Here is a 72,089-nt window from a genome sequence, read left to right on the forward strand (position 1 = left end):
TAAACGCCAGAATGGATACCATTCTGGGCGTTTAACGCCAGGATGGTGCTAGGGGGAAGATTTTGTTTTCAAAATCAATTTTTTTTTTCAAGTTTTCAAAGTTTTTCAAAATCAAATCTTTTTCAAATCAAATCTTTTCAATCAAATGTTTTCAAAATCAATTTCTTTCTTTTTTTCAAAGATTCTTGCTAACAATTAATGATTTGATTGAACATCTCAAATTTGTTGCCTTTTCTGTTGAGAAAGGTTTAATGTTTGAATCATATCTTTTCTTGTTAGGCAAGTCATTAATTTTTAAAATCAAATCTTTTTTTAAATTTGTTTTCAAATCATATCTTTTCAAATTGTTTTCAAATCATATCTTCTCAATCACATCTTTTTAATCACATCTTTTTCAAATTAAATTTTCCATCAAATCTTTTTAACTTCTAATTTCAAATCTTTTTCAAAAATCACTTGATTTCTTTTCCACTCTTATTTTCGAAAATCAATTAAGTGTTTTTCAAAAATGTTTTCAAAATCTTCTAATTAATTTTCGAAAATTACTTCCCTCCTTCTCACATCCTTCTATTTATGGAGTACCACTCCTTCTCAATGCACAATTCGAACCTTATCTAATTAAAGTTCGAATTCTTCTTCTCCTTCTTCTTTCTATTTTTCTTTTTCCTCTGACACCTCAAGGAATCTCTATACTTTGACAGAGAGGATTCCACGGTTTCTTGTTCTCTTCTCCTTCATATGAGCAGGAACAAAGACAAAGGCATTCTTGTTGAAGCTGACCCTGAACCCGAAAGGACCTTGAAGAGAAAGCTAAGAGAAGCCAAAGCACAACTCTCTGTAGAGGACCTGACCGAATTCTTCAAAGAAGAAGAAGACATGGCAGCCGAAAACAACAACAATGCCAACAATGCAAGGAAGGTGCTGGGTGACTTTACTGCACCTACTCCCGACTTCTATGGGAGAAGCATCTCTATCCCTGCCATTGGAGCAAACAACTTTGAGCTTAAACCTCAATTAGTTTCTCTAATGCAACAGAATTGCAAATTCCATGGACTTCCAATGGAAGATCCTCATCAGTTCTTAGCTGAATTCTTGCAAATCTGTGACACAGTCAAGACTAATGGGGTAGACCTTGAGGTCTATAGACTGATGCTATTCCCTTTTGCTGTAAGAGACAGAGCTAGAATATGGTTGGACTCTCAACCTAAAGAAAGCCTGGACTCTTGGGAAAAGCTAGTCAATGCCTTCTTGGCAAAGTTCCTTCCACCACAAAGATGGAGTAAGCTTAGAGTGGAAGTCCAAACCTTCAGACAGAAGGATGGAGAATCCCTCTATGAAGCTTGGGAAAGATACAAACAATTGATCAGAAAATGTCCTTCTGACATGCTTTCTGAATGGAGCATCATAGGTATTTTCTATGATGGTCTCTCTGAACTATCTAAGATGTCCTTGGATAGCTCTGCTGGAGGATCTCTTCATCTGAAGAAGACGCCTACAGAGGCTCAAGAGCTAATTGAAATGGTTGCAAATGACCAATTCATGTACACTTCTGAAAGGAATCCTGTGAACAATGGGACTAGTCAGAAGAAAGGAGTTCTTGAGATTGACACTCTGAACGCCATTTTGGCTCAGAATAAAATATTGACTCAACAAGTCAATTTGATTTCTCAAAGTCTGTCTGGAATGCAAAATGCACCAAACAGTACTAAGGATGCTTCATTTGAGGAAGAAGCTTATGATCCTGAGAACCCTTCAATGGAAGAGGTGAATTACCTAGGAGAACCCTATGGAAACACCTATAACTCTTCATGGAGAAATCACCCAAATCTCTCATAGAAGAAACAAGAGAGACCTCAACAAGGTTTCAATAATAATGGTGGAAGAAACAGGTTTAACAATAGCAAACCCTTTCCATCATCTTCTCAGCAACAGACAGAGAATTCTAAGCAGAATACCTCTGACTTAGCAACAATGGTCTCTGATCTAATCAAAACCACTCAAAGTTTCATGAATGAAACAAGGTCCTCCATCAGAAATTTGGAAGGACAAGTGGGTCAGCTGAGCAAGAAAGTTACTGAACTCCCTCCTAGCACTCTCCCAAGCAATACAGAAGAAAATCCAAAAGGAGAGTGCAAAGCCATAACCATGGCCGAATATGGAGAGGAAAGAGAGGAGGTGGACGCCACTGAGGAAGACCTCAATGGGCGTGCACCAATATCCTCTGAGTTCCCCAATGAGGAACCATGGGAATCTGAGGCTCAAAATGAGACCATAGAGATTCCATTGGACTTACTTCTGCCTTTCATGAGCTCTGATGAGTATTCTTCCTCTGAAGAGGATGAGTATGTCACTGAAGAGCAAGTTGCTAAATACCTTGGAGCAATCATGAAGCTAAATGACAAGTTATTCGGAAATGAGACTTGGGAAGATGAACCTCCCTTGCTCACCAAAGAACTGGATGACTTGTCTAGGCAAAAATTACCTCAAAAGAGACAAGATCCTGGGAAGTTTTCCATACCTTGTACCATAGGCACCATGACCTTCAAGAAGGCCCTGTGTGACTTAGGGTCAAGTGTGAACCTCATGCCTCTCTCTGTAATGGAGAAGCTAGGGATCTTTGAGGTACAAGCTGCAAAAATCTCACTAGAAATGGCAGACAACTCAAGAAAACAAGCTTATGGACTTGTAGAGAATGTTTTGGTTAAGATTGAGGACCATTACATCCCTACTGATTTCATAGTCCTAGAGACTGGGAAATGCATGGATGAAACCATCATCCTTGGCAGACCTTTCCTAGCCACAGCAAAAGCTGTGATTGATGTTGATAGAGGTGAAATGATCATTCAAGTGAATGAAGAATCCTTTGTGTTTAAGGCTCAAGGATATCCCTCTGTCACCATGGAGAGGAAGCATGAAGAGCTTCTCTCAAATCAGAGACAAACAGAGCCCCCACAGTCAAACTCTAAGTTTGGTGTTGGGAGGCCACAACCAAACTCTAAGTTTGGTGTTGAACCCCCACATTCAAACTCTAAGTTTGGTGTTGAGAGGTTCCAACATTGCTCTGAGTATCTGTGAGGCTCATTGAGAGCCCTCTGTCAAGCTACTGACATTAAAGAAGCGCTTGTTGGGAGGCAACCCAATGTTATATTTTATATATTTTCCTTTGTTATTTTTTGTTATTTTGTAGGTTGATGATCATGAGAAGTCACAAAATTAATTGAAAAAGCAAAAACAGAATGAAAAACAGGAAGAAAAACAGCACACCCTGGAGGAAGAACTCACTGGCGTTTAAACGCCAGTGAGGGTAGCAGTTGGGCGTTTAACGCCCAGTCTGGCACCATTCTGGGTGTTTAACGCCAGAAAGGGGCACCAGACTGGCGTTAAACGCCAGAAAAGGGCTAGAACCTGGCGTTAAACGCCAGGAATGGGCACCAGCCCGGCGTTTAACGCCAGAAATGGCTCAAAACGTGAATTTTGATGCCATTTGGTGCAGGGATGACTTTTCCTTGACACCACAGGATCTGTGGACCCCACAGGACCCCACCACCACTCTCTCTCTTCTTCCCCCATTCACCAATCACCTCAACACCTCTTCCCCAAAAACCCTTCACCTATCAAATCCCATCTTTCTCTTCACCACTCACATCCATCCTTCATAAAACCCCACCAACCTCACCCTTCAAATTCAAACCACTTTCCCTCCCAAACCCACCCATAATGGCCGAACCTCATCTCCCCTCTCTCCTATATAAACCCTTCTTCACCCATTCACCAATCACCACAACACTTCTCCCCCTCTTTGGCCGAATACACCACCATCTCCCTCTTCCTCATTTCTTCTTCTTCTACTCTCTTCTTTCTTCTTTTGCTCGAGGACGAGCAACCATTTTAAGTTTGGTGTGGTAAAAGCGTTGCTTTTTCGTTTTTCCATAACCATTATGGCATCCAAGGCCGGAGAAACCTCTAGAAAGAGGAAAGGGAAGGCAAAAGCTTCCACATCCGAGTCATGGGAGATGGATAGATTCATCTCAAGGGTGCATCAAGACCACTTCTATGAAGTTGTGGCCTTGAAGAAAGTGATCCCCGAGGTCCCCTTTTCACTCAAAAAGGGGTGAATATCCGGAGATCCGACATGAGATTCAAAGAAGAGGTTGGGAAGTACTTACCAACCCCATTCAACAAGTCGGAATCTTGATGGTTCAAGAGTTCTATGCCAATGCATGGATCACCAAGAACCATGATCAAAGTGTGAACCCGGATCCAAAGAATTATCTTATTATGGTTCGGGGGAAATACTTGGATTTTAGTCCGGAAAGTGTGAGGGTGGCGTTCAACTTGCCTATGATGCAAGGAGATGAATATCCTTACACAAGAAGGGTCAACTTTGATCAAAGGTTGAGTCTTCACAGTCATATGTGAAGAGGGCGCACAATGGAAGAGAGATTCAAGGGGCAAGCCGGTTCAATTGAGAAGGCATGACCTCAAGCCCGTGGCTAGAGGATGGTTGGAGTTTATCCAACGCTCAATCATTCCCACTAGCAACCGGTCCGAAGTTACTCTAGACCGGGCCATCATGATCCATAGCATCATGATTGGAGAAGAAGTGGAAGTTCATGAGGTTATAGCCCAAGAACTCTACAAGGTGGCGGATAAGTCTTCTACCTTAGCAAGGTTAGCCTTTCCTCACCTCATTTGTCACCTCTGTTATTCAGTTGGAGTTGACATAGAGGGAGACATCACCATTGATGAGGATAAGCCCATTACCAAGAAAAAGATGGAGCACACAAGAAACCCCTCTCATCATGAGATCCCTGAGATGCCTCAAGGGATGCACTTTCCTCCACAAGACTATTGGGAGCAACTAAACACCTCCCTAGGAGAGTTGAGTTCCAACATGGGACAACTAAGGGTGGAGCATCAAGAACACTCCATTCTCCTCCATGAAATTAGAGAAGATCAAAGAATCATGAGAGAGGAGCAACAAAGACAAGGAAGAGACATTGAGGAGCTCAAGCACTCCATAGGACCTTCAAGAGGAAGGAAGAGCCGCCATCACTAAGGTGGACCCGTTCCTTGATTTCCTTGTTCTTTATTCTTCTGTTTTTCGAATTTTAGTGCTTATGTTTATCCATGTTTGTGTCTTATGATCATTAGTGTCTTAGTGTCTATGCCTTAAAGTTATGAATGTCCTATGAATCCATCACCTTTCTTAAATAAATCGTTCTTAATTGAAAAAGGAAAGAATTGCATGAATTTTGAATTTTATAATAAGTTTAATTATTTTGATGTGGTGGCAACACTTTTGTTCTCTGAATGTATGCTTGAACAGTGCATATGTCTTTTGAATTTGTGGTTCATGAATGTTGGCTCTTGAAAGAATGATGAAAAAGGAGACATGTTACTGAGGATCTAAAAAATCAAAAAAATGATTCTTGAAGCAAGAAAAAGCAGTGAATACAAAAAAAAAAAAGAGAAGCAAACGAAAAAAAAAAGGAGAAAAACCGAAAAAAAAAAGGAAGAAAAAGAAAAGAATAAGAGTTGTGATCCAAGGCAAATAAGAGTGTGCTTAAGAACCCTGGACACCTCTAATTGGGGACTTTAGCAAAGCTGAGTCACAATCTAAAAAGGTTCACCCAATTATGTGTCTGTGGCATGTATGTATCCGGTGGTAATACTGGAAGACAGAGTGCTTTGGGCCACGGCCAAGACTCAATAAGTAGCTGTGTTCAAGAATCATCATACTTAACTAGGAGAATCAATAACACTATCTGGATTCTGAGTTCCTAAAGAAGCCAATCATTCTGAATTCCAAAGGATAGAGTGAGATGCCAAAACTATTCAGAGGCAAAAAGCTAAAAGCCCCGCTCATCTAATTAATACTGATCTTCATAGATGTTTTTGGAGTTCATTGCATATTCTCTTCTTTTTATCTTATTTGATCTTCAGTTGCTTGGGGACAAGCAACAATTTAAGTTTGGTGTTGTGATGAGCGGATAATTTGTATGCTTTTTGGCATTGTTTTGAGTATGTTTTTAGTATGATCTAGTTAGTTTTTAGTATATTTTTATTAGTTTTTAGTTAAAATTCACTTTTCTGGACTTTACTATGAGTTTTTGTGTTTTTCTGTGATTTCAGGTATTTTCTGGCTGAAATTGAGGGACCTGAGCAAAAATCTGATTCAGAGACTCAAAAGGACTGCAGATGCTGTTGGATCCTGACCTCCCTGCACTCGAAGTGGATTTTCTGGAGCTACAGAAGCCCAATTGGCGCGCTCTCAACGGCGTTGGAAAGTATACATCCTGGGCTTTCCAGCAATATATGATAGTCCATACTTTGCCCAAGATTTGATGGCCCAAACCGGCGTTCAAAGTCACCTACAGAAATTCCAGCGTTAAACGCCGGAACTGGCACCTAATTGGGAGTTAAACGCCCAAACTGGCACTAAAGCTGGCGTTTAACTCCAAGGAGAGTCTCTACACGAAAATGCTTCATTGCTCAGCCCAAGCACACACCAAGTGGGCCCGGAAGTGGATTTTTATGTCATTTACTCATCTTTGTACACCTTAGGCTACTAGTTTTCTATAAGTAGGACCTTTTACTATTGTATTTTAATCTTTTGATCATGTTTTGATGATTGAACCCTCTTTGGGAGGCTGGCCATTCGGCCATGCCTAGACTTTGTTCTTATGTATTTTCAACGGTGGAGTTTCTACACACCATAGATTAAGGTGTGGAGCTCTGCTGTACCTCGAGTATTAATGCAATTACTATTGTTCTTCTATTCAATTCCACTTGTTCTTTGTCCAAGATATCACTTGTTCTTCAACTTGATGAATGTGATGATCCGTGACACTCATCATCATTCAAACCTATGAACAAGGTGACTGACAACCATTCTTGTTCTACAAGCATGCGAGGCTTAGTGAATATCTCTTGGATTACTGATACACGATGCATGGTTGATCGCCTGACAACCGAGTGCTCGCCTGACAACGAGCCAGCCATTCCGTGAGATCAGAGTCTTCGTGGTATAGGCAAGAACTGATGGCGGCATTCAAGAGAATCCGGAAGGTCTAACCTTGTCTGTGGTATTCTGAGTAGGATTCAATGATTGAATGACTGTGACGTGCTTCAAACTCCTAGCAGGCTAGGGCGTTAGTGACAGACGCAAAAGAATCAATGGATTCTATTCCGGCCTGAACGAGAACCGACAGATGATTAGCCTATGCTGTGACAGAGCATCAGGGACGTATTTTCACTGAGAGGATGGGAGGTAGCTGCTGACAACAGTGAAACCCTACACGAGCTTGCCATGGAAAGGAGTAAGAAGGATTGGATGAAGGCAGTAGGAAAGCAGAGAGACGGAAGGGAAGGCATCTTCATGCGCTTGTTTGAAGCTCTTACACCAATGATATACATAAGTATCCCTATCTTTATCTTTATGCTTTATTCGTTTATCACTATACCCATTTGAGTCTGCCTGACTGAGATTTACAAGATGACTATAGCTTGCTTCATACCACCAATCTCCGTGGGATCGACCCTTACTCGCGTAAGGTTTATTACTTGGACGACCCAGTGCACTTGCTGGTTAGTTGTGCGAAGTTGTGTTTATGCCATGGTATTGAGCACCAAGTCTTTGGAGCCATTACTAGGGATTGTTTATGTTTAGAAAAGTATTGATCACAATTTCGTGCACCAGTGGGCATGAAATTAGAGTACAAACAAGAGGCATCTTTTAAGCCCCAAAAACACCCACTGGGTAGCAAGTGTGACGTTAGCCACACTAACTTCAGCATTAACGCCACACTTGTAGCGTTAGTGTGGCTAACGGTAGAACCAACTTTAGCACCTGGACCTCAACTTGATTCACTTTTCTTTCAAGGACCACCCAACCTCAAGGAAGCAAGCCCACAAGTGTCAACCAATCAAGGCCACAAGAAGCATCTAGAATAGAAATTTTCATTTAATTGTAATTTGCTTTTAATTTCATTTTGTAATTTAGGAGAGCCTATATAAAGGCCTTAGTTTGTACATTCAAGGAAGGCTGGGAAATTGGGGTTTGAAGTGGGGTCTTCGGACTCCCTCCCCTCACATACTTTTCCTTCTCTTTCTTTTCTTTGTACTTTTCATTTATGAATTTGGAAGTTTCAATGTTAGTTTTAATCTTCATCTTTACTTTTCTGCACTTTCTTCTTTTCTATTTTGGTAGAGCAATGATCAACTAACTCTTTTCATTGGGTTAGAGAGCTCTATTGTGATTCAATGGATCAATTGTAGTTCTTATTCTTCTTCTTCATTCTTTTCTCTTGATTTTACTAGAGAGCTTTCGATCTTCATCCAATTGGGTAATTGTCTTGGAAGAGAAATTGCTCATACTTGGATTTCCTCGGAACCTTGGAAGAGGAATGAGGAAATCATGCTAGAAATGCTCTTTCACATTGGATTAGGTTGGGGGTTGGATGGATATTGTGACATTTAATCCTACCAATACTTTGATCTATGAATGTGTGTGGTATAATCAGTGACCAAACTTCATCTCTTTCCATGAGCAATTAAATCAAGGAATTGGGAAATTGTTCAAGCTTAGAGAGATTGGATTGCCAAGGAATTGGGATCCAATCACTTAAGATTGCCAAGGAGATCAATGAATGCATTGATTGAGGAAGAGATGAGAATGAACTTGATCCAGAGGATTGCAATATCTCTTGATCCCAATATTCATTTTATTTTTAGTTCTTACATTTACTTTTCTTGCCATTTTACTTTTCTGCACTTTATTGCTTTCTTTACTTTTATGCCATTTACATTTCCTTGTTACTTATCACTCCAATATGATTCGTCTAACTAGAATAATCAATTAACCATTGATTGCTTAATCCGTTAAGCTCTGTGGGATTCGACCTCACTCTTTTGTGAGTTATTACTTGACCACAATTCGGTATACTTGCCGAAAGGAGATTTATTGAGAGACAAATTCCCATGCATCAATCGACCCTTACTCACGTAAGGTTATTACTTGGATGACCCAGTGCACTTGCTGGTTAGTTGTGTGAAGTTGTGAAGTTATGTTTGGACCATGGCATCATGCACCAAGTTTTTGGCGCCATTACCAGGGAGAGAACAAACATGAATGCCATTATCAGAAATCACAATTTTGCCTATCACATACGCATCGAGCACGCACGCGTGTCACTTGCAACTTGGAAAATCCACGCGTACGCGTTAAGCACGCGCACGCGTGGATATGATAATCGGCGTAAATGGGTGTTTGACCCGAGAGTTGTGCTGCCCTTGCGATGGAACTGTGCTAGAGGAACAAAATCACCCCAAGCGTACGCGTCCCTGATGCTGTGCGTCATTTTGCTTCAGACTACCCATGCGTACGCGTGGGCGACGCTTACTCGTCGAATGGCCAACTCAATTTTCACGCGTACGCGTTGCGCCCTATTTTTAACTTCTTACTTCTTTCTTTTATCCTTTCTCCATCTTTCTCCCTCCTCTCTTACTTTCTTCTTCTTCATTCCTTTAACTTCTAATCTTTATTCTCTTTCATTCTATTTTACTTAATTGCATACTTTCTTTCATTGTATTTTAATCTTCTGTATGTCTTATTTTCTTTTCTAAGTTTGTTATTTTACCATTGGTGTTAAATGTTCTTATTCAACTGTTGTATCTTTTTTGGTATTATTTTGGTGCACAGTGACTTGTTTTACATTGTTGGGTGACATTATTTATCTGTCAATGCCAATCTTTTATGATACCTATGTTCCTTTTGCATTGAAATGAATTTATATTGTCTTTCCTTACCCACTCTCTTCCCCATTGTTGCAAATTTTGCACCACTGGTATGCCATGTGCTTCTATTGTTTTCTCACTTGCATGTTGTAGCTACCATGTAATTGAGACCACCATTATTTGGCATTAACCCACCCATACTTTATTTATTTTCTTCTCTTTATTCCTGTGTTATTTTTCTTCCTTTTCCTCTTCTTTCAAGATGGCCACTGAGGAAGGGAAACGAAAAATCTTTACATGGGGCAACAAACAAGTTCCATCTGTATAATCTTTAGATAAAAGCATCAGTATAGCAACCCATCCACTTGCACATCTTAGCATACACCGAGGACGGTAAAATTTTTAAGTGTGGGGAGGTCGATACCGATCTCCGTGGGTTAGTACTTTCTGACTCAATACCATTGTTTAAATTTCCTTTGATTAGTTATTGCATTTGCATGTTTGATTGCATGTTTGTTTGTTTTTGTGCACATTCTACCACTACTTGGTTGAAGTAATTGTTTTCTTTTTCAATAAACTTTTAGAGTATTTCACTAATTTGAATTAAAATTTTTGTTAAACTTGTTTGAAGAAATTTAATTTAGAACATGGTTTTAGAGTTCGAACACACAAAACCAGTGAGATTTTGAGCCTATTTGATTAGTTGTATTTTATTAACCAATATTTTATTTTTGGTGTGTGTTGTTCTCTCTATAATTGTAATCTATGTCTTGCTCAATTCTATATTTTCATTGTTTGATGTATGCATGCACTTATATGATTGAGGCCTTTGTTTCACTGAGCTTACATACCCATATGGCCTTACCCTTTCATTATCCTTTGTAAACCAATTTGAGCCTATTTTACCCCATTTGTTCTTTACTTTAGCTCATCACTAACTCTAAGCAGAAAATAATAATGTCTTTAGTTTGAATCCTTGGTTAGCTTAGACTAGTGACAGTGCTCACGAATTAAGTGTGGGGAAATTGGATTTACCAATATTTGGTTTGAGAATTGGGTGTTGTGTATTTGATGCCAGGGCATTTTGGCCAGTTACACTGACCTTTTCTTCACTGTTTTTAAGGTAGTTTCATGCATTTTCTTAGGAAATAAGCTAGTTTTGGGTAGAATTTCACTTACTTCTTGATTCAAGTATACATTGTGCACTTTACATGATTTCATGAGGATTTTTGCATAAATTATATGATAAATTGGATGATGCATGATCCCATGATTAAGAGCAAGACTTTTATGCACTCTGTTTGTTTGATTTCAGGCAAAAAGAAGCAGAGAAGAGCCACGTTAGTGGCTACGTTAGTTACACTAACGTGGGCACTAACGTGGAAGGAAGGAAAGTTGGAACGTTAGTGGCATTAACTTTGAAGAAAGGAAATGGAGCCAACGTTAGTGACACTTAACATTATCACTAACGTTGGACCAAGCTCATAAGTGGCCACGTTAGAGTCCACGTTAACTTAGTTAACGTGGCCTCTAACGTTAAATGGGGGAAGGAAGCCAACGTTAGTGACATTCAACATTGTCACTAACGTTGGCCTAAGTGCAAAATGCAACGTTAACTCCCATGTTAACGTGATTAACGTGGGAGCTAACGTAAGAGGCAAGGGTGGTCGACAACGTTAGTGACACCCAACATTGGCACTAACGTTGAAAGCAACCACACAACCCCCAAGGAAGCCACATTAACTTCCACGTTAACTTAGTTAACGTGGAAGCTAACGTGGATGAAAGAAGGTGATGGCCAACGTTAGTGACACTCAACATTGTCACTAACATTGGAAGGAGCCACACAAGCCACAATGAGCCACGTTAACTCCCACGTTAACTCAGTTAACGTGGGCAAAAGTCCCACCTGGCAGCCTGACCATGCCTTCTTCAAACATGCATAACTTGAGCCAAAAAGCTCCAAATGAGGTGATTTCAGTGGCATTGGAAAGTAGGATTCCAGAGCTTTCTAAGCATATATGGCACTACATGGTTGACACTAAAGTTGAGGGAGAAAACCTGCCCCGAAAGTGCAATGATGAACATGGTATCAACCTGTATTAAGGCCAACTGACCTCTTCACCTTTCAAGAAGTATAACTCGAGTTGTAGAGCTCCAAATGATGCGCTTCTAAAGGCATTGGAAAGAAGACATCCAGGGCTTTCCAAAAATATATAATAGTATGGGGTGGACACTAAGTTTGAGCTTCAAAAAGGGGAAATTGCTAGCGTTATTGAGACTCAACATTTTCATTAACGTTGGCGACCATGCCAGCGACCATGTCCACTTCAAAGGAGCATAACTTGAGCTACAGAGGTCCAATTGAGGTGATTTCAGTTGCATTAGAAAGCTGACATTCAGAGCTTTCCAACGATATATAATACTCTATAGTGGGCATGAAATTGGAGCACAAACAAGAGGCATCTTTTAAGCCCCAAAAAACACCAACTGGGCAGCAAGTGCAACGTTAGCCACAATAACTTCAGCACTAACGCCACACTTGTAGCGTTAGTGTGGCTAACGGTAGCACTAACATTGGCACCTGGACCTCAACTTTACTCACTTCTCTCTCAAGTCCACTTCAAAGACCAAGCAAGCAAGCCCACAATTGTCAACCAATCAAGACCACAAGAAGCATCTAGAATAGGAATATCATTTAATTGTAATTTGCTTTGTAATTTAGGAGAGCCTATATAAAGGCCTTAGTTTTTACTTTGAAGGGGGGACTGGACTGGACATTCTGGAATGGGGGATTGACGAGGGGTCTTCAGACTTCCCCCCTTCACACACTATCTTTGTTTTCATTTTCTAGAGCTATGAACAACTAAAACCCTTTCATTGGGTTAGGGAGCTCTGTTGTAATTTGATGGATCAATACTAATTTTCTTATTCTTCTTCTATCTTTCCTTTTGATTTTACTTGAAAGCTTTCGATCTTCATCCAATTGGATAGTCATCTTGGAAAAGAAGCTATTCAAACATGGATCTCTTCGGATCCTTGAAAGAGGAATGAAGAGATTAGCTAGAAATGCTTTCTCATGCTGGACCAAATTGAGTGTGGATGGGTATGTGGCTATAACCCTCTAAGCATTTGATTTGGGAAGTGCATGTGGTATAATCAGTGACCACAGTTCATCTCTTCTCATGAGCAATTGACCAAGGAATTGGCTATTAATTAAGATTTGAGAGATTGAATTGCAAGAAATTGTGATTTAATCACTTAAGATTGCCAAGGAGATCAATGAGTGCATTGATTGAGGAAGAGATGAAAATGAAATTGATCCGGAGAATGCAACATCTCCTAAGCCCAATGAACTCCCCATTTCTGATCTTACCCATTCTCTTTATTTTCTGCAATTTACTTTTATGAGCAATTCCCCCATTCCCATTTACAATTCTGCTATTTACTTTCAGCCATTTACTTTCTCGCCATTTTAATTTCTGCAATTATCAACTCTATTCATGGATTCGCTCAACTAGATCATTCATCTAATTAAAGTTGCTTGATCAATCAATCCCTATGGGATTCGACCTCACTCTGTTGTGAGTTTTTACTTGACGACAAATTCGGTACACTTGCCGAATGGGAATTTGTTGAGAGACAAGTTTTACCCCGATCAGTATTCTTGAGAAAATATGAATAAGAATGTTAAGAACATGTTTATGCATTCAATACCTTAATTATATGCATTGAAAAAGAAAAGAAAAAAATTTATTAAGAAAATAAAAATAGAAAAAAAAAGAGAAAAAGAAAAGAAAAAGAGCAAGAAAATAAAAAAGGGGACAAAATGCCCCAAAGTAAATGGTGATAGCAATGCATATGTACTGTACTCAAAATTGGAATGTATGAATATGTAGTAAACACAGTTAATGGGTAGTTATTGATTTTATATTATGATTATATGGATTGTCCTAAGTTAGATGAGAAGTTTAGGTTAATTAAGGATTCAGATTTCAGTCCACTTGACCAAATACAATCCTACCTTGACCTTGACCCCATTACATCCCTCAAAAGACCTCTTGATTTGTGTATTGGTGCATTAAATTTCTGTTGATTGGTAGAAGAAGAGCAAGTCTTAAAAAGCAAGGTTAGTAGAGAATTGAGAGAATCGAACCTCAAACACTTGAGTGATTAGTGTGTATACACTTCTAGTGAGGGTTCGAAGCTCGATTCCTTGTTCCCGGCTTTCATGAGCTATTTTCTTTTGCAAGTTTACTTGTACCTTATTTTATGATTTGAATTATCTAGTTCATATTTGTTCTTGAAAGGTTTATTTACTTTTCACCAAGTAGGTAAAAGCATTTTGCATGTAGTTGCATTCATATAGATAGGTTGCATTTCATACTTTCTACCATTCCTCTTCACTCTTATAGTTTCTCTTGAGCTTAGCATGAGGACATGCTAATATTAAGTGTGGGGAGATTTGATGCACCACTATTTCGTGGTACATCTTGTGCTTAATTGAGTGGATTTTATCCACTATTCTCACACTTATTCATGTGAATTGCATGTTTTACACTTTCTTTCCTGATTTTCTGCTATGATTGAAAACATGTTTCTTTGGCCTTAATTTCGCTAATCTTAATCCTCTCTTATTACCATTCGATGTCTTGATATGTGTGTTAAGTGTTTTCAGGTTTTATAGGGCAGAAATGGCTTAGAGGATGGAAAGGAAGCATGCAAAAGTGGAAGGAATACTAGAAGCTGAAGGAACTGCAAAGCTATCACCCCTGATCTCTTCGAACTCAATCGATCATAACTTGAGCTACAGAGGTCCAAATGAGGTGGTTCCAGTTGCGTTAAAAAGTTAAAATCCGGGCTTTGAAATGGTATATAATTCGCCATAGTTTCTTTGCAGTTAGATGATGCGCATGCGTGAATCACGCGTATGCGTGACTTGGTGAAAGTTCAATCCACGCGTACCCATGAACGACGCGTATGCGTGACATGCGTACGTGTTGGACGTATCAGAAATCACTAGGGGCAATTTCTGGGACAGATTAGAGGCTATAGAGTGGGGGAATCCAGGGATTCATCGAACATAACTTTCATTCACATAATTTTAGGTTTTAGATGTAGTTTTCTAGAGAGAGAGGAGAGACCTCCTCTCTCTAGGTTTTAGGATTTAGGATTTCTATTAGTTTTAGGTTTATTTCTTCCCAATTCCAGGTTCAATGTTCCTTTAATTGAGTTTCTCTTCTACTTTTATTTATTCTACTACTTTAATTTATGAATTCTCATGTTATATTTGATTTCTTTTGTTAATGCAATTTGAGGTATTTCATATTTATTGATTGCTTCCACATTTGTTGTTATTGAATCTCTTGGCTTTGGTTGAGTAATTGGTGACACTTGAGTTATCAAACTCCTTTGTTGATGGATAATTGTTATGTTTACTAGTTGATTTGAATTCCACTAACTCTAGTTTCTCCATAGGAGTTGACTAGGACCTGGGAAATCAAATTTATTTATCCTCTTGACGTACCTTCATAGTTAGAGGTTGACCAAGTGGGAGCAATGAACAATTCTCATCACAATTGATAAGGATAACTAGGATAGGACATCCAGTTCTCATACCTTGCCAAGAGTTTTTCCAGTTGTTAGTTTACTTCTTTTGCCATTTACTTTCCTTGTTCCTTATTTCAAAAATCCCAAAAACACACTTTTCCATAACCAATTATAAGCACACTTCCCTACAATTCCTTGAGAGACGACCCGAGGTTTAAATACTTCGGTTATCAATTTTATTAGGGGTTTGTTACTCGTGACAAACAAGTTTTTGTACGAAAGGATTCTTTGTTGGTTTAGAAGCTATACTTGCAACGAGAACTTATTTGTGAATTCTAGACCACGCAAGAATCATTTTGACGAACGAATTCTTGTGTGGTCTAGAATTTCACGAATAAATTCTCGTTGGAAGTATAGCTTCTAAACCTAACAAGAATCCTTTCGTACAAAAACTTGGTTCACAAGTAACAAACCCCTAGTGAAATTGATAACCGAAGTATTTAAACATCGGGTCGTCTGTCAAGGAATTGCAAGGAAGTGTTCTTGTTATTGGTTATGTAAAGGTATATTTTGGAGTTTTTAAGATAAGAAGCAAGAATAGTAAATGGCAAAAAAAATAAACTAATAACTAGAAAAACCCTTTGGTAAGGTATGAGAACTGAATGTCCTATCCTAGTTATCCTTATCAATTGTGATGAGAATTGTTCATTGCTTGATAAACCCCAATTTTGTGGTTTATCTTGTGCTTAATTTGGGGGTTTTTGTCAATATTTCTCGTACTTATTCACAAGAAATGCATGGTTTTGTGTTCACTTCCTAATATTGCTCCATGATGGAAAAATGCTTATATTGCCTTAGAATTGCTATATTTTTATCCTCTTTATTGCCATTCGATGCCGTGATGTATTTGTTGAGTGATTTCAGAATTAATAGGGTAAGAATGGCCTAGAAGAGAGAAAGAAAGCATGCACAAGAGGAAGGAACATGAAGATTTGGATTTTGGGAACATCAGCACCGACGCGCACGCGCACTTCATGCGCACGCGTGGATGAGGATAGCTGGAAGCGGCGCACAAGGATGGACGCATCCGTGCAGGCCAGAGAATTCCAACCGACGCGCACACGCACTTGGTGCGCACGCGTGGATCACAAAAGCAATCGGCGCGCACGCACGCATAACGCGCATGCGCGGGAAGCTGCACGTGACCTCATTAAAGGAAATCATGCCTGGAGATTTCTGAGGCTCATTAGGCCCAATTTTAAGCTGTTTCTGCATGGAAAAAGACCCAAGGATGCTAGGGGGGATCAATCATTTTTACACTAAGACATATTTTCTAGTTTTTGGTTCTTTGTTCTTCTAGAGAGAGAAACCCTTGTTCTTCTCTAGATCTAGCTTTAATTTGATCTTTCCTTGTTAAATTTTGAATTGGATCTTGTTAATTACTAGTTTTGATTGTTTAATTTGAATCTCTTAGTATAATTTTGCTTACTTGTGTTAGTTTTATGGATTCTTGTCAATTGTTACTTTATACCCATTGCATGAATGTTGTAAATCTTGGTTTGTTGATCTAACATTGATGATTTCTATGATTAATTGTGTTAGTGGGTATTTGTTAATTTCAATCCAATTGCAATTTGAACATGTCTTTTGTTAATGCTTACCATGTGTTTAATGAATTGTTTACCTTGATTATGGAGTAGTTCTTTTTACTCTTGGCTTAGGCCAAGAGAATTGGGTAAACTTGAGTCATTGGGTCTAATAGATTTGATGATTTGAGAACCCTTAGTGGTCAATTTGATAGCCATTGACACTAGCCTACTACTAGGTTAATTATTAGTGAGGTTAGACCTTATGGGTGGATGTTGACCAAACCATTTAACATACTTCAAGTATAGAAGTAGACTTAATGAGTTTGGTTCCTCATAATTGTCAAGATATGGTTATTAGACAAGGATAGTGACCCCAATTCCCATGTCTAGCCAAGAGTTGCTTTTATCATTCTTATTTGAAGACCCAAAAATCTTGATTGCTTTGCCTTAGTTATAGTTATTGTTTAGTTGAGAGTAGAATTAGATTGAATGTTGTCTTCTTAGTTTGGAATTGCTCACATCTTGCTTAGTTATTTGAATTAGTTCCTTGCACTTTAAGATTACTTAGTTGCTAAGATTCCTAGTTTAATTCCTTGCCTATGACTTATAACCCCGGATTTCTAACCAATGTTGAAGCATATTTGCCCATTCCTTGTGAGACGACCCGAGGTTTGAATACTTCGGTTATTTTATTGGGGTTGAACTTGTGACAACCAATTCCTTTCTAAATTTGATCCTCGAGGATTGTTGTTGGTAGAGCTATACTTGCAACGTAACTTTATTGAGAAATTCTCTTCCGACATAGACCACGAGCGCTCATCAAATTTTTGGCACCGTTGCCGGGGAATGGTTGCAACATATGCCTTGATATTGGTTATGTGAATATGTGAATATTGTAGATAGTTTGTTTGCTTTCAACACTTAGCTATAGTTTAACTTCTTTTATTTTTGTGCTATGACTCTCAAGTTTGATGACTTGGTCTCAACCAAATTCTAGCTTAGCCGATTTTGATCCCGAGATTGAAAGAACTTTGTTACACACTCGGCAAGCTAGACGGTGGTTGGATTATACGGCTAGTGCTTCTGTAACGACCCAATTTCTTGTACGTCATGATCATACTAGAAACTGAGCGCTACCAACTTGTCTTCCTTATCTATTATCTATTATTTGGATAAAAACGTACTTTTTTTCCAAACTTTATAGTGTTGCCAGCAGACTCATCTACCATTCTTTTCCGACAGTCTCTTGCCCGATGTCTTTCCTTATTACAATAGTAACATAAACCTGTTCTAACCCGGCAAAGCCTACTACCATGGTTCTTTCCACAAGTTGGGCATATTACACCATTCTGAGCTTGGTGAGGTTGACTCTCATGTCCTTGTCGAATGTCACGGTTATTGTCACTACCATTATTGCAAGTTAGAAGGCTGACAGCTCGGTGGTTTCCATTCCAATGCTGGAATTGACCAATGGCTTTAAAGTTGCGACCTTGAGGGGCTAAATTCTGAACAAAGTCTCTTTGTAAATCCTCCCTACGACTTGCTCGAGCTATCGCCAACTTCTTTGAACATTCTTCCACTAGTTTACTTTTATTCACTAGTTCAGCAAAATTTCGTATTTCTAGCGGAACAACAGAATTCATTAGTTCTTCTCGGAGTCCTCCTTCAAACTTTAAACACTTCCATTCCTCAAAGTCTGCTGGGTTCCCTTGACAAATCTTGGAGAAACGACACAAGTCATCGAATTTACGGGCATACTCAGCAATAGTCATATCCCCTTGTTTCAGCTGCATAAGCTCCATCTCCTTGGCATCACGTGCTGCTCTCGGGAAATACTTCTTATAAAATTCATCCCTAAAGGTATCCCAAGGAATGTCATTTTCATTCTGTTGCAGTAGTCGCTGTATCCCCTGCCACCAATGCTCCGCTTCTCCTTCCAGCATATAAGTAGCGAACTCCACGTGTTGGCCTTCCAGAACATGTTGCGCTCCCAGTGATCGTTCGATACCTCGAAACCAGTTGTCAGCATCGGTCGCAACGAGTGTACCTTTAAACTTAGGCGGGTTAACCTTTAGAAAGGTCGCAAGGGTCATAGGTCTTTCAGGATGCCCTAAGTTGTTCTCATCATTCCTACTATCTTCCCCATGCTCATTCTCATTCCTGTTTCTCACTCCAAGACGGTCAACAGCCCTAGCCGCTGCAACTGCAGCCTCACGCACTGCCTCAGCTACAGCGTTCATGGTAGTCATAAACGTTTCCTGTTCTCTCTCTCGGTTATCACTAGTGGTTCCTTCTCGCGCACTTCGTCTCTGTGGTCTCATTGTAGTCCTGTTCACACCAAACAATCGTTATTAAGGTGATCAGTCTCAATACCTCAAGTTAAGTGTGAACATTCCCAAAATAAAAACACAGAAACGATCATGCAACACATATCATTGAGATATCCTATAAGCATGAGACACACAACAGAGTATGCAATGAAGCATAGTCAGTCCACTCCCCAGGCTCTACTGGGAACGAACCGCTCTGATACCAAATTGTAACGACCCAATTTCTTGTACGTCATGATCATACTAAAAACTGAGCGCTACCAACTTGTCTTCCTAATTATTATCTATTATTTATCATATGAGCCTGATTCGTTGTTAAAAACGTAGTTAATTTGCGAGGTACTTTTTTTTTTGAAAACATTTGGATTAATAAACAGAATCATTCATAAGCAATTCACAAATAATAATAGATAAAACAGTTATAAACAACCACATATAAATACATCTCAAGCAGTTGATAACATTCCGTGATCCAGCTTTATTAGAACATAGACCGTTAGTTAAAACACCCCTAGATATAGTTAAATAATAACTATATACATATATATACATACAACATCCTAGGCCCTGACCTGTTCAAGAAGTCCCTAAGCTGGCGCCCAGGCTAGCCTAGACTCTATACTCACCTAGTCCCTCTAACCTACTAAAGCGAGGGAAAATACGTTCTAGGTCTTCTAAACTCAAGTCAGGTGGAACGTCATCAAAAGGTGGAAGGTCGTATACTACTCCTCTGCACGATCATATGACATCAGAGAGCATCTCTCAAGTACTTCATCGAGTGGCCACAAAACAGCAACATCGTACGAAGGAGTTAGGCTAAAGTTTGTAGATAAGCGGGGTGCAGACGTTGGCTGGCCTCACCGTATATACATATGAACAGAGAACGGAATTCACCCTAGACTCAGAAGACTACCTAGAGCAGAATCCTCTTTATGAACAGTCATCAGCGAACTACGGAAGGGTACTCATGCTTCCATCTGGAGGGGGAAGGGAGAGAGAAGGGGTAAGAACTGGGGAGTTCTTAGTAGGGTCGGGGTTATTAGTTAAGTTCATTAATTCTATGTTGTTTGGCAAATGAATAACAGAATATAGATGAGCAGTAAATAGAAGACAGATAAATTAAAAAATAGAGACAACAGAAAGCAGGACACAAACAAAAGAATACAAGAAAATACAACAGAAATACAAAGAATAGAATACAAACAAACAAAGCATACATTTACTCAACAATCATGACAGAGGAAATGCACAACTAAGTATGATGCATGTCTGTCCTATGCAGGCCATGAGCTCACGTGTCGGTTTACACCCTGCATCCCGACATTACCTAGGAACAAGTCCCAGATATGGCTTCCCTTTGTGTCCTTAGTGTATATGTGTCGGTGGTAAGAATACCACTCCTTCGTGACTACCGGCAGTCGGCGCAAAGCCCGACCTCATAATATACACACAAGGGGAAACAGTGATCCTCAGTTCGTGGGCGTCCCCGAGATCAATTCACAACATTAAAACAGAGATCTTCAGTTCGTGGGTTATTCCCCGAGATCAATACACAATAACATAGTGATCTTCAGTTCGTGGGTTATACCCGAGATCAACATACAACGATTCATGGGTTATTCCCGTAATCAATGATTATCAGTCCGTGGGTTTTTCCCGCTTATAAAACAAATAACAATTTATGGGTTTCCCCGAGATCAATGATCATTCAGTTCGTGGGTACTTCCCGAATTCAACCAATTATCAGTTCATGGGTGTCCCCCGTAGTTAAACAAACAGTTTGTGGGGTATTCCCGCCTTTTATCGTTTTTCGTTATCCTTTCTCAACCTCAACAAATCCACAAATCAATCTTCATTTCCTCTTTCCCTTTGAATCCTTAACACATATTCCTAAACCTTTCTTAACTTTCTCTTATCTCTTTACTCTGCTCTAATTACTCTGTTTTCTGTATCTTTATTTTTCTCTGATTACTACTTCCTTTATATATATATTACTCTTCTTCTCTTTATCTCTTCCTCAACTCTGATTATTCTGTTATCTGTGTTTCCCTACTCTGCTCTGATTTTCTCTGCTTAACATATATAGTTGAAGCTTATGTAAATTTCGGTATGAATAGTTAGCCTGTCCCAAGTATAGGTTCAAGTTATGAAACAGTTTAACTTTTCATATAATACCTAACCCTAGTCGCAACTCAAGTACTATCTAAGTTGCCCTAATTCGTTCACTAATCTCTGTCTGTTTTCTGTCATTAAAACTTACAGACTTTTCTTTGACTTTTATCTTTTCTTCAACCTTTATCTTTTCTTTATCTTTTCCTCACTAACATGTTATTACCATTCCCTAAGTGTTTTATGAAGGTAATTATAAGATTCTGTACTTAAAGTTGTCTTTCTAAAGCTTTTACAGAAAACTGCCTTTCCTGCATTATTTTATTATTTTTTTAAATATTATTTTTAATTAAATATTATTATTTAATATTTTATTATTATTTATTATTTTATTAATATATTTTCGAAAATTACCTTATCTTTACCTTTAACCTTCAAAATTCACTTATTACCTCCCGTAACTTTTAATATTTCTACTTTTACCACCCTAACTTTCAGAAATTACCAGACAACCCCTAAAACACCAAAAATTTAACTTCCTTGCCCTTTTTAAGATCTAAGGCCTGTTCTTCATTGTTCTTCATCACACTCAAAGTGTTCTTCATGTTCTTCAAAAATTCTTCATATTCTTTCTCTGTTTTTACCCGTTTTTCAGTCTTTTCAGCAACCGATTTTTACTACAATTCATAATAAATTAGCGGCAACTAAAACCCCATCTTTTCTTCATGATTTCAACACAAATTGAACCTCAATTTAAGCTTAGGGTTTCGTTTTTCCCAGCTGCCCAAGAACATGAACTTTAAAGCTTAAATTTCATCAAATTTCATCAGAATTTCACCAAATTTTCACCAAGAATCAATCATATATGCAACCAATTTTTAGCACAACCAAATAATACAACATTAACACATCTCAAACACAAATAATCAAGATTAATTTCGTGACACCCTACTTTGATTTGCTGCCTCAAATCGGTTACTCTTTCAGGTGGTCCTTAAGCACTTTTTCTTCCTAAATCACATCAAGAACAACTTTAAATCCAAAAATCCTCAACTAACCAAATCTCACCAGCATGTTAGGAAGTGATTTCTAACCTTAGACTTTCTGGAAAGTCACGTTTCTTGGCCCTCAAGTCAAGTTAAGCATGATTCCTAAGGAAGAATCAAGAAAACACATGTTTGCATGGTTTTCCTTGAAAACCGAATTGAAAGGGGAAAGGAACAGCCATATCACCTTATTTCCAGCCTTGATAAGTCACATGGTTATGTAGAGAAGAAGAGAGGATCATTTTGGTGAAATCGGAGTTTTGATTTGAGTTTAGTCAGAAGAAATCAAGCTTTGAAGATTTATGAACCAAGAACTTTCTCTCCTTTTTCTCTTGGTGATTTTCGGCCACAATGAGCAAATGAGGCAGCCTTGGGGGTTTTGGGGGTGTAGGGTGAGTTGATTGGTTGGCTTGGAGGTGGATTAAAATAATATTAAATATCTCAGGTGTATAACAACTAAAACTAGGTGTATCGGAACACTCGTAAAAATATCTCTAAAAATTATTTTCTGAGCTACTAGCATAAATGAAACTAGTAACATATTTATGAGAATAAACATGTATGATGAGGCCTTAGCATTGCTAAAGTCATCAGAGAGTGCTGGTGCTAAGCTGCACCCAGTAAACTGTGAACCCGGTTAAACCGATTTTCTGTTTTAACTAAAACTGACCAGGTAACCTTATAATATCATTCAAGAAGCTTCTAATACTCATATAATGATGATATTACCCTTATCTCTCTTTTCTCATGAATCGAGTCCGGTTCGTCAAACTGAGACTATTTACGGAAAACCGGATCAAAACTCCTACCGATACGGTTCAAAACTATGTTCTTCGTGACTGCGTTATCGAGCTTGACTCAGAAAGGTTCTAGCTTAAAGATGACATAATGACAATGAGGATTGAGATACTTGATGATATATCAAAGGTTCCTTTTACCGATCATCCGGAGTTCTCCGTATCTTTAGAAAAGATCTCACGTACTCGAAAATTAGGGTTGTTACATTCTACCTTCCTAAAAGAAAATTTTGCCCTCAAAATTTGAGGCGTAGGTAAAAAGTTGCAATGATATCTGACTTAAGCAAATTCTTAGCATAGAACTTACCTCGAGCGATAGATCCAAACTTATAGTGTTGCCAGCAGACTCATCTACCATTCTTTTCCGGTGGTTTCCATTCCAATGCTGGAATTGACCAATGGCTTTAAAGTTGCGACCTTGAGGGGCTAAATTCTGAACAAAGTCTCTTTGTAAATCCTCCCTACGACTTGCTCGAGCTATCGCCAACTTCTTTGAACATTCTTCCACTAGTTTACTTTTATTCACTAGTTCAGCAAAATTTCATATTTCTAGCGGAACAACAGAATTCATTAGTTCTTCTCGGAGTCCTCCTTCAAACTTTAAACACTTCCATTCCTCAAAGTCTGCTGGGTTCCCTTGACAAATCTTGGAGAAACGACACAAGTCATCGAATTTACGGGCATACTCAGCAATAGTCATATCCCCTTGTTTCAGCTGCATAAGCTCCATCTCCTTGGCATCACGTGCTGCTCTCGGGAAATACTTCTTATAAATTCATCCCTAAAGGTATCCCAAGGAATGTCATTTTCATTCTGTTGCAGTAGTCGCTGTATCCCCTGCCACCAATGCTCCGCTTCTCCTTCCAGCATATAAGTAGCGAACTCCACGTGTTGGCCTTCCGGAACATGTTGCGCTCGCAGTGATCGTTCGATACCTCGAAACCATTGTCAGCATCGGTCGCAACGAGTGTACCTTTAAACTTAGGCGGGTTAACCTTTAGAAGGTCGCAAGGGTCATAGGTCTTTCAGGATGCCCTAAGTTGTTCTCATCATTCCTACTATCTTCCCCATGCTCATTCTCATTCCTGTTTCTCACTCCAAGACGGTCAACAGCCCTAGCCGCTGCAACTGCAGCCTCACGCACTGCCTCAGCTACAGCGTTCATGGTAGTCATAAACGTTTCCTGTTCTCTCTCTCGATTATCACTAGGGGTTCCTTCTCGCGCACTCCGTCTCTGTGGTCTCATTGTAGTCCTGTCACACCAAACAATCGTTATTAAGGTGATCAGTCTCAATATCAGTCTCAATACCTCAAGTTAAGTGTGAACATTCCCAAATAAAAACACAGAAACGATCATGCAACATATCATTGAGATATCCTATAAGCATGAGACACCAACAGAGTATGCAATGAAGCATAGTCAGTCCACTCCCCAGGCTCTACTGGGAAGAACCGCTCTGATACCAATTGTAACGACCATTTCTTGTACGTCATGATCATACTAAAACTGAGCGCTACCAACTTGTCTTCCTAATTATTATCTATTATTTATCATATGAGCCTGATTCGTTGTTAAAAACGTAGTAATTTGTGAGGTACTTTTTTTTTTTGAAAACATTTGGATTAATAACAGAATCATTCATAAGCAATTCACAATAATAATAGATAAAACAGTTATAAACACCACATAAATACATCTCAAGCAGTTGATAACATTCCGTGATCCAGCTTTATTAGAACATAGACCGTTAGTTAAAACACCCCTAGATATAGTTAAATAATAATATACATATATATACATACCATCCTAGGCCCTGACCTGTTCAAGAAGTCCCTAAGCTGGCGCCCAGGCTAGCCTAGACTCTATACTCACCTAGTCCCTCTAACCTACTAAGCGAGGGAAAATACGTTCTAGGTCTTCTAAACTCAAGTCAGGTGGAACGTCATCAAAAGGTGGAAGGTCGTATACTACTCCTCTGCACGATCATATGACATCAGAGAGCATCTCTCAAGTACTTCATCGAGTGGCCACAAACAGCAACATCGTACGAAGGAGTTAGGCTAAAGTTTGTAGATAAGCGGGTGCAGACTTGGCTGGCCTCACCGTATATACATATGAACAGAGAACGGAATTCACCCTAGACTCAGAAGACTACCTAGAGCAGAATCCTCTTTGAACAGTCATCAGCGAACTACGGAAGGGTACTCATGCTTCCATCTGAGGGGAAGGGAGAGAGAAGGGTAAGAACTGGGAGTTCTTAGTAGGGTCGGGGTTATTAGTTAAGTTCATTAATTCTATGTTGTTTGGCAATGAATAGAATATAGATGAGCAGTAATAGAAGACAGATAAATTAAAAAATAGAGACAACAGAAAGCAGGACACAAACAAAAGAATACAAGAAAATACAACAGAAATACAAAGAATAGAATACAAACAAACAAAGCATACATTTACTCAACAATCATGACAGAGGAAATGCACAACTAAGTATGATGCATGTCTGTCCTATGCAGGCCATGAGCTCACGTGTCGGTTTACACCCTGCATCCCGACATTACCTAGGAACAAGTCCCAGATATGGCTTCCCTTTGTGTCCTTAGTGTATATGTGTCGGTGGTAAGAATACCACTCCTTCGTGACTACCGGCAGTCGGCGCAAAGCCCGACCTCATAATATACACACAAGGGGAAACAGTGATCCTCAGTTCGTGGGCGTCCCCGAGATCAATTCACAACATTAAAACAGAGATCTTCAGTTCGTGGGTTATTCCCCGAGATCATACACAATAACATAGTGATCTCAGTTCGTGGGTTATACCCGAGATCACATACAACGATTCATGGGTTATTCCCGTAATCAATGATTATCAGTCCGTGGGTTTTTCCCGCTTATAAAACAAATAACAATTTATGGGTTTCCCCGAGATCAATGATCATTCAGTTCGTGGGTACTTCCCGAATTCAACCAATTATCAGTTCATGGGTGTCCCCCGTAGTTAAACAACTAACAGTTTGTGGGGTATTCCCGCCTTTTATCGTTTTTCGTTATCCTTTCTCAACCTCAACAAATCCACAAATCAATCTTCATTTCCTCTTTCCCTTTGAATCCTTAACACATATTCCTAAACCTTTCTTAACTTTCTCTTTATCTCTTTACTCTGCTCTAATTACTCTGTTTTCTGTATCTCTTTATTTTTCTCTGATTACTACTTCCTTTATATATATATTACTCTTCTTCTCTTTATCTCTTTCCTCAACTCTGATTATTCTGTTATCTGTGTTTCCCTACACTGCTCTGATTTTCTCTGCTTAACATATATAGTTGAAGCTTATGTAAATTTCGGTATGAATAGTTAGCCTGTCCCAAGTATAGGTTCATTAAGTCTATACTGAAACAGTTTAACTTTTCATATAATACCTAACCCTAGTCGCAACTCAAGTACTATCTAAGTTGCCCTAATTCGTTCACTAATCTCTGTCTGTTTTCTGTCATTAAAACTTTACAGACTTTTTCTTTGACTTTTATCTTTTCTTCAACCTTTATCTTTTCTTTATCTTTTCCTCACTAACATGTTATTACCATTCCCTAAGTGTTTTATGAAGGTAATTATAAGATTCTGTACTTAAAGTTGTCTTTCTAAAGCTTTTACAGAAAACTGCCTTTCCTGCATTATTTTATTATTTTTATTAAAATATTATTTTTAATTAAATATTATTATTTAATATTTTATTATTATTTATTATTTTATTAATATATTTTCGAAAATTACCTTATCTTTACCTTTAACCTTCAAAATTCACTTATTACCTCCCGTAACTTTTAATATTTCTACTTTTACCACCCTAACTTTCAGAAATTACCAGACAACCCCTAAAACACCAAAAATTTAACTTCCTTGCCCTTTTTAAGATCTAAGGCCTGTTCTTCATTGTTCTTCATCACACTCAAAGTGTTCTTCATGTTCTTCAAAAATTCTTCATATTCTTTCTCTGTTTTTACCCGTTTTTCAGTCTTTTCAGCAACCGATTTTTACTACAATTCATAATAAATTAGCGGCAACTAAAACCCCATCTTTTCTTCATGATTTCAACACAAATTGAACCTCAATTTAAGCTTAGGGTTTCGTTTTTCCCAGCTGCCCAAGAACATGAACTTTAAAGCTTAAATTTCATCAAATTTCATCAGAATTTCACCAAATTTTCACCAAGAATCAATCATATATGCAACCAATTTTTAGCACAACCAAATAATACAACATTAACACATCTCAAACACAAATAATCAAGATTAATTTCGTGACACCCTACTTTGATTTGCTGCCTCAAATCCGGTTACTCTTTCAGGTGGTCCTTAAGCACTTTTTCTTCCTAAATCACATCAAGAACAACTTTAAATCCAAAAATCCTCAACTAACCAAATCTCACCCAGCATGTTAGGAAGTGATTTCTAACCTTAGACTTTCTGGAAAGTCACGTTTCTTGGCCCTCAAGTCAAGTTAAGCATGATTCCTAAGGAAGAACATCAAGAAAACACATGTTTTGCATGGTTTTCCTTGAAAACCGAATTGAAAGGGGAAAGGAACAGCCATATCACCTTATTTCCAGCCTTGATAAGTCACATGGTTATGTAGAGGAAGAAGAGAGGATCATTTTGGTGAAATCGGAGTTTTGATTTGAGTTTTAGTTCAGAAGAAATCAAGCTTTGAAGATTTATGAACCAAGAACTTTCTCTCCTTTTTCTCTTGGTGATTTTCGGCCACAATGAGCAAATGAGGCAGCCTTGGGGGTTTTGGGGGTGTAGGGTGAGTTGTGATTGGTTGGCTTGGAGGTGGATTAAAATAATATTAAAATATCTCAGGTGTATAACAACTAAAACTAGGTGTATCGGAACACTCGTAAAAATATCTCTAAAAATTATTTTCTGAGCTACTAGCATAAATGAAACTAGTAACATATTTATTATGAGAATAAAACATGTATGATGAGGCCTTAGCATTGCTAAAGTCATCAGAGAGTGCTGGTGCTAAGCTGCACCAGTAAACTGTGAACCCGGTTAAACCGATTTTCTGTTTTTAACTAAAACTGACCAGGTAACCTTATAATATCATTCAAGAAGCTTCTAATACTCATATAATGATGATATTACCCTATTATCTCTCTTTTCTCATGAATCGAGTCCGGTTCGTCAAACTGAGACTATTTACGGAAAACCGGATCAAAACTCCTAACCGATACGGTTCAAAAACTATGTTCTTCGTGACTGCGTTATCGAGCTTGACTCAGAAAAGGTTCTAGCTTAAAGATGACATAATGACAATGAGGATTGAGATACTTGATGATATATCAAAGGTTCTCCTTTTACCGATCATCCGGAGTTCTCCGTATCTTTAGAAAAGATCTCACGTACTCGAAAATTAGGGTTGTTACATTCTACCTTCCTAAAAGAAAATTTTGCCCTCAAAATTTGAGGCGTAGGTAAAAAGTTGCAATGATATCTGACTTAAGCAAATTCTTAGCATAGAACTTACCTCGAGCGATAGATCCAAACTTTATAGTGTTGCCAGCAGACTCATCTACCATTCTTTTCCGACAGTCTCTTACCCGATGTCTTTCCTTATTACAATAGTAACATAAACCTGTTCTAACCCGGCAAAGCCTACTACCATTGTTCTTTCCACAAGTTGGGCATATTACACCATTCTGAGCTTGGTGAGGTTGACTCTCATGTCCTTGTCGAATGTCACGGTTATTGTCACTACCATTATTGCAAGTTAGAAGGCTGACAGCTCGGTGGTTTCCATTCCAATGCTGGAATTGACCAATGGCTTTAAAGTTGCGACCTTGAGGGGCTAAATTCTGAACAAAGTCTCTTTGTAAATCCTCCCTACGACTTGCTCGAGCTATCGCCAACTTCTTTGAACATTCTTCCACTAGTTTACTTTTATTCACTAGTTCAGCAAAATTTCGTATTTCTAGCGGAACAACAGAATTCATTAGTTCTTCTCGGAGTCCTCCTTCAAACTTTAAACACTTCCATTCCTCAAAGTCTGCTGGGTTCCCTTGACAAATCTTGGAGAAACGACACAAGTCATCGAATTTACGGGCATACTCAGCAATAGTCATATCCCCTTGTTTCAGCTGCATAAGCTCCATCTCCTTGGCATCACGTGCTGCTCTCGGGAAATACTTCTTATAAAATTCATCCCTAAAGGTATCCCAAGGAATGTCATTTTCATTCTGTTGCAGTAGTCGCTGTATCCCCTGCCACCAATGCTCCGCTTCTCCTTCCAGCATATAAGTAGCGAACTCCACGTGTTGGCCTTCCGGAACATGTTGCGCTCGCAGTGATCGTTCGATACCTCGAAACCAGTTGTCAGCATCGGTCGCAACGAGTGTACCTTTAAACTTAGGCGGGTTAACCTTTAGAAAGGTCGCAAGGGTCATAGGTCTTTCAGGATGCCCTAAGTTGTTCTCATCATTCCTACTATCTTCCCCATGCTCATTCTCATTCCTGTTTCTCACTCCAAGACGGTCAACAGCCCTAGCCGCTGCAACTGCAGCCTCACGCACTGCCTCAGCTACAGCGTTCATGGTAGTCATAAACGTTTCCTGTTCTCTCTCTCGGTTATCACTAGGGGTTCCTTCTCGCGCACTCCGTCTCTGTGGTCTCATTGTAGTCCTGTTCACACCAAACAATTGTTATTAAGGTGATCAGTCTCAATACCTCAAGTTAAGTGTGAACATTCCCAAAATAAAAACACAGAAACGATCATGCAACACATATCATTGAGATATCCTATAAGCATGAGACACACAACAGAGTATGCAATGAAGCATAGTCAGTCCACTCCCCAGGCTCTACTGGGAACGAACCGCTCTGATACCAAATTGTAACGACCCAATTTCTTGTACGTCATGATCATACTAAAAACTGAGCGCTACCAACTTGTCTTCCTAATTATTATCTATTATTTATCATATGAGCCTGATTCGTTGTTAAAAACGTAGTAAATTTGCGAGGTACTTTTTTTTTTTGAAAACATTTGGATTAATAAACAGAATCATTCATAAGCAATTCACAAATAATAATAGATAAAACAGTTATAAACAACCACACATAAATACATCTCAAGCAGTTGATAACATTCCGTGATCCAGCTTTATTAGAACATAGACCGTTAGTTAAAACACCCCTAGATATAGCTAAATAATAACTATATACATATATATACATACAACATCCTAGGCCCTGACCTGTTCAAGAAGTCCCTAAGCTGGCGCCTAGGCTAGCCTAGACTCTATACTCACCAAGTCCCTCTAACCTACTAAAGCGAGGGAAAATACGTTCTAGGTCTTCTAAACTCAAGTCAGGTGGAACGTCATCAAAAGGTGGAAGGTCGTATACTACTCCTCAGCACGATCATATGACATCAGAGAGCATCTCTCATGTACTTCATCGAGTGGCCACATAACAGCAACATCGTACGAAGGAGTTAGGCTAAATTTTGTAGATAAGCGGGGTGCAGACGTTGGCTGGCCTCACCGTATATACATATGAACAGAGAACGGAATTCACCCTAGACTCAGAAGACTACCTAGAGCAGAATCCTCTTTACGAACAGTCATCAGCGAACTACGGAAGGGTACTCATGCTTCCATCTGGAGGGGGAAGGGAGAGAGAAGGGGTAAGAACTGGGGAGTTCTTAGTAGGGTCGGGGTTATTAGTTAAGTTCATTAATTCTATGTTGTTTGGCAGATGAATAACAGAATATAGATGAGCAGTAAATAGAAGACAGATAAATTAAAAAATAGAGACAACAGAAAGCAGGACACAAACAAAAGAATACAAGAAAATACAACACAAATACAAAGAATATAATACAAACAAACAAAGCATACATTTACTCAACAATCATGACAGAGGAAATGCACAACCAAGTATGATGCATGTCTGTCCTATGCAGGCCATGAGCTCACGTGTCGGTTTACACCCTGCATCCCGACATTACCTAGGAACAAGTCCCAGATATGGCTTCCCTTTGTGTCCTTAGTGCATATGTGTCGGTGGTAAGAATACCACTCCTTCGTGACTACCGGCAGTCGGCGCAAAGCCTGACCCCATAATATACGCACAAGGGGAAACAGTGATCCTCAGTTCGTGGGCGTCCCCGAGATCAATTCACAACAATAAAACAGAGATCTTCAGTTCGTGGGTTATTCCCCGAGATCAATACACAATAACATAGTGATCTTCAGTTCGTGGGTTATACCCGAGATCAACATACAACGATTCATGGGTTATTCCCGTAATCAATGATTATCAGTCCGTGGGTTTTTCCGCTTATAAAACAAATAACAATTTATGGGTTTCCCCGAGATCAATGATCATTCAGTTCGTGGGTACTTCCCGAATTCAACCAATTATCAGTTCATGGGTGTCCCCCGTAGTTAAACAACTAACAGTTTGTGGGGTATTCCCGCCTTTTATCGTTTTTCGTTATCCTTTTTCAACCTCAACAAATCCACAAATCAATCTTCATTTCCTCTTTCCCTTTGAATCCTTAACACATATTCCTAAACCTTTCTTAACTTTCTCTTTATCTCTTTACTCTGCTCTAATTACTCTGTTTTCTGTATCTCTTTATTTTTCTCTGATTACTATTTCCTTTATATATATATTACTCTTCTTCTCTTTATCTCTTTCCTCAACTCTGATTATTCTGTTCTCTGTGTTTCCCTACTCTGCTCTGATTTTCTCTGCTTAACATATATAGTTGAAGCTTATGTAAATTTCGGTATGAATAGTTAGCTTGTCCCAAGTATAGGTTCATTAAGTCTATACTGAAACAGTTTAACTTTTCATATAATACCTAACCCTAGTCACAACTCAAGTACTATCTAAGTTGCCCTAATTCGTTCACTAATCTCTGTCTGTTTTCTGTCATTAAAACTTTACAGACTTTTTCTTTGACTTTTATCTTTTCTTCAACCTTTATCTTTTCTTTATCTTTTTCTCACTAACATGTTATTACCACTCCCTAAGTGTTTTATGAAGGTAATTATGAGATTCTGTACTTAAAGTTGTCTTTCTAAAGCTTTTACAGAAAACTGTCTTTCCTGCATTATTTTATTATTTTTATTAAAATATTATTTTTAATTAAATATTATTATTTAATATTTTATTATTATTTATTATTTTATTAATATATTTTCGAAAATTACCTTATCTTTACCTTTAACCTTTAAAATTCACTTTTTACCTCCCGTAACTTAATATTTCTACTTTTACCACCCTAACTTTCAGAAATTACCAGACAACCCCTAAAACACCAAAAATTTTACTTCCTTGCCCTTTTTAAGATCTAAGGCCTGTTCTTCATTGTTCTTCATCACACTCAAAGTGTTCTTCATGTTCTTCAAAAATTCTTCAGATTCTTTCTCTGTTTTTACCCGTTTTTCAGTCTTTTCAGCAACCGATTTTTACTACAATTCATAATAAATTAGCGGCAACTAAAACCACATCTTTTCTTCATGATTTCAACACAAATTGAACCTCAATTTAAGCTTAGGGTTTCGTTTTTCCCAGCTGCCCAAGAACATGAACTTTAAAGCTTAAATTTCATCAAATTTCATCAGAATTTCACCAAATTTTCACCAAGAATCAATCATATATGCAACCAATTTTTAGCACAACCAAATAATACAACATTCACACATCTCAAACACAAATAATCAAGATTAATTTCGTGACACCCTACTTTGATTTGCTGCCTCAAATCCGGTTACTCTTTCAGGTGGTCCTTAAGCACTTTTTCTTCCTAAATCACATCAAGAACAACTTTAAATCCAAAAATCCTCAACTAACCAAATCTCACCCAGCTTGTTAGGAAGTGATTTCTAACCTTAGACTTTCTGGAAAGTCACGTTTCTTGGCCCACAAGTCAAGTTAAGCATGATTCCTAAGGAAGAACATCAAGAAAACACATGTTTTGCATGGTTTTCCTTGAAAACCGAATTAAAAGGGGAAAGGAACAGCCATCTCACCTTATTTTCAGCCTTGATAAGTCACATGGTTATGTAGAGGAAGAAGAGAGGATCATTTTGGTGAAATCGGAGTTTTGATTTGAGTTTTAGTTCAGAAGAAATCAAGCTTTGAAGATTTATGAACCAAGAACTTTCTCTCCTTTTTCTCTTGGTGATTTTCGGCCACAATGAGCAAATGAGGCAGCCTTGGGGGTTTTGGGGGTGTAGGGTGAGTTGTGATTGGTTGGCTTGGAGGTGGATTAAAATAATATTAAAATATCTCAGGTGTATAACAACTAAAACTAGGTGTATCGGAACACTCGTAAAAATATCTCTAAAAATTATTTTCTGAGCTACTAGCATAAATGACACTAGTAACATATTTATTATGAGAATAAAACATGTATGATGAGGCCTTAGCATTGCTAAAGTCATCAGAGAGTGCTGGTGCTAAGCTGCACCAGTAAACTGTGAACCCGGTTAAACCGATTTTCTGTTTTTAACTAGAACTGACCAGGTAACCTTATAATATAATTCAAGAAGCTTCTAATACTCATATAATGATGATATTACCCTATTATCTCTCTTTTCTCATGAATCGAGTCCGGTTCGTCAAACTGAGACTATTTACGGAAAATCGGATCAAAACTCCTAACCGATACGGTTCAAAAACTATGTTCTTCGTGACTGCGTTATCGAGCTTGACTCGGAAAAGGTTCTAGCTTAAAGATGACATAATGACAATGAGGATTGAGATACTTGATGATATATCAAAGGTTCTCCTTTTACCGATCCTCCGGAGTTCTCCGTATCTTTAGAAAAGATCTCACGTACTCGAAAATTAGGGTTGTTACAGCTTCGGCCCCTCTTGAGAAACATACCGAATCACTAGACGGTACCAAGAGTGACTTGGAGTCCGCTACTTCTTATTCTTCTGTTGGCTCTACTAATACATCTTTGCATCCTACAGGTGAGCCACACATGGCGAAGCCACACCGGATCACTTTGCATGAGCAAGGAGCTCTGGATATCATACTTCAACCGTTGCAAGCAAGGTATTCTAACCTTGATCCAAACTTTGAATTAAAGAGTAGCTTGATAAATCTACTACCTAAGTATCATGGGTTGCCGGGTCAAGACCCTATCCGACATCTAAAGGATTTTCAAGTTGCTTGTTCTACGGCTCGAAGGCATGGAGCTGATGAGGTGGCTATCATGGTTTTTGCCTTCCCTTTCTCTCTTAAAGCGCAAGCAAAGACATTGTTTTATTTGCTACCGGATGAGATTGCGACCAATTAGGATTTCTCGAGAAGAGAGTTCCTAGATAAATTCTTCCCACCGGAAAAGACCGATTACATCCGGAAGGAGATTTCGGGTATAATGCAAAGAGACCAAGAGAGTTTGTACGAGTATTGGTCTCGGTTCAAGAGGCTATTAGAATCTTGTCCACACCATGGAATGAACACTCACTTGCTGATTAGCTACTTCACCGAAGGTCTTTGTATGGAAGATAGAAGATTGCTCACCGCTTCTAGCGGTGGTTCGCTTTCAAAAAATAAGACGGAGGGAAAAGCTTGGAATTTGATAAAGGATGTTGTTGAAGCTACACAACATACAAGGGTGAGAAGTAATCCTCTCAAGGGTGTGGTAGAACCGTCCCCTTCCAAATCAAGCCTAATCAAAGCACTTGGGGATATGACCACCATCCTCACGCAAATACAAAAGGATCAAAAGGAATTCTACTCCATCCAAGCCATCCAAGCTCCACCTCCAGTTGCTCAACTTGAAGGCCCTCATAGGATTTGTGGTTTGTGCTCTAGCACTACACATTACACCGATCAATGCCATCAAATTCAAGAGGAACATGGCCTTGTAGTGCCCAATGTGAATTACAACAACCGTCCACCCTATCCTTCTCAAGGCCAAAATAACTGCCCTCATGGTAGTAATCAACATCAAGGTTGGAGAGATAATGCACAAGGGAGCAATCAAAACCAAAGATGGAATAACTCTTCTTCTCATCACAACAATAACCAATCTTCATCTCAATACCACCATAACAACACCAACTACCAAGCCAACCAAAATCACTCCAACCAAAACCAAAACAGCTACACCAAGTACCAAGCACCACACCATAGACAACAATCCAACCAAACCTCTCCATCTCCCACCAATAAAGTTGATGAGCTTAGAGCCGCTATAGAGAAATGAGATGAGCGAAATGAGGCTCAATTTGATGCCTTGGGCGCTCAATTAGCTAACCTCACCAACATGCTTTCGAAGATGGTCATGTCAAACCAACCCCCTACCTCCAACAACAACACCAACCAACCCTCAAGTTCTTCTAACCTTCCATCCCAACCCCAACCAAACCCAAAGGGCGGTCTCAACGCCATCACTCTACGATCGGGAACTACATTGGAGGAGATACTTCCAAGGGTCTTGGAGGACATTCATGAGGAAGAAGTGGTTGTTGAAGCTCCACATGAAGAGGGGGAGGTAGACAAAAGGCATGAGGAAGAAGGAGTAAACCTCAAGGAACCCAAGAGGAAAGCTATAGTGGATGAGTCAATCCCTATTCCATTCCCTTCCATGGTGAAAAAAGCAAAGAAGACACCGGAATTCGATTTGAACATGCTTCAAGTGTTCAAGAAGGTTGAGGTAACCATACCACTTCTTGATGCTATTCAACAAATTCCAAAGTATGCAAAATTTTTGAAAGACTTGTGTACACACAAGGATAGGATAGGAGAATTGGAGACATTATCCTTGGATAGTTCAATTTCTTCCTTGATGGAACCTATTCCAAAGAAATGTGGTAACCTTGTGCCTTGTTTGGTGTCTTGTTGTATTGGTGGACGCACTTTTCATGATTGTATGTGTGACCTTGGAGCTTGTGTAAGCATCATGCCACTTTCTACCTTTGTGCGGTTGAATTTAGCTCCATTAAAGAAGTCGGCGGCGAGGTTTGCCTTAGCCGATAAAAGTGTGATCATAGTAATAGGAATAGCCGAAGATGTACTTATGGCGATCAAGGATTTGGTCTTTCCGGTTTACTTTTACATCCTTGAAATGCCTCCAACAGAAAATAGAAGCTCATCCTCCGTTCTACTTGGTAGACCCTTCCTTAAGACCTCTAAATTCAAGTTAGATGCCTTCACCGGCATATATTCCTTTGAGGTTGGAGATAAGACTATCAAGTTCAATTTAGAAGAAGCCATGAAGCATCCTCTTGAAGAGCATTCTGTTCTCCGATGTGATGTAATTGATGAAGTGGTAGTGGAAGTGCAAGAAGAAGACCATAACAAGTTGTGCTACCATATTGTTGTAGAGACGGATGACCAAGAAGGTGAACATGAGAAAGTTGTTGAGAATGAACTCCGTGAGCTTGACGAAAAGGAACCTCAGCTTGAGGCAAAGAGTGAATTGAAGCTTCTTTCATCTCATTTGAAGTATACTTTTTTAGAGGACAACTAAAAATTTTTGGTCATTATTGCTAGTGAGCATTCTAGTGAAGAAGAAGAAAAGCTCCTAGACGTTCTCAGAAAGTATAAGAAGGCAATTGGTTAGAGCCTAGCCGATATTGTGGGGATTGACCCTCGCAAGTGCATGCATCGTATATTTCTCCAAGAGGGAGCTAGGCCGGTTAGGCAACTGCAAAGGAGGCTCAACCCAACCATCCTCGATGTGGTAAAGAAGGAGGTCACTAGGCTACTTGATGCGGGTATCATATACCTGATTTTTGACAGTGAGTGGGTGAGTCCGGTCCAGGTTGTTCCCAAGAAATCAGGCATCACTGCGGTTAAAAAGAATGATGGTGAAGTGGTCACCAAGAGAGTACAAAATGCATGGTGACTGTGCATCGATTATAGAAGGTTGAATGCCGCTACAAGGAAGGACCACTACCCTTTGCCCTTTATCGATCAGATGTTGGACCGTTTGGCGGGTAAATCCCATTACTGCTTTCTTGATGGATTCACTGGTTACTTCCAAATTCACATTGCTCCTGAAGATCAGGAAAAGACCACATTCACTTGCCCTTTTAGCACCTTTGCCTACAAAAGGATGCCATTTGGACTATGTAATGCACCTGCTACTTTTCAGTGGTGCATGACCAGTGTTTTTTCCGATCTAATGGAGAGTTGTCTGGAAGTCTTTATGGATGACTTCAGTGTTTATGGAACTTCATTTGATTGTTGCTTGAAGAACTTGGCCAAGGTCTTAGCTAGATGTGTTTACACTAACCTTGTCTTGAATTTTGAGAAATGTCACTTTATGGTAAGACAAGGTATAATGTTAGGACATGTAGTATTTCATGAAGGAATTTCTATAGACCCGGCCAAAGTCGATGTTATCACCACTTTATCTCACCCCTGATCTATGAGGGAGATCCGCTCGTTTTTAGGACATGCAGGATTCTATAGGCGCTTTATCAAAGATTTCAGCAAGATTGCTTTGCCATTGTCGCGCCTACTCTAAAAAGATGTGGACTTTGAGTTTGACAGTGAATGTGTGAAAGCTTTTGAAGAGCTAAGGAGAGCTCTTACCACGGCACCGATTGTGCGAGGCCCCAACTAGACGTTGCCATTTGAGATAATGTGCGATGCGTCAAACCATGCTATAGGTGCCGCGCTTGCACAGCGCGATGGTAAACTCCCTTATGTCATTGCATACTCTTCTAAAACACTTGATGCAGCACAATCCAACTATACCACTACTGAAAAGGAACTCCTAGCTATTGTTCATGCTTTAGATAAATTCAGATCTTATTTTCTAGGATCAAAGATAGTGGTATACACGGATCATGCAGCTTTGAAATACTTATTGTCAAAGAATGAGTCAAAACCTAGACTCATACGTTGGATCTTGCTTTTGCAAGAATTCGACATTGAGATTAGGGACCGGAGTGGATCTCAAAACTTGGTTGCAAATCATTTAAGCCGCCTTGAGAATTTAAAATCTGATCCATTTCAGATCAATGACTCATTCCCATTGGATAGTTTGCATGCTGTGTCGGATAGCTTTCCTTGGTTTTCCCCAATGGCAAACTACTTGGTAGCGAAACTCTTCCTTCCTAACTTTTCTAAACACCAAAGGGATAAGTTGAGGAGTGATTCTAAATACTAAATTTGGGATGACCCTCACTTGTGAAAAAGGGGAGTGGACCAAGTAATTCGAAGATGTGTCCCAGAGTTTGAAATCCAACCCATTCTTGAAGCTTGCCATTCGTCCGAATGTGGTGGCCACTTTGGCCCACAAAGGACCGCTAAAAAGGTGTTGGATTGTGGATTCTGGTGGCCAACCTTATTCAAGGATGCTAACCAGTTATGTGTGTCTTGCCATCAGCGTCAGAAGTCAGGAAACACGTCCCAAAGGGTTAAGATGCCTCAATAACCTATGTTGTTCTGTGAGATATTTGATGTATAGGGCATTGACTTTATGGGACCGTTTCCCAACTCCAGTGGGTATCTGTATATTCTGTTAGTGGTTGACTACGTGTCAAAGTGGGTGGAAGCAATACCTACCCGCCTTGACGACGCCAATACTGTCATCTCTTTTATTAGAAACTACATTGTATGCCGTTATGGGTCGCCACGAGCAATCGTGAGCGACCAAGGATCACACTTTTGTAACAGGAAGGTAGAGGCACTGCTCAAGCGCTATGGGGTAGTGCATAAGTTTGCCACTGCTTATCATCAGCAAACCAACAGACAAGTGGAAGTGTCCAACCGGGAGATTAAGAGAATCTTAGAGAAAGTGGTCAATCCACAAAGGAAGGATTGGAGCCTCCGGTTAGGAGATGCACTATGGGCGTATAGAACGGCCTACAAGACTCCATTAGGGATGAGTCCCTTCCGAATCGTCTATGGTAAGGCATTCCACCTTCCGGTGGAGATTAAGCACAAAGCCTATTGGGCAGTAATGCGGTGCAACATGGATTTGACCCAAGCCGGAGTAGCCAGAAAATTGCAGCTAGAGGAGCTCGAGTGTTTGAGGAACGAAGCGTATGAGAATGCCCGAATTTACAAGGAAAAGACTAAAGCATTCCATGACCATCACATCCGGAAGAAGGACTTCCAAGAAGGTGATGAGGTTCTCTTCTACAATTCGAGGCTTTGTTTCATACCTGGCAAGCTCCGCTCTAGATGGGAAGGACCTTTCAAGGTGAAGGAGATAAAGCCCTATGGAGTGGTGGAGTTGTTTGATCCTAAAAGTGAAGCAACTTTCAAGGTGAATGGACATAGTGTGAAGAAATACCATGGCTACAAGCTCCCAAAAGAGCTAGAGGTGTTCCTATTGGCGGATGCACCTAGAGAAGGAGAAGCTTGAGCGACTGACCGTATAACTTAAGGACGTTAAAGAAAACTTCTTGGTAGGAGGCACCCCACCGTGGTAAGATCTTCCTTGTGTATACCATCTTGCTTTTAGCTTTAGATTCTTGTAAATTTTGTGACTTCTTGATGTTGTTGATTGCTTAGGAATGCTAGTTTTATTGATCTTGTTGGATAACTAGGATATTTAGATAGATTTCATCATTTGGTATGGAAGAATTGTTGAAGTGGAGAGAATGCTATGTTTTGAATAGTGCATGAATTTGAGTGTGTTTTCTTGACTACTAGCTTGAACACCTGCCAAAAATGTGTTAGAATAGCTTCTTCTATGTTGTGTCAAAAAAAAGAGCAAGAAAAAAGGGCATCCTCGCGCGAGGGCACTGTGCATTCTTACTCCTGGGCCAAAAATACGAGAGTTGTGCCCACTTTGTGTCTACTTCATGTCAGGCACCCACGCGCCAGCGTGCATGCCGCCTGCGTGTCCCCTTGCAAATTGACCATCGACGCGCAAGCACACTGTGCGCGCGCACGCCGATGGTGCACTATGAACTCCCTGGTATAAAAATCTGAGAGTTGTGCCATAATTGTGCCATACTTGTGCCTAGTCTGTGCCTGCACTGACGCGTCTGCGCACTGCGCGCGTCCGCACCGGTAGCCAACCCCATCAGGCACGCGTCAGTGCACTGTGCGCGTTCGTGCACCTGTGCCATCTCCCAACTCTGGTACAAATGACCCGAGACTTAGGCCAACTTTGTGCCAGCGCTGTGCCAGGGGCACAACTGTACTCGCGCATACACGCCATTAACGCGCACGCGTCCTGATGAGCGGATAATTTGTACACTTTTTGGCATTGTTTTTAGTATGTTTTTAGTATATTTGGTTTAGTTTTTAGTATATTTTTATTAGTTTTTAGTTAAAATTCACTTTTCTGGATTTTACTATGAGTTTGTGTGTTTTTCTGTGATTTCAGGTATTTTCTGGCTGAAATTGAGGGACCTGAGCAAAAATCTGATTCAGAGACTGAAAAGGACTGCAGATGCTGTTGGATTCTGACCTCCCTGCACTCGAAGTGGATTTTCTGGAGCTACAGAAGCCCAATTAGCACGCTCTCAACGTCGTTGGAAAGTAGACATCCTGGGCTTTCCAGCAATATATGATAGTCCATACTTTGCCCAAGATTTGATGGCCCAAACCGGCGTTCAAAGTCACCTTCAGAATTTCCAGCGTTAAACGCCGGAACTGGCACCAAAATGGGAGTTAAACGCCCAAACTGGCACAAAAGCTGGTGTTTAACTCCAAGAAGAGTCTCTACACGAAAATGCTTCATTGCTCAGCCCAAGCACACACCAAGTGGGCCCGGAAGTGGATTTTTATGTCATTTATTCATCTCTGTAAACCTTAGGCTACTAGTTCTCTATAAGTAGGACCTTTTACTATTGTATTTAGATATCTTGGTAGCTATCTTTGTTCTTATACTATCTTAGATCATTGGGAGGCTAGCCTCACGGCCATGCCTAGACCTTGTTCTTATGTATTTTCAACGGTGGAGTTTCTACACACCATAGATTAAGGTGTGGAGCTCTGCTGTACCTCGAGTATTAATGCAATTACTATTGTTCTTCTATTCAATTCCGCTTGTTCTTGTTCTAAGATATCACTTGTTCTTCAACTTGATGAATGTGATGATCCGTGACACTCATCATCATTCTCACCTATGAACGTGTGCCTGACAACCACCTCCGTTCTACCTTAGATTGGGTGAATATCTCTTGGATTCCTGATACACGCTGCATGGTTGATCGCCTGACAACCGAGCGCTCGCCTGACAACCGAGCCAGCCATTCCGTGAGATCAGAGTCTTCGTGGTATAGGCTAGAACTGATGGCGGCATTCAAGAGAATCCGGAAGGTCTAACCTTGTCTGTGGTATTCTGAGTAGGATTCAATGATTGAATAACTGTGACGTGCTTCAAACTCCTGAGGGCGGGGCATTAGTGACAGACGCAAAAGAATCACTGGATTCTATTCCGGCCTGATCGAGAACCGACAGATGGATAGCCGTGCCGTGACAGGGTACGTTGAACATTTCCACTGAGAGGATGGGAGGTAGCCACTGACAACGGTGAAACCCTTGCATAAGCTTGCCATGGAAAGGAGTAAGAAGGATTGGATGAAGACAGTAGGAAAGCAGAGAGACGGAAGGGACACAGCATCTTCATACGCTTATCTGAAATTCCCACCAATGAATTACATAAGTATCTCTATCTTTATCTTTATGTTTTATTCGTATATCACCATATCCATTTGAGTTTGCCTGACTAAGATTTACAAGATGACCATAGCTTGCTTCATACCAATAATCTCCGTGGGATCGACCCTTACTCGCGTAAGGTTTATTACTTGGACGACCCAGTGCACTTGCTGGTTAGTTGTGCGAAGTTGTGTTTATGCCATGGTATTGAACACCAAGTTTTTGGGGTTCATTACCGGGGATTATGAGAGTTGTAAAAAGTATTGTTCACAATTTCGCGCACCAAGTTTTTGGCGCCGTTGCCGGGGATTGTTTCGTGTATGGACAACTGACGGTTCATCTTGTTGCTTAGATTAGGTATTTTTCAGAATTCTTAAGAATGAGTTCTAGAGTTTCATGATGATCTGTTGAAATCTGGCTGGCTGAGAAGCCATGTCTAAGCCTATTGGACCGAGGTTTCAACTGATCATCACAAGAGCTTGTTGATCTCTATCAATCTTGCTATTGGAGCAATGATCTGCTAAGGCTTGGCTGGCCATTTGCCATGTCTAGTGTTTTGGACCGAAGCTTTTTTGAAAGCTTGGCTGGCTGTGAAGCCATGTCTAATTCCTGGACCGGAGTCTTAGACTAGCATTGCAATGATTCCTGGAATCCAAATTAAGAATTCTGAAACCTTTATTTTCTATTTCCATATAATTTTCGAAAAATCCAAAAAAAATTTCAAAATCATAAAAACCAAAAATATTTTATGTTTCTTGTTTGAGTCTAGTGTCTAATTTTAAGTTTGGTGTCTTGCATGCATTGTTTATTTGATCTTGGTTCTATTTTCAAGTCAATAGTACAGGGAACTGAAGATTCAGAACATGCAGCAGAGGAATTACATAGAAAAAGCTGGGCGTTCAAAACGCCCAGTGAAGAAGGACAGACTGGCGTTTAAACGCCAGCCAGGATGCCTGGTTGGGCGTTTAACGCCCAAAAAGGTAGTGCATTGGGCGTTAAACGCCAGAATGTGCACCATTCTGGGCGTTTAACGCCAGGATGGCACAAGGGGGAGGATTTTGTTTTCAAATCAATTTTTTTCAAGTTTTCAAAGTTTTTCAAAATCAAATCTTTTTCAAATCATATCTTTTCAATCAAATGTTTTCAAAATCAATTTCTTTCCTTTTTCAAAGATACTTGCTAACAATTAATGATTTGATTGAACATTTCAAGTATGTTGCCTTTTCTGTTGAGAAAGGTTTAAGGTTTGAATCATATCTTTTCTTGATAGCCAAGTTATTAATATTTAAAATCAAATCTTTTTAAAATTGTTTTCAAATCATATCTTCTCAATCATATCTTTTTAATCACATCTTTTTCAAAACAGTTTTCAATCATATCTTTTTGATTTCTAATTTCAAAGTCTTTTTCAAAAATTACTTGATTTCTTTCCCACTCTTGATTTTCGAAAATCAATTAAAGTTTTTCAAAAATTTTTTAAAAAAAATCTTTTTAATTTAATTTTCGAAAAAGCTCTTCCCCTCTTCTCACATCCTTCTATTCATGGAGCACTGCTCCTCCTCAATGCACAATTCGAACTCTATCTGACTAAGTTCGAGTTCTTCTCCTTCTTCCTTCTATTTTTCTTCTTCTCTGACACCTCAAGGAATCTCTATACTGTGACATAGAGGATTCCACATTTTCTTGTTCTCTTCTCTTTCATATGAGCAGGAACAAAGACAAAAGTATTCTTGTTGAAGCTGACCCTGAACCTGAAAGGACCTTGAAGCGAAAGCTAAGAGAAGCTAAGGCACAACTCTCTGTAGAGGACCTAACAGAAATCTTCAAAGAAGAAGACATGGCAGTCGAAAACAACAACAATGCAAACAATGCAAGGAAGGTGCTGGGTGACTTTACTGCACCTACTCCCGACTTCTCTGGGAGAAGCATCTCTATCCCTGCCATTGGAGCAAACAACTTTGAGCTTAAGCCTCAATTAGTTTCTCTAATGCAACAGAATTGCAAGTTCCATGGACTTCCATTGGAAGATCCTCATCAGTTCTTAGCTGAATTCTTGCAAATCTGTGACACTGTCAAGACTAATGGGGTTAACCCTGAGGTCTACAGACTTATGCTATTCCCTTTTGTTGTAAGAGACAGAGCTAGGACATGGTTGGACTCACAACCTAAAGAAAGCCTGGACTCATGGGAAAAGCTAGTCAATGCCTTCTTGGCAAAGTTCTTTCCACCTCAAAAATTGAGTAAGCTTAGAGTGGAAGTCCAAACCTTCAGACAGAAGGAAGGAGAATCCCTCTATGAAGCTTGGGAAAGATACAAACAATTAATCAGAAAGTGCCCCTCTGATATGCTTTCTGAATGGAGCATCGTAGGTATTTTCTACGATGGTCTCTCTGAACTGTCCAAGATGTCTTTGGATAGCTCTGCTGGAGGATCTCTTCATCTGAAGAAGACGCTTACAGAAGCTCAAGAACTAATTGAAATGGTTGCAAATAACCAATTCATGTACACTTCTGACAGGAATCCTGTGAACAATGGGACTAATCAGAAGAAAGGAGTTCTTGAGATTGATACTCTGAATGCCATTCTGGCTCAGAACAAGATATTGACTCAACAAGTCAATTTGATTTCTCAAAGTCTGTCTGGAATGCAAAATACACCAAGCAGTACTAAGGATGCTTCATCTGAAGAAGAAGCTTATGATCCTGAGAACCCTTCAATGGAAGAGGTGAATTACATGGGAGAACCCTATGGAAACACCTATAATTCTTCATGGAGAAATCACCCAAATCTCTCATGGAAGGATCAACAGAGACCTCAACAAGGTTTCAACAACAATAATGGTGGAAGAAACAGGTTTAGCAATGGCAAGCCTTTGCCATCATCTTCTCAGCAACAGACAGAGAATTCTAAGCAGAACCACTCTGACTTAGCAACCATGGTCTCTGATCTAATCAAAACCACTCAAAGTTTCATGACTGAAACAAGGTCCTCCATTAGGAATTTGGAGGCACAAGTGGGACAGCTGAGCAAGAAAATTACTGAACTCCTTCCTAGTACTCTTCCAAGCAATACAGAAGAAAATCTAAAAGGAGAGTGCAAGGCCATCAAAATGGCCGAATTTGGAGAGGAAGGAGAGGAAGTGAACGCCACTGAGGAAGACCTCAATGGGCGTGCACTAGCCTCCAATGAGTTCCCTAATGAGGAACCATGGGAATCTGAGGCTCAAAATGAGACCATAGAGATTCCATTGGACTTACTTCTGCCTTTCATGAGCTCTGATGAGTATTCCTCCTCTGAAGAGGATGAGTATGTCACTGAAGATCAAGTTGTTAAATACCTTGGAGCAATCATGAAGCTAAATGACAAGTTATTTGGAAATGAGACTTGGGAGAACGAACCTCCTTTGCTCACCAAAGAATTGGATGACTTGTCTAGGCAGAAATTACCTCAAAAGAGGCAGGACCCTGGGAAGTTCTCCATACCTTGTACCATAGACACATTGACCTTCAAGAAGGCTCTGTGTGACTTAGGGTCAAGTGTAAACCTCATGCCTCTCTCTGTAATGGAGAAGCTAGGGATCTTTGAGGTACAAGCTGCAAGAATCTCACTAGAGATGGCAGACAATTCAAGAAAACAAGCTTATGGACTTGTAGAGGATGTTCTGGTGAAAATTGAAGACCATTGCATCCCTGCTGATTTCATAGTCCTAGAGACTGGGAAGTGCATGGATGAATCTATCATCCTTGGCAGACCCTTCCTAGCCACAGCAAAGGCTGTGATTGATGTTGATGGAGGTGAACTGATCATTCAAGTGAATGAAGAATCCTTTGTGTTTAAGGCTCAAGGATATCCCTCTGTCACCATGGAGAGGAAGCATGAAGAGCTTCTCTCAAATCAGAGTCAAACAGAGCCCCCACAGTCAAACTCTAAGTTTGGTGTTGGGAGGCCACACCCAAACTCTAAGTTTGGTGTTGAACCCCCACATGCAAACTCTAAGTTTGGTGTTGGGAGGTTCCAACATTGCTCTGAGCATCTGTGAGGCTCCATGAGAGCCCTCTGTCAAGCTACTGACATTAAAGAAGCGCTTGTTGGGAGGCAACCCAATGTTATATTTTATATATTTTCCTTTGTTATTTTATTTTATTTTGTAGGTTGATGATCATGAGAAGTCACAAAATCAATTGAAAAAGCAAAAACAGAATGAAAAACAGGAAGAAAAACAGCACACCCTGGAGGAAGAACCTACTGGCGTTTAAACGCCAGTAAGGCTAGCAAGCTCTAGAAAGCTCTGGATGTCTACTTTCTTACTCCGTTGAGACCGCGCAATTTGAAGTTCTATAGCTCTAGAAAATCCATTTTGAGTGCAGGGAGGTCAGATTCCAACAGCATCAGCAGTCCTTTTGTCAGCCTTTTTCAGAGTTTTGCTCAAGTCCCTCAATTTCATCCAGAAATTACCTGAAATCACAAAAAAACACACAAACTTATAGTAAAGTCTAGAAATGTGAATTTAACATAAAATCTAATGAAAACATCCCTAAAAGTAGCTTGAACTTACTAAAAACTACCTAAAAACAATGCCAAAAAGCGTATAAATTATCCACTCATCACAACACCAAACTTAAATTGTTGCTTGTTCCCAAGCAACTGAAAATCAAATAGGATAAAAAGAAGAGAATATACTATAAATTCCAGAATATCAATGAATATTAATTATAATTAGATGAGCGGGACTTGTAGCTTTTTGCTTCTGAACAGTTTTGGCATCTCACTTTTTCCTTTGAAGTTTAGAGTGATTGGCGTCTCTTAGGAACTTAGAGTTTTGGATAGTGTTATTGACTTTCCTAGTTAAGCATGTTGATTCTTGAACACAGCTACTTATGAGTCTTGGTCGTGGCCCTAAGCATTTTGTTTTCCAGTATTACCACCGGATACATAAATTCCACAGACACATAACTGGGTGAACCTTTTTAGATTGTGACTTAGCTTTGCTAGAGTCCCCAGTTAGTGGTGTCCAGAGCTCTTAAGCACACTCTTTTTGCTTTGGATCACGACTTTAACCACTCAGTCTCAACTTTTTCACTTGGACCTTCATGACACAAGCACATGGTTAGGGACAGCTTGATTTAGCCGCTTAGGCCTGGATTTTATTTCCATGGGCCCTCCTATCCATTGATGCTCAAAGCTTTGGATCCTTTTTACCCTTGCCTTTTGGTTTTAAGGGCTATTGGCTTTTTTTTGCTTGCTTTTTCTTTTTCTTTCTATTTTTTTCGCCATTTTCTTTTCTCTTTTTTTTTCGCAAGCTTTTTACTTTTCACTGCTTTTTCTTGCTTCAAGAATCAATTTCATGATTTTTCAGATCATCAATAACATTTCTCTTTGTTCATCATTCTTTCAAGAGCCAACAATTTTAACATTCATAAACAACAAGATCAAAAATATGCACTGTTCAAGCATTCATTCAGAAAACAAAAAGTATTGTCACCACATCAATATAATTAAACTAAATTCAAGGATGAATTTGAAATTCATGTACTTCTTATTCTTTTGAATTAAAAACATTTTTCATTTAAGAGAGGTGAAGGATAAATGGATTTTATTTATAGCTTTAAGACATGGTTACTAACTACTAATGATCATGAAGTAGAGACACAAAACATAGATAAATACAACATAAAAACCGAAAAGCAGAAAGAATTAAGAACAACGAATGAATCCACCTTTAGTGGCGTCTTCTTCTTGAAGGACCAACAATGTTCTTAAGCTCTTCTATGTCCCTTCCTTGCCTTTGTTGCTCCTCCCTCATTGCTCTTTGATCTTCTCTTATTTCATGGAGAATGATGGAGTGCTCATGATGTTCCACCCTTAATTGTTCAACATTGTGGCTCAAATCTTCTAAGGAAGTGTTGAGTTGTTCCCAATAGTTGTTGGGAGGAAAGTGCATCCCTTGAGGCATCTCAGGGATTTCTTGGTGATGAGCTTCCTCATGCATCTCTTGAGAACCATGAAGGGTCTCTCTTGCTTGCTGCATCCTCTTCTTGGTGATGGGCTTATCCTCTTCAAATGAGATGTCTCCTTCTATGATAACTCCAGCTGAGTAACATAGATGGCAAATAAGGTGAGGAAAAGCTAGCTGTGCCATGGTGGAGGGCTTGTCGGCTATTTTGTAGATTTCATTGGAGATGACCTCATGAACTTCTACTTCCTCTCCAATCATGATGCTATGAATCATGATGGCCCGATCCACAGTAACTTCAGATCGGTTGCTAGTGGGAATGATGGAGCGTTGAATGAACTCCAACCATCCTGTAGCCACAGGCTTGAGGTCCAGTCTTCTTAGTTTGACTGGCTTGCCTTTGGAGTCTCTCTTCCATTGAGCTCCTTCCACACATATGTCCATAAGGACTTGGTCCAACCTTTGATTAAAGTTGACCCTTCTAGTGTAGGGGCGTACATCTTCTTGCATCACGGGCAAGTAGAACGCCAACCTCACATTTTCTGGACTAAAATCTAAGTATTTCCCCCGAACCATTGTGAGATAATTCTTTGGACTCGGGTTCATACTTTGATCATGGTTCCTAGTGATCCATGCATTGGCATAGAACTCTTGAACCATTAAGATTCCGACTTGTTGCATGGGTTGGTTAGGACTTCCCAACCTCTTCTTCGGATTTCATGTCGGATCTCCGGATACTCATTTTTCTTGAGCTTGAAAGGGACCTCAGAGATCACCTTCTTCTTTGCCACAACATCATAGAAGTGGTCTTGATGGCTCTTGGAGATGAATCTTTCCATCTCCCATGACTCGGAGGTGGAAGCTTTTGTCTTCCCTTTTCCTTTTCTAGAGGATTCTCCGGCCTTAGGTGCCATTGATGGTAATGGAAAAACAAAAAGCTTATGCTTTTACCACACCAAACTTAAAATGTTGCTCGCCCTCGAGCAAGAGAAGAAAGAAGAGAAGAAGAAGAAGAAGAAAATAGAGGAGAGTCAGGGGAGATGAATTCGGTCAAGGTATAGTAGAGGGGGTAGTGTTGTGTGAAAATGAAGTAGAATGGAAGGTAGGTGGGGTTTATGGGGAAGAGTGGATGGATGTGAGTGGTGAATAGGTGATTGGGAAGAGAGATTGAGGTGATTGGTGACGGGTTTTTGGGAAGTGTGACATGGGGAAGAGTAAAATAGGATTAGGAGGTAAGGTGGGAATATAGTAGGTGGAGATCTTGTGGGGTCCACAGATCCTGAGGTGATCCTGTGGGGTCCACAGATCCTGAGGTGTCAAGGAATTCCATCCCTACACTAAATAGGCATGTAAAATGCCTTTGCACACCATTCTGGCGTTTAAACGCCGAGTGGTGCACGTTCTGAGCGTTCAACGCCCATGTAAAGCATGTTTCTGGCGTTGAACGCCAGTTTCATGCTTGTTACTGGCGTTCAGCACCAGCTTTTCCTCTAGGCACATTCCTGGCGTTTAGTGCCAGAATGTTGCTTGTTTCTGGCGTTCAGCGCCAGGTTCATGCTCTGTTCTGGCGTTGAACGCCAGCCAGATGCTCCTTACTGGCGTTGAACGCCAGCCTGTGCTTCTTCCAGGGTGTGATTTTTCTTCTGCTGTTTTTGGTTCTGTTTTTAATTTTTATATTTTTTTTGTGACTCCACATGATCATGTACCTAATAAAACACAAAATAACAATAGAATAAAATAAAATAAAAATTAGATAAATAAAATTGGGTTGCCTCCCAACAAGCGCTTCTTTATTGTCAATAGCTTGACAGTGGGCTCTCATGGAGCCACAAGGTGATCAGGTCAATGTTGTATAGTCCCAATACCAAACTTAGAGTTTGGATATGGGGTCTTAACACCAAACTTAGAGTTTTGTTGTGGCCTCCCAACACCAAACTTAGAGTTTGACTGTGGGGGTTCTTCTTGACTCTGAACTGAGAGAAGCTCTTCATGCTTACTCTCTTTTGTCACAGAGGGATGGCCATGTGCCTTAAACACAAGGTAGTCCCCATTCAATTGAAGGACTAATTCACCTCTGTTGACATCTATCACAGCTCCTGCTGTGGCTAGGAAAGGTCTTCCAAGGATGATGCAATCATCCTCTTCCTTCCTAGTGTCTAAGATTATGAAATCAGCAGCGATGTAAAGGTCTTCAACCTTTACTAGCACGTCCTCTACTATTCCATAAGCTTGTCTCAATAACTTGTCTGCCAATTGTAATGAGAACAAGTCAGGTTGTACCTCAATGATCCCCAGCTTCTTCATTACAGAGAGTGGCATAAGATTTATCCCTGACCCCATATCACACAGAGCTTTTGCAAAGGTCATGGTGCCTATGGTACAAGGTATCAAAAACTTGCCAGGATCTTGTTTCTTTTGAGGTAGAATTTGCTGAATCCAGGTATCCAGTTTACTAATGAGCAAAGGAGGTTCACTTTCCCAAGTCTCATTACCAAACAACTTGGCATTCAGCTTCATGATAGCTCCTAAATATTGAGAAACTTGCTCTCCAGTCACATCTTCATCCTCATCAGAGGAAGAATAGTCTTCAGAGCTCATGAATGGCAGAAGGAGATTTAATGGAATCTATATGGTCTCTATATGAGCCTCAAATTCCTTTGGATCCTTAATAGGAAACTCCTTCTTGCTTGAGGGACTTCCCAGGAGGTCTTCCTCACTAGGATTTTCGTCCTCCTCCTCCCTTGTGCATTCGGCCATGTTGATTACATCAATGGCCTTGCACTCTCCTTTTGGATTCTCTTCTGTATTGCTTGGGAGAATACTGGGAGGAGTTTCAATGACTTTCTTACTCAGCTGGCCCACTTGTGCCTCCAGATTTCTAATGGAAGATCTTGTTTCACTCATGAAACTGAAAGTGGCCTTTGACAGATCAGAGACTAGATTGGCTAAATTAGAAGTGTTTTGTTCAGAATTCTCTGTCTGTTGTTGAGAAGATGATGGAAAAGGCTTGCTATTGCTCAGCCTATTGCGTCCACCATTGTTAAAGCCTTATTAAGGCTTTTGTTGATCTTTCCATGAGAAATTTGGATGATTTCTCCATGATGAGTTATAGGTGTTTCCATAAGGTTCACCCATGTAATTAACCTCTGCCATGGCAGGTGTTCCGAGGGTTACCTGAAACGTATAGCTCGGTCGTCTGGAGAGGCCCGAGGTGGGGGTCAGGGACCCGAGCTTGATATGTTGAGTGGTTGGTGGTTGTACCTGCAATGACACTCCGATGCTTAAGTTAGCATGGGTCCAAGCAGATATGTGTAGAATGTGGAATGTGTGTCATACCTGGGTGCTCCAGTGTATTTATAGTAGTTGGCCGTGATCTTCCCTGGATAAGATATTCTTATCTTATCTTATCTTTCGGGAGTTTTATCCCTATCTTTGTGGAACCGCCTTTGCTAGGCCTTTTCGGCCTTTAGGTTTTGGGCTGCGTTCCTTTTGATGGGCCTTCCTTTGCTTTGTTGTCCGAGGTCCGACCTCTAGGCGTGGGCCTTAGGACGAGGTCGGACTTTTCATAGATTTGCCGAGTTGGAGGAGCCCGGTCAGGGTATGAACAGTGCCCCTGCCTGAGTTCGTCCTTTTTTGGAGGTCGAGCTCGGGCATAGTAGTTTTTCAAAATTCAAAAAATGGCCGTTCCTGCATTTATTGCTTTTTACCGTTTCTCCTCGATTTCCGTTCGGGCTCTGTGAAGGCATTATTTATTTGCTTCCTTCCTTTTTCTTCGTTTATTCTGTTCCCTTCCTGTTTTTCTAAGTTTCGCCATCTCCTTTTTCGAGCACTGCTTCTTCTCTCTCTTAGTTCTTCTTCCCCGAATCTTTCCGTGTGTCTTTCCGGGGTTTCCTCTGCGCCGCCGTTTCGTTCTCCTTGCTTCGGAGCTCTTCGCCTTCGTTTTCTTTCTTCCAGGTTTGTTCCTATGTTTCTCTTTTCTTGTGATCATATGCTTCTGTTCTTTGTGTGGCTCTTGTTTGCTTCTTTTTCTTTATGCCTGGGTTGCCCCAAAAAGAGGTGCCGCCATTGCTTGTTGTTTGCATATGGGGGGGGGGGGCTCTTTTTCGTTCTCTGGTATTTTGTTCCGGGTTGCCTCATTTTTTTCGTTGGGTTTTTGTTTCTTGCTTTGCTGAATGGGTTTTTGTTGTCTGCTTTTATGTGATTTTTGCTTGCTGTTGTATTCTTCTTTGTAGGTAAGAGTTTTATGTCTCGAAAGGTTCTTCAAGCGATGTCGACCAAGATTCCAAGTGGTCTTGGTTGGGTAGACCCTCTTCCTCTAAAAGTCCCTTCTGTGGTAGATTCTGAGTATTTAGCTAGGTTCCGTAGGCACTGTAGCATATGTGAAAATAGAGAGTCTGAGAGGGATTATGAACTAGTAGCCCCGGATTCTGAGGAGAGAGTGTGCTTCCCGCCCCTAGATAGTTCCGAGAAGCTCTTTTTTTATGCTTATGATTGTTTTTTCTCTAAGCTGAGTGTCCGACTTCCTTTTACCGACCTGGAGTCCGAGGTGTTATGGTCTTGTAACCTTGCCCCTACGCAGCTCCATCCGAATTCTTGGGCGTTCTTAAAGCTGTTTCAACTTTTGTGTCAGTTTTTGGGCGTTGCTCCCTCTATTTCTCTTTTTTCCTACTTGTTTGTGTTGACGAAGCCGGGGTCGGGTGGAGGGAAGGTATCTTGGGTCTCTTTTAGGGCTAACCAGGGAAGGAAGTTTTGTACCCTTTATGATGAGTCCTTTCATGATTTTAAGAACTTTTATTTCAAGGTCCGGGCTACTGGTGACGCCCGACCTTTCTTTCTAGATGAGAGTGGGGAGCCTTCCTTTCCTCTTTGTTGGCAGGAGAATGTAGTGTCTGTTAAGTATACCTTTGAGAGTCTAGATGAGGTTGAGCAGGCTTTTGTGGGTGTGGTGAGCAGTTTATGGGGTCGGGCACCTCACTTGGACACGAAGAAAATGTTGGGAGATCCAAGCCTTCTCCGTTCCGAGTTAGGTAGTTCCCGACCTCTCCGAGATTCATCTTTTTTAGTATTTTTGGCTTTGCTTGTTTTGGTGGAATTTCTGTTGTGGTAATCCTTTTCTTTTATTTCTGCAGAGATGTCTTCTCAGGCGGATTCCATGAAGTACCTTCGTCGGACGAAGAAGTCTGTGGCCGCTCGGAATATTGAGGCTGGGGGGGCTTCTGCCCGATCTTCTCCGGAGAAGACTACTATGGGTGTTACTACTCGGTCAAAGACTATTCCGACTCCCCAGTTCCGAGCTATAAATCAAGATCCTCCGACCTCTGGGCCCGCTACCTCTTCTCCTCCTCCGTTCTCGGGTCCTCCTCCCAAGAAGCAGAAGACCTCTCAAGAGCTTGCGGGTTTTAATGACAAAGATTTCGATGCTCTTGGTTGGGTTGAACAGCATATTCTCCCTCAGACTTTTATTTCTACTGATGATGTGTCTATGGAGCACCATTTTCAGTATATGGCGCGGAGCTGTGTCCGGATGGCTAGTCTTCATGCCGCTATTGCCCGGGAGTTTAGGAAATCCCCTATTGGTGCGACCAGTTCCCGACTTGAGAAAGCTCAGTCTGAGTTCGAGAGAATTAGTAAACTGAAGGCTGCTAGGATTGCTGAGCTGGAGGAGTCTTTGGAGAAGGAGAAAGCTAAAGCTACCGCGGCTGTGGCGGCGGCGAGTTCGTCCGAGGAGATGGCGAAGGCGGCGAAGGAGAATTATACTCGGGCACTTGCCGAGCTTGTGGAGACAAAGGAGAAGTTGCGATCTGCTCAGGATGACTTTTACGAGCTAGAAGGGCATGTGGCTAAGGGTATGGATGCTATGTATGAAAATTTGAAGGCTCAGGTCCGGGTTCTTGCTCCTGACCTGGATCTGAGCTTATTCAGTATGGATAACGTTGTTGTGGAGGGAAAGATTGTTCCTGCTCCCAACGAGGATGAGGTTCCGGTGTCCGACCCCAAGGTTCCGGTGTCCGACCCCGAAGTTCCGGTTGCGAACCCGACTTCACCTTTGGTCGGGGACGGATCTGGTGTGGAGGTTTTGAACCGAGATGACGGTGCCGTTGATGCTGTCCCGATTTCTATGTTTCTTCCGCAGCCTTCTGCTGATGTGGCGTCCGGAAAGGATCTTTGATTCTCTGTGATCTTTTTATCTTTTGGTTTTTTGCCCGGCCTGTGGGCTCTTTTGTTTTTGGATGGTTTCTGTGAATGCTTTGGACACCCTTTTTGCTTTTAGCTACTTTGTAGTAATTTTTTTAGCTTATTATGCGGTGTTTTTGTTCGTGTTTTGACTTGTTGCTTCGCTTTTATGCTTTTTAGTTGTTTTTTGGATAACAACTTTTTAGCTAGCACTCGATTTCGTTTTTTCGCTTGTACTTTTTTAGTTGTTTTTGTATAGCAACTTTTTAGTAAGCGTTTTCGAAACCTTTGTTTTCGCCGTTTTGACTTGTTGCTCCGCTTTTATGCTTTTTAGTTGTTTTTTGGATAACAACTTTTTAGCTAGCGTTCGATTTCGTTTTTTCGCTCGTACTTTTTTAGTTGTTTTTGTATAACAACTTTTTAGTAACCGTTTTCGAAATCTTTGTTTTCGCCGTTTTAAGGCTTCCTTCTCGGGTCCGGGCCTTTTTCTCGGACCTCGGGTTGGGCGGTCGAGTACACCCTTCGTTGGGTCCGACCTTTCATTGGTCGGCCTTTTAAGTTATTTTTGTAATCTCTTTTTATTTGGCTTCTTTGAGCCTTTTTCAGAGTTACTTTTATAACTTCTCACATTAATTTGAACCTCGTCGCTTTTATCCTTGCCGACCTTGTGTGGTCTCTCGGCAATGATTTTTTGCGTTTTGTCGAGCATAAATTAATGCGCCTTGGCGGGGTACTTTTTCAGGATTTGTTTTATCACGAGGAAGAACAAAAGAAAATAGAAAAATTTGATTAGTATTAAAAAAGAAAGAATATTTACAGAGTGTTTACCCTTGACTAGCTCGGGTGCCTTACTTTGACCGGGTGTCTCATTAAAAAACCCTTGTAGGGAAAAAGAGTACACCTCGGGTCAAATTTTTCTAGCTGTAGTACCGTCTTAGATTACAGGCGTGCCAGGCCCTGGGCAGCTCATTGCCTTCTAGGTCGGATATCTTGTAATAGCCTGTTCCTAAGACTTCTGTTACTTTGTAGGGTCCTTTCCAGTTTGCAGCTAGCTTTCCTTCTCCCGACTTTTGTGTTCCGATGTCATTTCGGATTAGAATTAGGTCGTGAGTGGAGAAGCTCCGTTTTATTACTTTCTGATTGTATCTAAGGGCCGTTCGCCGTTTTAAGGCTTCTTCTCGGATCCGGGCTCTTTCTCGGACCTCGGGGTGGAGGTCGAGTTCTTCCTTTTGTGCCTGCGGGTTACCTTCTTCGTTGTAGAAGATGACTCTGGGTGACCCTTCATCTATTTCGATAGGAATCATTGCCTCCATCCCATAAGCTAGTCGGAATGGCGATTCTCCCGTTGTAGAGTGTGGAGTTGTCCGATATGCCCATAATACCTGGGGGAGCTCCTCGGCCCATGCCCCTTTGGCCTCTTGGAGTCTTCGTTTTAACCCGGCCAAGATGACTTTATTTGCGGCCTCTGCTTGTCCGTTGGCTTGTGGGTGCTCGACTGAGGTGAATTGCTGTTTGATTTTTTTCGGCCACCAAGTTCTGAAAACTTGTGTCCGTGAACTGTGTTCCATTGTCTGTTGTAATGGAGTAGGGGACTCCGAACCTTGTGACAATGTTTTTGTATAGGAATTTCCGGCTTTTCTGAGCCGTAATGGTGGCTAAAGGTTCAGCTTCGATCCACTTTGTGAAGTAGTCGACCCCTACTATGAGGTATTTGACTTGCCCCGGTCCTTGGGGGAACGGGCCGAGTAGGTCAAGTCCCCATTTTGCGAAGGGCCATGGTGCGGTGATGCTGATAAGGTCTTCGGGTGGTGCCTTGTGAAAATTGGCGTGTTTTTGGCAGGGGGGGCATATTTTCACAAACTCCGTTGCGTCTCTTTGCAAAGTTGGCCAGTAGAACCCGGCTTGGACTACTTTCTTGGATAATGCCCGAGCTCCGAGGTGGTTCCCACACATGCCTCCGTGGACTTCTTCGAGGACGCTCTTTGTTTCTGAGGTCGGGACGCACCTAAGGAGGGGGTTTGCGAATCCTCTTCTGTATAATACGTCGTGAATTAGTGTATAATTCTGGGCGTCTTTCGTGAGTCTTTTAGCTTCCTTTCTTTCGGCGGGGAGAGTTCCCGACTTCAGGTAGCTGAGTATGGGGGTTATCCATCCTTGCTGTTGGTCGGATATATTTAGCGTTTCTTCCTCTCTTAGCACGGAGGGAGATCGTAAGGTTTCCTGGAGGAGACTTCTGTTGTTGCCTCCGGGCTTGGTGCTGGCAAGCTTTGAGAGGGCGTCTGCCCGGGCATTTTGTTCCCGAGGTATGTGCTGGATCTGTATCTCTGGAAAGTGGCGTAGTTGTGCCTGTGTTTGTTCCAGGTATTTTTTCATAGTTGGGTCGTTGGCTTGGTAGCTTCCTTTCACTTGTGTTGTGACGACCTGAGAGTCGCTGAAGATCATGATTTTCTGGGCTCCGACCTCTTCGGCTAGCTTTAGACCTGCTAGTAGGGCCTCGTATTCGGCTTGGTTATTCGAGGCCTGGAACTCGAATTTTAGGGATAGTTCTATCTGCGTTCCTTGGTCGCTTTCGAGTATAACCCCGGCTCCGCTTCCAGTTTTGTTTGAGGACCCGTCGACATACAGGTTCCATGAGAGTGGGGTTCCAGGGGTCTCAGTGTATTCTGCGATGAAGTCGGCTAGATACTGAGATTTTATGGCAGTCCGGGTTTCATAGTGGAGGTCGAACTCGGACAGCTCCACCGCCCATTGCAGTATTCGTCCTGCCAGGTCTGTTTTTTGGAGGATGTGTCTCATGGGTTGGTTTGTCCGGACTTTGATGGTGTGGGTTTGAAAGTAAGGACGGAGCCTCCGAGCTATGAATACTAGGGCGTAGGCGAATTTTTCTATCTTCTGATAGTTTAATTCGGCCCCTTGTAGTGCCTTGCTTACAAAGTATATGGGGTGTTGTCCTTGGTCATTTTCTCGTATTAATGCTGAAGCGACTGCTCGATGTCCAACCGAGAGGTATAATACGAGTTGTTCTCCTTTTAGAGGTCGGGTTAGGATTGGTGGCTGCCCGAGGAACTCCTTGAATTCTTGAAAGGCTTTTTCGCACTCCGGGGTCCATGAGAAGGGTTTCCCTTTCTTTAGGAGTGAGTAGAGAGGTAGTGACTTTATTGCTGAACCTGCCAAGAATCTTGATAGGGCGGCTAGCCTTCCATTCAGTTGTTGTACTTCTTTGACACACGTCGGGCTCTTCATATTGAGTATCGCTTGGCATTTGTCCGGGTTCGCTTCGATGCCCCTTTGAGTCAGCATGAAGCCTAAGAACTTTCCGGCTTCTGCGGCGAAGGTGCACTTTGTCGGGTTAAGTCTCATGTTGTGTTTTCTGAGGGTGCCGAAGACGCTGGTGAGGTCGGTCAGCAAGTTTCTGTCTTCTTGTGTCTTTACCAGCATGTCGTCGACGTACACCTCTAGCTGTAGTCCGATGTGCTCTGAGAACACTTTGTTCATTAGCCTCTGGTAGGTTGCCCCTGCGTTCTTCAGCCCGAAGGGCATTACTACGTAGCAGTAGTTTGCCCTTGGGGTTATGAACGAGGTCTTTTCTTGGTCGGGTCCGTACATCGGGATTTGATTGTATCCCGAGTATGCGTCCATGAAGGAGAGATATCTGTAGCCTGAGGCTGCGTCTACTGAGGCGTCGATGTTTGGTAGTGGATATGGGTCTTTGGGGCAGGCTTTGTTGAGGTCTGTGTAATCGACGCACATCCTCCATTTTCCGTTGGGCTTTTTTACCAGGACCACGTTTGCGAGCCATAGGGGGTATTTTACTTCCCTAATGAACCCTGCATCTAGTAGTGCTTGTACTTGTTCTTCTATTGCTTGCATGCGCTCGGGTCTGAGCTTCCGGCGTCTTTGTTGGACAGGTCGGGATCCCGGGTAAACTGATAGTTTATGGCACATCAGGTCGGGGCTTATGCCCGGCATGTCGGAGGCTTTCCAGGCGAAGAGGTCGGAATTCTCCTTTAAGAGGGTTATGAGTTCCTCTTTTAGGCCCGTTTTGAGGTTCGCTCCTATGTTTGTTATTTTTTCAGGTGTGTTCCCAATCTGGATTTTTTCGGTCTCTCCCTCTGGTTGTGGTCGAAGATCTTCTCGGGACTGAACTCGTCCGAGTTCTATCGTGTTGACCTCCTTCCCTTTTAGGCTCAGGCTTTCGTTGTAGCATCGCCGCGCTAGTTTTTGGTCGCCCTTTAGGGTAGCGATTCCTTTTGCGGTAGGGAACTTCACACAGAGGTGTGGGGTCGAGATTATAGCTGCCAGTCTGTTTAGGGTTGGTCGCCCGATGAGGGCATTGTATGCCGAGGTGACGTCGACTATAATGTAGTCGATGCTTAATGTTTTAGATTGCTCGCCTCTTCCAAAGGTAGTGTGTAGCGGGATGTATCCTAAGGGATGGATCGGGGTATCCCCTAGCCCAAATAGGTCGGTGGGATAGGCCTTTAGTTCTTTTTCTTCAAGTCCGAGCTTGTCGAATGCCGATTTGAACAGGATATCCGCTGAGCTTCCTTGGTCAATCAGGGTTCGATGTAAGTTGGCGTTTGCTAGGATAATGGTGACTACCATTGGATCGTCGTGCCCGGGAATTATCCCTTGAGCATCTTCTCGGGTAAATGAGATAGTAGGTAACTCGGGCAGGGGACTGTCTTCTCGGACATGATAGACTTCTTTGAGGTGTCTTTTTCGCGAGGATCTGGATGTTCCTCCGCCTGCAAAACCTCCATTTATCATGTGAACGTGTCTTTCAGGGGTTCGCGGGGTTTGTTCGGCCCGACCTTCGTTATCTCCCCGCCTTCTCTTCCTGGTTTCTTCTCCTTTCTCTGCTATGTATCTGTCGAGTTTTCCTTCTCTGGCCAGCTTTTCTATAACATTTTTTAGGTCGTAGCAGTCGTTAGTAGAGTGACCGTAGAGTTTGTGATATTCACAGTATTCGGACCGATCTCTTCCCGCTCTCTTGTGTTTTAGCGGTCGGGGCGGTGGGATCTTTTCGGTGTGGCATACTTCTCTGTAGACGTCTACCAGGGAGACTCGGAGGGGGGTGTAGTTGTGGTACTTTCGTGGCTTGTCCGAGTTAGGGTCTTCTTTTTTCTTCTGTTCCCGATCCCGATCTCGGAGTGGGTAGGTTGATTCCTTCCTAGAAGAGTCTCTTAGCTGGGAGGTTTCCTCCATGTTGATATATTTTTCTGCCCGCTCCTGCACCTCGTATAGGGAGGTCGGGTAGCATTTGGATAGGGATTGGCTAAACGGTCCCTCTTTTAGGCCGTTTGCTAGTCCCATGATGGCTGCTTCAGTGGGGAAGTGTTGTATGTCCAGGCAAGCTTTGTTGAATCGCTCCATGTATTCTCGGAGGGTTTCTTGGTTACCTTGCTTGATCCCGAGTAGACTGGGGGCATGTTTTGTCTTGTCCTTTTGAATAGAGAACCTTGTTAGGAATTTTTTGGTTAGGTCTTCGAAGCTGGTGATTGATCTTGGTGGCAGGTTGTCGAACCACTTCATGGCTGATTTGGTGAGAGTGGTGGGGAAGGCTTTGCACCGAATCGCGTCGGAGGCGTCTACTAGGTACATTCTGCTTCTGAAGTTGCTGAGGTGGTGACTTGGATCGGTGGTGCCGTCGTAGAGATCCATGTCGGGTGGTTTGAAGTTTCGCGGCACCTTCTCCTTCATGATCTCTCGCGTGAAGGGATCATGGTTGCCTTCGGGGGTGGTGCCGTGTTCTGTTCGGTCTTTCAGGTTGGCCTCTATTTTCCGCAGTTTTCTTCTAATTCTCTGCGCTTTCGAGCCTCCCTTCTCAGATCTTGTTCAGTTTCTTTCTGCTTCTTTATGTCCTCTTCGAGTTGTTTTAGTCGGTCTTGTTGTGCCCGGACTGTTTCTAGAATCTCCGAGTTTTTCTCTTTTTCGGAATTTTGTGGATCTTTGTTTGGGAGTGATGTCTTTGGGCGATTCTGTTTGTTTCCTCCTGGAGTGCGTGGTGATAGAGGGCTGTCCGGTCGTTCTCCGGTGTCAATTTCGTCCTCTTGTTCAGATGCAGCGTGGTCATTGTTGAGAGGGTCGTCCGCCATGATAGAGGGATGACTTCCAGGTTCCCGGCAACGGCTCCAATGTTCCGAGGGTTACCTGAAACGTATAGCTCGGTCGTCTGGAGAGGCCCGAGGTGGGGGTCAGGGACCCGAGCTTGATATGTTGAGTGGTTGGTGGTTGTACCTGCAATGACACTCCGATGCTTAAGTTAGCATGGGTCCAAGCAGATATGTGTAGAATGTGGAATGTGTGTCATACCTGGGTGCTCCAGTGTATTTATAGTAGTTGGCCGTGATCTTCCCTGGATAAGATATTCTTATCTTATCTTATCTTTCGGGAGTTTTATCCCTATCTTTGTGGAACCGCCTTTGCTAGGCCTTTTCGGCCTTTAGGTTTTGGGCTGCGTTCCTTTTGATGGGCCTTCCTTTGCTTTGTTGTCCGAGGTCCGACCTCTAGGCGTGGGCCTTAGGACGAGGTCGGACTTTTCATAGATTTGCCGAGTTGGAGGAGCCCGGTCAGGGTATGAACAGCAGGGTTCTCAGGATCATAAGCTTCTTCAGAAGCTGCCTCTTTAGTACTGTTGGATGCATGTTGCTATCCATTCAGATTTTGAGAGATCATGTTAACCTGTTGAGTCAACACTTTGTTCTGAGCCAATATGGCATTCAGAGTATCAATTTCAAGAACTCCTTTCTTCTGAGGTATGCCATTATTCACGGAATTCCTCTCAGAAGTGTACATGAATTGGTTGTTTGCAACCATGTCAATGAGTTCTTGAGCCTCTTCAGGCGTTTTCTTTAGGTGAATAGATCCACCTGCAAAATGGTCCAATGACATTTTCAAAAATTCAGATAGACCATAATAGAATATATCTAATATGGTCCATTCTGAAAACATGTCAGATGGACATCTTTTGGTCAGCTGCTTATATCTTTTCCAAGCTTCATAGAGGGATTCACCATCTTTTTGTTTGAAGGTTTGAACATCCACTCTCAGCTTGCTCAGCTTTTGAGGAGGAAAGAATTTATCCAAGAAGGCAGTGACCAGCTTATCCCAGGAGTCCAGGCTATCCTTGGGTTGTGAATCCAACCATATTCTAGCTCTGTCTCTTACAGCAAAAGGGAAAAGCATGAGTCTGTCGACTTCAGGATCAACTCCATTCGTCTTTACAGTCTCACATATCTGCAAGAACTCAGTTAAAAACTGATAAGGATCTTCAGATGGAAGTCCATAAAACTTGCAGTTTTGTTGCATTAAAGCAACTAGTTGAGGCTTAAGCTCAAAATTATTGGCTCCAATGGCAGGAATGGAGATGCTTCTTCCATCAAATTTGGACGTTGGCTTTGTGAAGTCACCAAGCATTCTCCTTGCATTATTATTATTTTCGGCTGCCATCTCCTTCTCTTGTTCGAAAATTTCTGAAAGGTTGTTTCTGGATTGTTGTAATTTAGTTTCTCTTAGTTTTCTTTTCAGAGTCCTTTCAGGTTCAGGATCAATTTCAACAAGAGTGCCTTTTTCCCTGTTCCTGCTCATATGAAAGAGAAGAAAACAAGAAAAGAAGAGGAATCCTCTATGTCACAGTATAGAGATTCCTTTATGTTAGTAGAAAAAGAAAGGGGAGAAGAATGTAGAAGAGTGGGTTCGGATATTTAGATGGAGAGAGGTGAAGAGAAGTGTTAGTAATTAAATAATTAAATAGAATAAGAAAAGAGAGGGAAAATTTCGAAAATAATTTTGAAAAAGGGATTAGCAATTTTCAAAAATTAGAGATAAGATGTAATTGAAATTAAAATTTAAAACAATTAATTAATTAAAAAGAATTTTTGAAAAAGAGAGAGGTATTTTCGAAAATTGAAGAGGGAAAAGTAGTTAGGTGGTTTTGAAAAAGATAAGAAACAAACAAAAAGTCAAATAGTTAGTTGAAAAAGATATTAAAATCAAATTTGAAAAAGATAAGAAGATAAGAAGTTAGATAAGATATTTTGAAATCAAATTTTGAAAAAGATAAAATTTTGAGAAGGATAAGATAAAAAGATAAGATAAAAATTTTAAGAAAAAGATATTTTGAAAAAGATTTAATTTTTAAAATGACTTAACTAACAAGAAACTACAAGATAAGATTCTAGAATTTAAAGATTGAACCTTTCTTAACAAGAAAGTAACAAACTTCAAATTTTTGAATCAATCACATTAATTGTTAGCATATTTTCGAAAATATGATATAAAAGATAAGAAAAAAATTTTGAAAATATTTTGAAAAAGATTTTTGAAATTTTCGAAAAAGAGGAAAAATTGGAAAAGATATGATTTTTGAAAAAGATTTTGAAAAGATAAGATTTTTAAATTTTTGAAAATTTGACTTGACTTGTAAGAAACAACTAATTTTAAAATTTTTTGACCAAGTCAACCCAAAATTTCGAAAATTTGGAGGGAAATAAGGAAAAGATATTTTTTTGATTTTTGAATTTTTAATTATGAGAGAGAAAAATAACAAAAATACTCAATGCATGAAATTTTTAGATCAAAACAATGAATGCATGCAAGAATGCTATGAATGTCAAGATGAACACCAAGAACACTTTGAAGATCATGATGAACATCAAGAACATAATTTTGAAAAATTTTTGATGCAAAGAAAACATGCAAGATACCAAACTTAGAAATCTTTAATGCATGGACTCTAACAAACGAAAAATGCATATGAAAAACAACAAACAACTCAAAACAAGAAAACATCAAGATCAAACAAGAGGACTTATCAAGAACAACTTGAAGATCATGAAGAACACTATGAATGCATGAGAGTTTTCGAAAAATGCAAGAAAAATTTTTAAAGCATGCAATTGACACCAAACTTAAAAATTGACTCCAAACTCAAACAAGAAACACAAAATAATTTTTTATTTTTATGATTTTTTAATTTTTTGGATTTTTATTAATTTTTTCAAAAATAAAGTTTGGAAAAACGAAAAATAAAAGAAAAATTTTGAAAAAGATTTTTGAAAAGAAAATTACCTAATCTGAGCAACAAGATGAACCGTCAGTTGTCCATACTCGAACAATCCCGGCAACGGCGCCAAAAACTTGGTGGACGAAATTATGATCAACAATAATGGCTCTTTGGCATGTGCCTAAAAACTAACTCAGCACTTTCTTTCCACAACTCCGTTCAACTTAACCAGCAAGTGTACTGGGTCATCCAAGTAATACCTTACGTGAGTAAGGGTCGATCCCACAGAGATTGTTGGTATGAAGCAAGCTATGGTCACCTTGTAAATCTCAGTTAGGCAGATTAAATGGTTATGGGTTTCGAAAATTAATAATAAATAGAAAATAAAAAGAGATAGAAATACTTATGTAAATCAATAGTGGGAATTTCAGATAGGCGTGTGGAGATGCTAGAATCCTTTTGAATCTCTACTTTCTTATTGCTTTCATCCAATCCTTCTTACTCCTTTCCATGGCAAGCTGTATGTAGGGCATCACCATCATCAATGGCTACTTTTAATCCTCTCGGGAAAATGGTCCTATGCGCTGTCACTGCACGGCTAATCGTCTGGAGGCATCACCCTTGTTGATAGCTACATCCCATGCTCTCAGTGAAAATGGTCCAAATGCTCTGTCACAGCACGGCTAATCATCTGTCGGTTCTCAATCAGGTTAGAATAGAATCCATTGATTCTTTTGCGTTTGTCATCACACCCAGCCTTCAGGAGTTTAAAGCTCGTCACAGTCATTCAATACCGGAATCATACTCGGAATACCACGGACAAGGTTAGACTTTCCGGATTCCCAGGATCCTACTCGGAATACCACAGACAAGGTTAGACTTTCCGGATCCCCATGAATGCCGCCATCTATCTAGCTTATACCACGAAGATTCTGTTGGGGAATCTAAGAGATATGCGCCCGGCCTAAGGTAGAACGGAAGTGGTTGTCAGTCACGCGCTTTCATAGGTGAGAATGATGATGAGTGTCACGGATCATCACATTCATCAAAGTGTTGTGCAACGTATATCTTGGAATAAGAATAAAAGAGAATTGAATAGAAAGTAATGATAATTGTATTGAAACTTGAGGTACAGCAGAGCTCCACACCCTTAATCTATGGTGTGCAGAAACTCCACCGTTGAAAATACATAAGTGAAAGGTTCAGGCATGGCCAAAAGCCCAACCCCCTAAAACGTGATCAATGGCCCCCTAAGATGAAGAATAAAACAAAACTGAGACCAAAGATGAAACGTGGTCAAAAGACTAGACGTCTAATACAATAGTAACTTATCCTATTTATACTAGACTAGCTACTAGGGTTTACATGAGTAAGTAATTGATGCATAAATCCACTTCCGGGGCCCACTTGGTGTATGCTTGGGCTGAGCTTGATCTATCCACGAGCTGAGGCGTTTATTGGAGTTGAACGCCGAGTTATAGCGTGTTTCTGGCGTTCAACTCCGGGTTATGACGTGTTTCTGGCGTTTAACTCCAGACAGCAGCATGTACTTGGCGTTGAGCGCCACTTTACGTCGTCAATTCCCGAATAAAGTATTGACTATTATATATTGCTGGAAAGCTCTGGATGTCTAATTTCTAACGCCGTTGAGAGCACGCCGTTTGAGGTTCTGTAGCTCTAGAAAATCCATTTTGAGTGCAGGGAGGTCAGATTCCAACAGCATCAGCAGTCCTTTTGTCAACCTTTTTCAGTGTTTTGCTCAAGTCCCTCAATTTCAGCCAGAAATTACCTGAAATCACAGAAAAACACACAAACTCATAGTAAAGTCCAGAAATGTGAATTTAACATAAAAACTAATGAAAACATACCTAAAAGTAGTTTAAACTTACTAAAAACTACCTAAAAACAATGCCAAAAAGCGTATAAATTATCCGCTCATCACAACACCAAACTTAAATTGTTGCTTGTTCCCAAGCAACTGAAAATCAAATAGGATAAAAAGAAGAGAATATACTATAAATTCCAAAATATCAATGAATATTAATTATAATTAGATGAGCGGGACTTGTAGCTTTTTGCTTCTGAACAGTTTTGGCATCTCACTTTTTCCTTTGAAGTTTAGAGTGATTGGCGTCTCTTAGGAACTTAGAATTTTGGATAGTGTTATTGACTTTCCTAGTTAAGCATGTTGATTCTTGAACACAGCTACTTATGAGTCTTGGTCGTGGCCCTAAGCATTTTGTTTTCCAGTATTACCACCGAATACATAAATGCCACAGACACATAACTGGGTGAACCTTTTTAGATTGTGACTTAGCTTTGCTAGAGTCCCCAGTTAGTGGTGTCTAGAGCTCTTAAGCACACTCTTTTTGCTTTGGATCACGACTTTAACCACTCAGTCTTAAGCTTTTCACTTGGACCTTCATGACACAAGCACATGGTTAGGGACAGCTTGATTTAGCCGCTTAGGCCTGGATTTTATTTCCATGGGCCCTCCTATCCATTGATGCTCAAAGCCTTGGATCCTTTTTACCCTTGTCTTTTGGTTTTAAGGGCTATTGGCTTTTTTTTGCTTGCTTTTTCTTTTTCTTTCTATTTTTTTCGCCATTTTCTTTTCTCTTTTTTTTCGCAAGCTTTTTACTTTTCACTGCTTTTTCTTGCTTCAAGAATCAATTTCATGATTTTTCAGATCATCAATAACATTTCTCTTTGTTCATCATTCTTTCAAGAGCCAACAGTTTTAACATTCATAAACAACAAGATCAAAAATATGCAATGTTCAAGCATTCATTCAGAAAACAAAAAGTATTGTCACCACATCAATATAATTAAACTAAATTCAAGGATGAATTTGAAATTCATGTACTTCTTGTTCTTTTGAATTAAAAACATTTTTCATTTAAGAGAGGTGAAGGATAAATGGATTTTATTTATAGCTTTAAGACATGGTTACTAACTACTAATGATCATGAAGTAGAGACATAAAACATAGATAAATACAACATAAAAACGGAAAAGCAGAAAGAAATAAGAACAAGGAATGAATCCACCTTTAGTGGCGTCTTCTTCTTGAAGGACCAACAATGTTCTTAAGCTCTTCTATGTCCCTTCCTTGCCTTTGTTGCTCCTCCCTCATTGCTCTTTGATCTTCTCTTATTTCATGGAGAATGATGGAGTGCTCATGATGTTCCACCCTTAATTGTTCAACATTGTGGCTCAAATCTTCTAAGGAAGTGTTGAGTTGTTCCCAATAGTTGTTGGGAGGAAAGTGCATCCCTTGAGGCATCTCAGGGATTTCTTGATGATGAGCTTCCAAATGCATCTCTTGAAAACCATGAAGGGTCTCTCTTGCTTGCTCCATCCTCTTCTTGGTGATGGGCTTATCCTCTTCAAATGAGATGTCTCCTTCTATGATAACTCCAGCTGAGTAACATAGATGGCAAATAAGGTGAGGAAAAGCTAGCCGTGCCATGGTGGAGGGCTTGTCGGCTATTTTGTAGATTTCATTGGAGATGACCTCATGAACTTCTACTTCCTCTCCAATCATGATGCTATGAATCATGATGGCCCGATCCACAGTAACTTCAGATCGGTTGCTAGTGGGAATGATGGAGCGTTGAATGAACTCCAACCATCCTCTAGCCACAGGCTTGAGGTCCAGTCTTCTTAGTTGGACTGGCTTGCCTTTGGAGTCTCTCTTCCATTGAGCTCCTTCCACACATATGTCCATAAGGACTTGGTCCAACCTTTGATTAAAGTTGACCCTTCTAGTGTAGGGGCGTACATCTTCTTGCATCATGGGCAAGTGGAACGCCAACCTCACATTTTCCGGACTAAAATCTAAGTATTTCCCCCGAACCATTGTGAGATAATTCTTTGGACTCGAGTTCATACTTTGATCATGGTTCCTAGTGATCCATGCATTGGCATAGAACTCTTGAACCATTAAGATTCCGACTTGTTGCATGGGGTTGGTTAGGACTTCCCAACCTCTTCTTCGGATTTCATGTCGGATCTCCGGATACTCATTTTTCTTGAACTTGAAAGGGACCTCAGAAATCACCTTCTTCTTTGCCACAACATCATAGAAGTGGTCTTGATGGCTCTTGGAGATGAATCTTTCCAACTCCCATGAGGTGGAAGCTTTTGTCTTCCCTTTTCCTTTTCCAGAGGATTCTCCGGCCTTAGGTGCTATTGATGGTAATGGAAAAACAAAGAGCTTATGCTTTTACCACACCAAACTTAAAATATTGCTCGCCCTCGAGCAAGAGAAGAAAGAAGAGAAGAAGAAGAAGAAGAAAATAGAGGAGAGTCAGGGGAGATGGATTCGGTCAAGGTATAGTAGAGGGGGTAGTGTTGTGTGAAAATGAAGTAGAATGGAAGGTAGGTGGGGTTTATGGGGAAGAGTGGATGGATGTGAGTGGTGAATAGGTGATTGGGAAGAGAGATTGAGGTGATTGGTGAAGGGTTTTTGGGAAGTGTGACATGGGGAAGAGTAAAATAGGATTAGGAGGTAAGGTGGGAATATAGTAGGTGGGGATCCTGTGGGGTCCACAGATCCTGAGGTGATCCTGTGGGGTCCACAGATCCTGAGGTGATCCTGTGGGGTCCACAGATCCTGAGGTGTCAAGGAATTCCATCCCTGCACCAAATAGGCATGTAAAATGCCTTTGCACACCATTCTGGCGTTTAAACGCCGAGTGGTGCACGTTCTGGGCGTTCAACGCCCATGTAAAGCATGTTTCTAGCGTTGAACGCCAATTTCATGCTTGTTACTGGCGTTCAGCGCCAGCTTTTCCTCTAGGCACATTCCTGGCGTTCAGTGCCAGAATGTTGCTTGTTTCTGGCGTTCAGCGCCAGTTTCATGCTCTGTTCTGGCGTTGAACGCCAGCCAGATGCTCCTTACTGGCGTTGAACGCCATCCTGTGCTTCCTCCAGGGTGTGATTTTTCTTCTGCTATTTTTGATTCTGTTTTTAATTTTTATATTTTTTTCGTGACTCCACATGATCATGTACCTAATAAAACACAAAATAACAATAGAATAAAATAAAATAAAAATTAGATAAATAAAATTGGGTTGCCTCCCAACAAACGCTTCTTTATTGTCAATAGCTTGACAGTGGGCTCTCATGGAGCCACAAGGTGATCAGGTCAATGTTGTATAGTCCCAATACCAAACTTAGAGTTTGGATATGGGGTCTTAACACCAAACTTAGAGTTTGGTTGTGGCCTCCCAACACTAAACTTAGAGTTTGACTGTGGGGGTTCTTCTTGACTCTAAACTGAGAGAAGCTCTTCATGCTTACTCTCTTTTGTCACAGAGGGATGGCCATGTACCTTAAGCACAAGGTAGTCCCCATTCAATTGAAGGACTAATTCATCTCTGTTGACATCTATCACAGCTCCTGCTGTGGCTAGGAAAGGTCTTCCAAGGATGATGCAATCATCCTCTTCTTTCCTAGTGTCTAAGATTATGAAATCAGCAGGGATGTAAAGGCCTTCAACCTTTACTAGCACGTCCTCTACTATTCCATAAGCTTGTCTCAATGACTTGTCTGCCAATTGCAATGAGAACAAGGCAGGTTGTACCTCAATGATCCCCAGCTTCTCCATTACAGAGAGTGGCATAAGATTTATCCCTAACCCCATATCACACAGAGCTTTTGCAAAGGTCATGGTGCCTATGGTACAAGGTATCAAAAACTTGCCAGGATCTTGTTTCTTTTGAGGTAGAATTTGCTGAATCCAGGTATCCAGTTCACTAATGAGCAAAGGAGGTTCACTTTCCCAAGTCTCATTACCAAACAACTTGGCATTCAGCTTCATGATAGCTCCTAAATATTGAGAAACTTGCTCTCCAGTCACATCTTCATCCTCATCAGAGGAAGAATAGTCTTCAGAGCTCATGAATGGCAGAAGGAGATTTAATAGAATCTCTATGGTCTCTATATGAGCCTCAAATTCCTTTGGATCCTTAATAGAAAACTCCTTCTTGCTTGAGGGACGTCCCAGGAAGTCTTCCTCACTAGGATTTTCGTCCTCCTCCTCCCTTGTGCATTCAGCCATGTTGATTACATCAATGGCCTTGCACTCTCCTTTTGGATTCTCTTCTGTATTGCTTGGGAGAATACTGGGAGGAGTTTCAATGACTTTCTTACTCAGCTGTCCCACTTGTGCCTCCAGATTTCTAATGGAGGATCTTGTTTCACTCATGAAACTAAAAGTGGCCTTTGACAGATCAGAGACTAGATTGGCTAAATTAGAAGTGTTTTGTTCAGAACTCTCTGTCTGTTGCTGAGAAGATGATGGAAAAGGCTTGCTATTGCTTAGCCTATTGCGTCCACCATTGTTAAAGCCTTATTGAGGCTTTTGTTGATCCTTCCATGAGAAATTTGGATGATTTCTCCATGATGAGTTATAGGTGTTTCCATAAGGTTCACCCATGTAATTAACCTCTGCCATGGCAGGGTTCTCAGGATCATAAGCTTCTTCAGAAGCTACCTCTTTAGTACTGTTGGATGCATGTTGCCATCCATTCAGATTTTGAGAGATCATGTTGACCTGTTGAGTCAACACTTTGTTCTGAGCCAATATGGCATTCAGAGTATCAATTTCAAGAACTCCTTTCTTCTGAGGTATCCCATTATTCACGGAATTCCTCTCAGAAGTGTACATGAATTGGTTGTTTGCAACCATGTCAATGAGTTCTTGAGCCTCTTCAGGCGTTTTCTTTAGGTGAATAGATCCACCTGCAGAATGGTCCAATGACATTTTCAAAAATTCAGATAGACCATAATAGAATATATCTAATATTGTCCATTCTGAAAACATGTCAGATGGACATCTTTTGGTCAGCTGCTTGTATCTTTCCCAAGCTTCATAGAGGGATTCACCATCTTTTTGTTTGAAGGTTTGAACATCCACTCTCAGCTTGCTCAGCTTTTGAGGAGGAAAGAATTTATCCAAGAAGGCAGTGACCAGCTTATCCCAGGAGTCCAGGCTATCCTTGGGTTGTGAATCCAACCATATTCTAGCTCTGTCTCTTACAGCAAAAGGGAAAAGCATGAGTCTGTCGACTTCAGGATCAACTCCATTCGTCTTTACAGTCTCACATATCTGCAAGAACTCAGTTAAAAACTGATAAGGATCTTCAGATGGAAGTCCATAAAACTTGCAGTTTTGTTGCATTAAAGCAACTAGTTGAGGCTTAAGCTCAAAATTATTGGCTCCAATGGCAGGAATGGAGATGCTTCTTCCATCAAATTTGGACATTGGCTTTGTGAAGTCACCAAGCATTCTCCTTGCATTATTATTATTTTCGACTGCCATCTCCTTCTCTTGTTCGAAAATTTCTGAAAGATTGTTTCTGGATTGTTGTAATTTAGTTTCTCTTAGTTTCCTTTTCAGAGTCCTTTCAGGTTCAGGATCAATTTCAACAAGAGTGCCTTTTTCCCTGTTCCTGCTCATATGAAAGAGAAGAAAACAAGAAAAGAAGAGGAATCCTCTATGTCACAGTATAGAGATTCCTTTATGTTAGTAGAAAAAGAAAGGGGAGAAGAATGTAGAAGAGTGGGTTCGGATATTTAGATGGAGAGAGGTGAAGAGAAGTGTTAGTAATTAAATAATTAAATAGAATAAGAAAAGAGAGGGAAAATTTCGAAAATAATTTTGAAAAAGGGATTAGCAATTTTCAAAAATTAGAGATAAGATGTAATTGAAATTAAAATTTAAAATAATTAATTAATTAAAAAGAATTTTTGAAAAAGAGAGAGGTATTTTCGAAAATTGAAGAGGGAAAAGTAGTTAGGTGGTTTTGAAAAAGATAAGAAACAAACAAAAAGTCAAATAGTTAGTTGAAAAAGATATTAAAATCAAATTTGAAAAAGATAAGAAGATAAGAAGTTAGATAAGATATTTTGAAATCAAATTTTGAAAAAGATAAAATTTTGAGAAGGATAAGATAAAAAGATAAGATAAAAATTTTAAGAAAAAGATATTTTGAAAAAGATTTAATTTTTAAAATGACTTAACTAACAAGAAACTACAAGATAAGATTCTAGAATTTAAAGATTGAACCTTTCTTAACAAGAAAGTAACAAACTTCAAATTTTTGAATCAATCACATTAATTGTTAGCATATTTTCGAAAATATGATATAAAAGATAAGAAAAAGATTTTGAAAATATTTTGAAAAAGATTTTTGAAATTTTCGAAAAAGAGGAAAAATTGGAAAAGATATGATTTTTGAAAAAGATTTTGGAAAGATAAGATTTTTAAATTTTTGAAAATTTGACTTGACTTGTAAGAAACAACTAATTTTAAAATTTTTTGACCAAGTCAACCCAAAATTTCAAAAATTTGGAGGGAAATAAGGAAAAGATATTTTTTTGATTTTTGAATTTTTAATTATGAGAGAGAAAAACAACAAAAATACTCAATGCATGAAATTTTTAGATCAAAACAATGAATGCATGCAAGAATGCTATGAATGTCAAGATGAACACCAAGAACACTTTGAAGATCATGATGAACATCAAGAACATAATTTTGAAAAATTTTTGATGCAAAGAAAACATGCAAGATACCAAACTTAGAAATCTTTAATGCATGGACTCTAACAAACTAAAAATGCATATGAAAAACAACAAACAACTCAAAACAAGAAAACATCAAGATCAAACAAGAGGACTTATCAAGAACAACTTGAAGATCATGAAGAACACTATGAATGCATGAGAGTTTTCGAAAAATGCAAGAAAAATTTTTAAAGCATGCAATTGACACCAAACTTAAAAATTGACTCCAGACTCAAACAAGAAACACAAAATAATTTTTTATTTTTATGATTTTTTAATTTTTTGGATTTTTATTAATTTTTTTGAAAATAAAGTTTGGAAAAACGAAAAATAAAAGAAAAATTTTGAAAAAGATTTTTGAAAAGAAAATTACCTAATCTGAGCAACAAGATGAACCGTCAGTTGTCCATACTCGAACAATCCCCGGCAACGGCGCCAAAAACTTGGTGGACGAAATTGTGATCAACAATAATGGCTCTTTGGCATGTGCCTAAAAACTAACTCAGCACTTTCTTTCCACAACTCCGTTCAACTTAACCAGCAAGTGTACTGGGTCATCCAAGTAATACCTTACGTGAGTAAGGGTCGATCCCACAGAGATTGTTGGTATG

The 72,089-nt window shown here is 40.3% G+C and overlaps 3 protein-coding genes and 2 non-coding genes across 5 annotated transcripts; 1 reads left to right on the forward strand and 4 right to left on the reverse strand.

Annotated features, from left to right (window-relative positions):
• Positions 1–1,281: 1,281 nt before the first annotated feature.
• On the reverse strand, positions 1,282–1,389 carry LOC130984838 (small nucleolar RNA R71). The gene has a single exon (XR_009088745.1). It is a non-coding gene; the product is annotated as a small nucleolar RNA R71 (small nucleolar RNA).
• Positions 1,390–18,034: 16,645 nt separating this feature from the next.
• On the reverse strand, positions 18,035–19,126 carry LOC130980845 (uncharacterized). Its single transcript, XM_057904487.1, has one exon. The coding sequence runs from the start codon at positions 19,124–19,126 to the stop codon at positions 18,035–18,037; it is 1,092 nt and encodes a 363-aa protein (XP_057760470.1).
• A 9,490-nt stretch (positions 19,127–28,616) lies between these two features.
• Positions 28,617–29,831, reverse strand: LOC130980846 (uncharacterized). The gene has a single exon (XM_057904488.1). The coding sequence runs from the start codon at positions 29,829–29,831 to the stop codon at positions 28,617–28,619; it is 1,215 nt and encodes a 404-aa protein (XP_057760471.1).
• Positions 29,832–35,468: 5,637 nt separating this feature from the next.
• Positions 35,469–36,662, forward strand: LOC130980847 (uncharacterized). Its single transcript, XM_057904489.1, has one exon. The coding sequence runs from the start codon at positions 35,469–35,471 to the stop codon at positions 36,660–36,662; it is 1,194 nt and encodes a 397-aa protein (XP_057760472.1).
• Positions 36,663–44,009: 7,347 nt separating this feature from the next.
• On the reverse strand, positions 44,010–44,117 carry LOC130983593 (small nucleolar RNA R71). The gene has a single exon (XR_009087576.1). It is a non-coding gene; the product is annotated as a small nucleolar RNA R71 (small nucleolar RNA).
• Between the last annotated feature and the right edge of the window lie 27,972 nt (positions 44,118–72,089).

This window comes from Arachis stenosperma, chromosome 5 (assembly GCF_014773155.1).
Source record: "Arachis stenosperma cultivar V10309 chromosome 5, arast.V10309.gnm1.PFL2, whole genome shotgun sequence".
In the NCBI taxonomy this organism is placed as follows: domain Eukaryota; kingdom Viridiplantae; phylum Streptophyta; class Magnoliopsida; order Fabales; family Fabaceae; genus Arachis; species Arachis stenosperma.

Excerpts from the sequence above, each read along its gene's own strand:
- LOC130980847 (XM_057904489.1), top strand. The coding sequence starts at position 35,469 with ATGGTCATGTCAAACCAACCCCCTACCTCCAACAACAACACCAACCAA.
- LOC130980846 (XM_057904488.1), bottom strand. The coding sequence starts at position 29,831 with ATGAGACCACAGAGACGGAGTGCGCGAGAAGGAACCCCTAGTGATAAC.
- LOC130980845 (XM_057904487.1), bottom strand. The coding sequence starts at position 19,126 with ATGACTACCATGAACGCTGTAGCTGAGGCAGTGCGTGAGGCTGCAGTT.